General features: G+C 42.6%; 2 long non-coding RNA genes across 3 annotated transcripts; one reads left to right on the forward strand and one right to left on the reverse strand.

Moving 5' to 3' along the window:
- Positions 1–15270: 15270 nt before the first annotated feature.
- Positions 15271–53927, forward strand: LOC127576536 (uncharacterized). Of its 2 annotated transcripts, none has more exons than XR_007957250.1 (3): positions 15271–15435; positions 52180–52302; positions 52937–53927. It is a non-coding gene; the product is annotated as an uncharacterized LOC127576536 (long non-coding RNA). The 2 variants fall into 2 exon arrangements; XR_007957249.1 differs by lacking the exon at positions 15271–15435 and adding an exon at positions 44381–44510.
- LOC127576535 (uncharacterized) lies at positions 29921–44414 on the reverse strand. Its single transcript, XR_007957248.1, has 4 exons — positions 44287–44414; positions 39630–39788; positions 38067–38181; positions 29921–31706 (listed from the first exon to the last, which is right to left on the reverse strand). It is a non-coding gene; the product is annotated as an uncharacterized LOC127576535 (long non-coding RNA).
- Positions 53928–72089: the final 18162 nt, after the last annotated feature.

A 72089-nucleotide genomic window follows, 5' to 3' on the forward strand; every position in this document is an offset into this window, starting at 1 on the left:
ACGTCTGTGGTGGGTAAGCTGTTAGAACGGATTCTAAGGAATAGGATCTATGAACACCTAGAGAATCATGGACTGATTAGGGACAGCCAGCATGGCTTTGTGAAGGGAAGATCTTGCCTCACAAGCCTGATAGAGTTCTTTGAGGAGGTGACGAGGAAGATTGATGCGGTCGATGTGGTCTATATGGATTTTAGTAAGGCGTTTGATAAGGTTCATCATGGTAGGCTTTTTCAGAAGGTCAGAGGCCAGGGGATCCAGGGAAGCTTGGCTGTGAGGATCAGGAATTGGCAGAGGGCTGTGGTGGAGGGACTGCCCTCGGATTGGAGACAGTGACTAGTGGTGTCCCGCAGGGATCGGTTCTGGGACCTCTACTTTTTGTGATATTTATAGATGACTTAGATGAGGGGATGGAAGGCTGGGTTAGTAAGTTTACGGACGACACTATGATCGGCGGTGTTGTGGATAGTGTGGAGGGCTATCGGAGCATACAGAGGGATATTGATAGGATGCAGATCTGGGCTGACAAGCGGCAGATGGAGTTCAATCCGGAGAAGTGTGAAGTGGTACACTTTGGAAGGACAAACGCCAGGGCAGAGTACAAGGTAAATGGCAAGGTACTTGGCAGTGTAGAGGAGCAGAGGGATCTGGGGGTTCATATTCATAGTTCACTGAAAGTTGCCTCACAGGTGGATAGAGCAGTTAAGAAGGCCTATGGGATGTTAGCTTTCATAAATCGTCGGATTGAGTTTAAGAGCCGTGAAGTGATGATGCAGCTTTACAAAACTCTAGTTAGACCACACTTAGAGTATAGTGGTCAGTTTTGGTCGCCGCATTATAGGAAGGATGTGGAGGCGTTGGAGAGGGTGTAGAGGAGATTTACCAGGATTCTTCCTGGATTAGAGCGTATGGAATATGAGGAGAGGTTTAAGGTGCTAGGGTTTTTTCACTGGAAAGGAGGAAGATGAGAGGAGGCATGATAGAGGTATATAAAATATTGAGAGGAATAGATATATACAGTCAGCTCCTCCTTCCCAGGGCACCAATGCTCAAGACAAGAGGGCATGGCTTTAAGGTTATGGGTGGGAGGTTCAGCGGAGATGTCAGGGGGAGGTTTTTCACACAGAGAGTGGTTGGTGCATGGAATACACTGCTTGGGGTGGTGGTGGAGGCAGATACATTGGACAGATTCAAGAGTTTGTTGGATAGGCATATGGAGGAATGTGAGATAGGGGGATATGCGGGAGGAAATGGTTAGATAGTGTGAGGGTGGTTTGATGGACGGCACAACATGGTAGGCCGAAGGGCCTGTTTTGCGCTGTATGTTTCTATGGTTCCATGGCCTTTTGTGGACTTGGTAAACAGGCTAAGGTAAGATCAGTAAATGAACAGTGGCAGATATTGGAACAGCTGCTTGATAACACTTGCAGAAAGGTATCCCAATTAGAAGTAGGCATTCAAGGAGACAGATAAACCGTCATTAGTTAAAATAAAGGAGGTCAAGGGAAACAATATCAAAGACGAGAACCGACATAGTAGCAAAGTCTAGAGTGAGATTAAAGGGCTTTGAATTGCACGAGTAATGAGAGATCACAAAGTTAGCAGGGAGGAGATAAGCTGATTATTAGTGAAAACTCATAAGTTACAACAAAACAAACAGCAAGGGCTTCTATGGATATATAAGAAATTAACAGGGAAGGTCGGGTAATTCTTAAGCACATAGACTGAAGAATTAGTGATAGGAAACAAGGAAATAACACATAAGTTTAATCAAAACTCTGGATCAGCCTTCATGGTGGATGACACTGCAAACATCGCGAAGGTTTCTGATGGCCGAGTGTGCATCAATATGGAAGAACTTGTAATCTCCATTACAACGGACAAGTTATTGGAAAAGCTAAGAAGACTAAACTCAGAGGTTGCCAAGCCCTGATGACCTGCGTTAGGGTATTCTAAAGGACGTGGATGCAGAGAGAGTTGAACCATTGTTTGAGATTTTTTTTAAATTGCTGACTTTCAGGAAGATGGATCACTCTGTAGAAAACCGCAAATGTGACCCCGTTGTTCAAGAAGGGAGGAAGACAAAAACTGGGATATTAAGAGGCCCACTAGCTTAACATTTGATATTGGCGTTTATAATTGAGGAGCAAAGAACGTGTCACTTAGAGCAGATTAATTCAAACAAACCAAATTATATTAAATACGTCAGCAAAATCTTAACAAATAGTAGAAACAGTAAGAATTCAGCGTCAGCATATTCCTGTAAACCCAAGAAGCAAAGATGGTAAGTTTACGGAACCTTGGTTAATAAAGTAAATTGAAGATTTTATAGGGAAAAAGATGGAAGCGTATGTCAGCTGCACACACCATGTATTAAATGAGTCCTTTGAAATTCATAGAGAGAATTTGAGAAAGAAGTTACAAAGGCGAAGGGGGGAGGGGCATGAAATGACCTTGACGTAAAACTAGAGAGATTCCCAAAACCTCCTATGGGTATATTAGAAGGAAGGGTGTATCAAGGGAAAGAGTACGTCCCCTCAGGTAATAACAGGGAAATCTATGTGAGGAGACAGGGGATATTAGTTGGATCCTAAAGGGACATTTCACAACGGTATTCAACAGGGGAAAATACGTGAAGGATGGAGATTTAGGGTGGGGTACGCTAAATATATTGGAACATAGAGGAAGAGCTAATGGCATTGGCACACATTAAGATGGGTAAATCCCCAAGGCCTCACATTGTCTATTCAGGGAACGTTGGGACGCAAGGAATGAGACTACCTCGGCTCCGATGGATATTTATCCATCTTATCAGCTTCAACCGATGCACCAGAAGACGGGACGATCACAAACGTTGCCCCTTTATTCGAAAACAGCAGTAGGAATAGCCGGGAAACTACAGGTCAGTGAAGTATTGGGAAAAATCTAAGGGACAGGACTTACATTCACTTTGAAAGGCATGGACTCATTCATCAAGTAAAAGTCATCATTGTTTTATGTCCTGGAAATCCTGTCTTAGAAATCAGATTGAATTACTTGAGGATGTAGCTAAGAAAATTGGCGAAAGATAAAGTACATGGGAATCGAGATGTGTTGGCAAACTGGGTCCAAAATTGGCTCTGTGAAAGGTGGCAGACGGTAGTGGCCGAGGGCGCTTTTCCATCTGTAAGTCTATAACCAACCGAGTTCGGTGCTGGGCCCTCCATTGTTTGTCAGATATATAAATGACTTGGATGAGAACGTAGGTGTGGTCTGTTTAGTAAGTTTGTTGATGTAACAAAGATTGGTGAAGTTCCAGATAGTATAGAGCGTTAGGATATAAAGGGACAGATCATCTGAAAAATTAGGCAGAGCGGTGACAGGTGTAATTTCGTCGAAACAAACGTGAAGTACTTGACATGAAGTGCTGACAGGACATATGCAGTAATTAGCAGGGCCTTTATGAATGTTGATATACAGACATAACTTGGAGTGTAAGTTCATATTTCCCTGAAAATGTCAACACGGGTGGATAAGATAGTGAAGCAGGCATTTGCCGTGCTTGCCTTCATAGGCCGAGACATTGAATATAAGAATTGGGACATCTGTTGCAGTTCTATCAAATGTTGGTTTGGGAGCACTTGGGGTATTGTGTACAGGCCTGTCTTCCACACTATAGGAAAGAATATGGTAGCATTAGAAACAGTGCAGAAGAGATTCATCAGTATGCTGTCTGGAATGAACAGCTTTCGGTACATGGAAGAATTGAATAGTCAGGGTTTGTTCTCAATGAATAGGAGAAGGTTGAGAGGTGACCTTATAAAGTCTAAATGTAGAGACGTGTGAGGTTATCAATGTCCATACAAGGAATCTACAGACAGATTATTACCTAAATGAAGAAAAATTGCACATGTGCACAATGCAGAGGAGTCCGTTTTTGGTTCCGTTTTTCTCTCTCCACTGCCACAACCTGAGCTGTCTGGTATATCCTGCAGCTCTGCCTTTCACAAATTTAGTTTTCCTTTACATTTTCACTCCCTAACTGCCCTCATAGCGTTTATGTTCCTTTGTTCTAATTCTCTCTCTACAACTGCTCTCATTAATCCATCGATCAGATGACATAGGTTACCGCTTCTTTCTACGTCATCCATGGCGCCACTTTATCAGAGATGACCATGGTTTGCTATGGATTACTCCCCACTCTCTCTCTGAAATTTAGCACCAGCTTGTTTTCTCTCTTTCCCTGTTCGGACAAAGGATCCTCGGCCTGAAGCATTAACTCTATTTCTCTTTCCGCAGACCTGCAATGTTCCCAGCCTTTTCTGTGGGTTGATATTCCGACCATTTGGTATGAGTTATCATGTTCTACCGGGCCTGTGACGAGAGGCACCTGTGAGGTCCAATTCAAGCCTGAGACACGAACTCCGTGTATAAAGAGCTGCAGCAGCATCTCTCCCGCTATCCATACTTTGTTTCCCGGCTCCAGCCGGTGCCTGCTCAGCGCATCTTCTTCTGGGCTTTCTTTCCTAGTCTATCCAAAGAGAGAAGGGATTCAAACATTTTGATCATTCTGGGCAATAATAATCTCCGACACCGATAGTGAATTTAGCTATGATTGGATGGCATTACAGCAGGAACCTCAAGGAACAATGGAGAATTAATTGAATGGATAAAACACAAAGCCAGTATCAGATGGAGCACACGGAATCACAATAAACACGATTAATAATTAGAATAGTGGCCGGGAGAGGTGGGGGGGGGGCGTTGTGGTACGCATACCATCAAGTCGATCACCGCTCTTTAGGGGACAAGTGAGAGCTCTCAGTCTGCGTGGTTACCAGTTAAAAGTGGAGGCACAGTCTTCGCAGAGTCCCAGTTCGATGGCCAACCGCTGTTGAGTGATCAGAAGCGAAAACAATTTTGGCTGCAGGGAAAGAATTATAAAGATCAGACAATGGCCTTGACACCTAAATTCGAGTGGAGCTTATATCAATTGATGTTTAACAAGTATTTTCTTTAAATTTGCTACAATTTCTTTTGCTTCATGCAGTTCAACTCAGTTAATGTAAATCTGTGGCTTGTTAATTCATATTAACTCCTGCTAGATCTATCCTGGGCTCAACTCCTTGATGCAATCATGAAGGAGGCATTGCAGCAAGTCTGTTTCGTTCGGAGTCTGAGTAGATTTAGTATGTAACCAAAGACTGTAGCAAATTTCTGCAGACGTGCGATGGAGAGCACTCTGACTGATTGCATCACAGCCTGCAGAGGGTTGTCGACTCAGCCAGCTTCATCAGGGGCATCTTCAGGGGACGGTGCCTGAAGAAAACGTCACGCATCATTAAGGATCCTCACTATCCGTAACATGCCTTCTACTCGCTACAACCATCAGGGCGGGGGTACAGGAGCATGAAGACCCCTCTTCTTCCTCTCGTCCATCAGATTTATGAACTATACATGAACCCATAAACACTACCTTGTTTTTCGGTTTTTTTGCACTATTTATTTATTTGTTAATGTATATGTCTTTGCACTGTGCTGCTGCCGCAAAACAACAAATTCCACGTCGTATAAGACAGTGATAATAAACCTGATGCTATTTCTGATTCTATACGTAAACACACGTATTGTTGAGCGAGAAATAAATTAAAGGCAAAAAGTCAAGGTGATAAAAGTACTAAAATGGAGAAAAAAGGTTCCTTTCCAAAATTATAAATTAAGTAGTTCTTCTGTATTTTAAGAACAGATGATATTTAAAAGTATGTTGCTAATTTTTGGAATCCATAAGCTCTGTGATTTCCCGTTCAAGAAGCCATACTGACTCCGCTTAATTCGGTAATGATTTTCATGATGCACTGCTACTACTTCCTTAATAATTGACTCTGCATTTTTCCAACGACAGATGATAGGCTAATCTCCCCATAATTACCTGATTATTTCCACAGTGCCATTCTTTCCTTAGGGGTGTCAGATATGCAGCTGTCCAATCATCATCATCCATCATCAAAGATCCCCATCTTCTGGGCCATGCCATCTTTTCGCAGCTACCACCGAGCAGGACGTACAGAAGCCTGAGGTTCCACACGACCAGGTTCAAGAACAGCTGCTTCCCTACGATCGTTCGGTTTTTGAAGCAACTGGGGGGGGGGGGGGGAACCATAATCACTGGAGCTTTATAATCACTTTGATCACGTTATAGTAAAATACACTCCTCTTTGATCTTATTGTCTTTCTTGTCAAAATTGTGCTTAATTTATGTTTAATTTATGTTATTCCTGCGAATGCTTCTTCCATGCTGCTATGTGCCTGTGATGCTGCTGCAAGTAATTTTTCCATTGCACCTGTGCATGCATTTACTTGTGCCTGTGACAATAAACTCGACTTTGACTTGGACTTTAATCAGCTGGAATTTAGAGCGACACTTGAAAGGTGCAATAAAGTCTCCTGGTAGCCACTTCTATTGGAATTCTGGGATGAAAAGCATTTGGAATCGGAGATCCATCAGCCTTATGAAAATAGAACAGCGGAGCACAGGAACGGGACATTCGGCCCATGATGTCTGTGCCGACCATGTTGTCAATTTAAACTAATTCATCTTACATACCTATCCATTCCCTGCCTGTTCATGAGCCTGTCTAAATGTTAATTATATATTGTTATCTTACCTATTTCTACCAGTTCCCCTGGTATGACCTAAATATGACATTTAGATCCGTTAGTTTGACCTATTCTTAATCTTTTTGTGATGATGGTGAAGATATGTATTTGTTCACAAGCATTATTTAGTATTAATGGGATATTTGTAGTACTTCTACAGTAAAGATGATACAAAATATTTGTCTAACTCCTCTAACATTTCTTGGTCCCCATAATTATATTTTCAGCCATATTCCTTAAGGGATCCATGTTCACTTAAATATCTCCCTTCCTATTTTAGATCCTTAGAGATGCTTATTACCTTCTTTTTAAAAAAAAAATCCGTAATAGTTTGTCTTCAAAATATATCTGTGTTATCTATTATTTTGTTTTTCGTCCTGCATTTGCTGGATCCTGAATTTAACCAATCTTTGGATCTTTCCCTAACTTTTTTCTCCTTATATCCTTTGTATTTCAGAACTATTCCCTCCGTAACGTCTTTGTTCCGTCCTTTTTGAATGCATCCTCTTTTTTGGGGTACATTTTGCATTGTGTTCTCATGTGCGTGCTGCTGCTTACCTCGTGTGTTTCTTGTTAATTTATTGGCTTACTTGAGACAACATTATCCTCATTCCGTTGTCATTCCCTTTATTTCTGTTAAACATCGTTGTTTTTGACTAAAGATTCTGCCTCTCATAGAAAACCCATTACGATCGATACCTCCAGGGGGATCTTTTACTTTGAGGAATTTATTAAACCTGCCTCATTACCCATTACCAGATCAAACGTAGCCTGTTTCGTGATTGGCTTCATATTGTATTGCTCCAGAAATCTATCCCAAATGCACTATGCAAATATGTTCTCATAGCTGTCCATTCCAATTTGATTGAAAATTAAACCCTTCCATAACTATTACACTACTATTTTATACACTCCCATAATTTGCCGATCTATACATTTTTGTCCAGAGATCCCTGCACTACTGCAACCAACGTCTTCTATCCTTTTCTGAAACCTGCACGTTAAGGCAATATTTCCTGAGCGTAGATCATTTCTCACACCTGTACTTAATACATTTATAATGAAATCTGAAAATACTGGAAATACTCAGCAAGACAGACTACATAAGGTGTGAAGAGAAACACAACTAATGTTAGGTCTGTTTTTCTTCCCACAGATGTGGTCTGACCTGCTGAGTGTTTCCAGCATTTTCTGATTTTACTTCAGATGTCCAGCATTTACATTTTTTTTGTTTTTGTGCTTATTTCATTTCTTATTAACATTGCTAGCCACCATAACTCATTTCCAGATAATTGAGCTGGAGTGTAGAAAAGATTTACGGGGATATCCCCAGGACTCAAGGGATAAGATAAGATGAGATAAGATATCTTTGTTTGTCACATATACATCGAAACACACAGTGAAATGCATCCTTTGTGTAGAGTGTTCTGGGGGCAGCCCGCAAGAATTGCCACGCTTCCTGCGCCAACATAGCATGCCCACAACTTCCTAACCCGTATGTCTTTGGAATGTGGGAGGGAACCGGAGCATCCGGAGGAAACCCACGTAGACACGGGAAGAACGTACAAACTCCTTACAAACAGTGCCGGAATTGAACCCGGGTCGCTAGCGCTGTAATAACGTTACGTTAACCGCTACACTGCCGTGCCTGCCAACTGAGTTATATAGAGAGGTTGAGCAGGCTATGACTTAATTCAATGAAGTATAGGAGAATGAGAGATGCTCTTCTGGAGGTGTTTGAAATCATGAGGGGCATAGAAATGGTGAATGCACATAATCTTTTTCTCATGGTTGGTGAATCAAAATGAGAGGATAAGTTTAAGGTGAGAAGGGAGAGAATTAATCGGAACACGGGGGAACGGGACAATGTTTTCACCAGAAGGTGGGTCCGTACGAAGAATGAGCTGCCAAGGAAGTTGTTGAGGCTGGTACATGAGCAAAATTTTAAAGACTCTTGGGCAGGTAAGTGGATAGGAAAGGTTTAGAAGGATATGGGCCAAACGCGGGCAAATAGGACTAACTTCGATGGGTATCTTGGTCAGCATGAACCATTTGGGTTGAAGGATCTACTTCCGTGCTGAATGACTCTATCACTCTAACTTTCGTAAAAAAAAATTCTGAATATTTATTTCACGGTTATGATCCACTTGAAGCAATGTCCCCGTAAGGACCATCAGATAATAATCATCCACCTCTATTTGTGCCGTGAATTCAGCTACCTTATTGCAAATATTTTGTGCATTAACACACAAAGCCTTTCTGCTCGCCTTTCTGCTACATCCAGACATATTACATTTTCTTACTGTGGCCCTTGGCCCCATGGTGCTTGATTTCCCAGCCTTCTGTTTTTGCATTCTACTCTTCTTTCTTTTATTTCTTACTTGTTTCTTTCCCCCGGTCATCCTGCTTTTTCTGCCACTCCTGCCACTCAAGTTTAAATACTGCTCAACACAAATGCAGCACTGATAAAAAAAAATACACTCTGCCCATTTTACTGTTCCGACACATTGAAAGAGCCTTTCAAAGTTCACTAATCTATTTGTTTTCCTAAAGCCATGCAAACAGAGCATCTTTATCCATGTCCCTTCAGCAAATACCCGTTGCATCAGCCTCTTCATGCATTCCAGATCAAAGTCTCTAAATGTAAAGAGACTCTTCGTTTACCCTGCTGATTTTGTCAGTCATTAATAGGAGAGACATTTTCCGACTGAAAACACTGAAGCGAGTGAAAGATTAAACTCTAGTAAGATTTACAAGTCTGTTCAGTACTTAAGTAATGAACGTGATGCGGACGTTATACAAAACAGAAACACAGAATGTTTACAACTAGAATGAGGCAATTTCACCCAAAACGTCCAAATCAGCTCGATGTAACACCATGCAAGAGGACTGGTTTTCACGCAAACATTCACAAACAAAATTCTCTCCCAATTCGCCGCAATGTATAACTTCGCCCTCCAACAACCAACATTCATCTTCAAACCCTGAAACACGTGGACAACTTCCCTAATCTCTATAGCCAGTCTTCGCTGAAAGGAGATATCGATTGCAAAATTCAGCATCTTGCCAAACCCCTTCACTCTGTGTTTCCTGGCCCTTGACCGCTCTGCCAGTAGAAGCAGTTTCTCTCTGCCGACCCATCATGATTTCAATATCGATCATATTCCCATCCGGCCTCTTCTGTTCCAAGGAGAGCAACCCGAGCTTAACCTTTCTATTCATATAACTAACGTCCCTTATCCCGTGTCTTTTTAGTAACTCCCTTCTACACCCTGTCTAAAGCCATTACGTCTTTCCTAAACTGAGGTACCCGATCTGGACATAATTTTCTAACTGAGGCCAAATAAGAAATTTCCCAGGTGTGGTCTGTTTTCAAAAAGTACTACAAATCTAATCTGTTTTTTTACTACCCAACTAGTCGAACCTAAATCAGCAAAATGAATGGAAGCCACTGTCCACAGGATAAGATATGATGGGATATATTTATTAATCACATGTATATCGAAACACACAGTGAAATGCATTTTTTTCTATGTAGAGTGTTCTGGGGTCAGCGCACAAGTGTCTACACGCTTCCAGCGACAACCTAGCATACACACAACTTCCTTGGAATGTGGGAGGGAACCAGAGCACCCGGAGGAAACCCACGTAGACACACGGGAAAAACGTACAAACTCCTTTCGGACAGCACCGGAATTGAACCTGGGTCGCTGGCACTGTAATCGCGTTACGCTAACCACTACACTACCGTGCACTGTGTTGGTTCATAATTGACACTCGCTAACTCATAGTTGGGGTTTTGTGAAGACTCACCTAAGAATAAGGCAAACATAAACCAAAGTTGAACTCTGGAGATGAGGTTAGAGTGATTGTTCTTGATATCAAGGCAGCATGTGACCGAGTACAGTGTAATTCTGCTGCGGTAAACCTGAAGTCAACGGACAACAAAGAGAAAACACAGCAATGGTTTAAGTCATACACATACAAAGTAAGATCATTGTCGTTAATCGAGGATTGTCATCCCAGCTGCTGGACACTGTTATAGGAAGTCATTCAGGGCAGTATCCCAGGCCCAACCATCTTCAGATATTTCACGAATGACCTTCATAAGGTTAGACGTGCAGATGTTCGCTGATGATTGCACGATGCTCAGTTAATTAGCGACTTCGCAGAACATGCATGGAGCAAGATCAAGACAGAATATATGTCAGAACAACGCGAAGAACTCTCAAGATTCTCCCCACCATCCAGGACAAAACAGCCTGCATTTTCACTATTCATCAACTGCATTTTTCATCATTCATTCACTCCTCCAGCACAGGTGAACGGTGGCTGCAGTGCATAGGATCTGCAAATTACACTGCATTTACTTGTTCGGGCAACTTCCAAAGCAACTCTCAAACTCATGATATCTACACTACGAAGGACAAAGGAAGCAGGTAGACGGGAACGCACCACTGTCTGCAGGTTTTCCTCCACGAATTTTCACTCAGCATGTGTTTGGAATCAAGGATACACTATCTGCCAATGTGACAGAGGCAGGTTACATTGTGGCCTTCATAGTCATAATCATACCGCACAGAAACAAGCCGATCGGCCGACCAAGTTAATGTCGATCATCAACCACCGATTTTACACAAATCTTGCATTAATTGCATTTTTAATTTTAATTTTATCTAGTGGTACCTTACTCATTCCTGGTAATCTGTCATAAATATTAGATATTGAGCCATCCTGAAAAGGTTCCAAATTAAAAATTACATCTAATAAATTCTTATCAGGACTCAAAGGAAAAGAATGTAATTGAGATCGAAGAAAATTTCCAATTTGTAAATATCTAAAAAAATGAGTTTTTGGTAAATTATACTTGGTAGACAATTGTTCAAACGCAGAAAGGTTTCCTCCAACAAACAGATCTTGAAAACAAGTAATACCTAATTTGTCCCATTCTTTAAAAACTACGTCAGTCATAGAAGGTTTAAAAAAGTAATTAAAGAAAATGGGACTGGACAAAGAAAAACTTAATAAACCAAAATATTTTATAAATTGTAACCAAATCTTCAAAACTTGTTTAACTACTAAATTATCTGTTAGTTTATTTAATGATATTGGAAGTGAAGAACTAAGCAAAGAAATAATAGAATTTTTTTTAACAGAATTAATTTCCGAATAGACCCATACTGGACGAGCCTCTTGATTAATGTAATGTAACCAAAACGTAAGATTTCTTATATTGACTGCCCAGTAATAAAATCTAAGATTAGGTAAGGCTAAATCTCCGTTCTCTTTAACCTTCTAAAGGTGAACTTTATTTAGTCTGGGATGTTTAGTCTGGGATGTTCCATATATAGGAAGCAAGATTTAGGAATAAAATCAGGTAAAGCCTGAAATAGATATATAAATTTAGGTAAAATATTTATTTTAATAACATTAATTCCGCCAATCAATGATATAGAAAGGGAGACCAACTTGATAAAACCCTTTTCACATAGTGCAGTAAGAGGAAAAAAAATAAATACATAAATTTTAGCAATTGACACCCCCAGATAGGTAAAATTATTTCTTACAATTTTAAAAGGAATGTTAATATCAACTGGTACCAAGTTATTCAGAGGAAAATTTTCACTCTTATGTAATTTCAATTTGTAGCCTGAAAAATGACTAAAGAGAGGAAGTAAATAAAGCATAAGAGGTAAGGAGGTTTCAGCATTAGATATAAAGAGTAATAAATCATCAGCATATAAAAAAAACTTTATGGTTAATACCTCTTCTGGAGATACCAAGGGTATCTCTAGATTCTCGGAGAGAAATAGTTAAACGGTCTAAGGCCAAATCAAAGAGCAAAGGGCTCAAAGGACATCCCTGTCTTGTTCCACGTTGAAGTTTAAAAGATTTAGAACTTTGAAAATTAGTAAGAATTCGAGCAGAAGGGCATAAATAAAGTAATTTAATCCATTGGATAAAATCAGGCCCAAAATTAAATTTCTCTAAGGTTTTAAATAAGTAATTCCATCCAATCCGATCAAAGGACTTCTCAGCATCTAGAGATATCACATATTCCGGTATTTCCTTAGAGGGAGAGTAGATAATATTCAATAAACGACGAATATTAAAATGAGAATATCTATTTTTAATAAAACCAGTCTGATCATCGGATATAATTGAAGGTAAACTATTTTCCAATCTACGAGCTAGAACCTTAGATAAAATTTTAACATCCACATTAAGTAGCGAAATTGGTCTGTACGAAGAACATTCTGTTGCGTTCTTATTTTTCTTAAGAATGTGAAATAGAGGCTTCATAAAAAGATTGTGGTAATCTACCCGATTTAAAAGAATCCGAAAAGACAGCACATAAATGAGGTATAAGCAAAGAGGAAAAGGCCTTATAGAATTCTCCAGGAAAACCATCAGGACCCGGAGTCTTTCCAGAATTTAAAGATCGCGCAACCACTGCTATTTCCTCGTATGTAATAGATTGATCCAACTCTTCTCGATTTTCAGTGGAAAGTATAGGAACGTTTAATTGGTCAAAGAAATTATCCATTCGTGTATTATCTTTAGGAAAATTAGAACTGTAAAGATTAGAATAGAATTCTCTAAAGGTATCATTTATTTCTAAACGATTAGTTGTCCTCTCGCCATTAGCTTTCAAAATGTTTTTAATTTGCCGTCTAGCTCTGGAGATTTTTAATTGGTTAGCCAGGAATTCACCTGTTTTATTTACATGAATATAAAATTGACTTTTATCTTTTAAAAGTTGACTTTCAATTGGATATGCTAAAAGAAGATCATATTTAGTTTTAATTTCAACTCGCCTTTTACATAAAGCCGAATCTGGATCCAAAGCTTATTTTTGATCTAGTAGTTTCAGTTGATCAACTAGATCAGTTCTTTCTCTTTTAGCTTTTTTTCCTGATGTTTGCAGTATAAGAAATAATTTGACCTTTAATAAAGACTTTGAAAGTATTCCAAACGATAAGACTAGAAATCTCCTCCGACGAATTCTCTTAAAAAAGAGTAAATTGTTTCTCCATAAATTTGGAAAAAAATTATCAGATAACAAGGTTAGGTTAAAACTCCAAAATCTATTTATCTGAGGGAGTCCAGGGAAATTTAAAGATAGAAACACAGGAGCGTGACCTGAAAGAGAAATCTCTTTATAATCACAGGGTCGAACTGATGAAATCATTTGATGATCAATAAAAAAAGTCAAGCCTTGAATATGTATGGTGAACATGAGAGAAAAAGGAATATTCCTTATCCTCTGAATGCAAAAAACGCCAGGCGTCAATGACCCCAGTTTTCATTAAAAACGATTGAAGAGATAAAGGTGGTTTATTAGGAGCAGCTAATTTAGTGGATGACCTATCTAATTTGGGATCTAACCAGGGATTAAAATCTCTTCCCAACACCAAAGAGTAAAAGTTATAATCTGGTAAGAATGACAAAAATCGTTCAAAAAATCCTGGGTCATCTGTATCTGGAGCATAAATATTAGCCAATACCATTGGTCTATTATTTATTTTCCCTGATATTATAACAAAGTGACCATTAGTATCAAAGTAAGCAGGTAGAGGGGAACGCACCACTGTCTGCAGGTTTTCCTCCACGAATTTTCACTCAGCATGTGTTTGGAATCAAGGATACACTATCTGCCAATGTGACAGAGGCAGGTTACATTGTGGCCTTCATAGTCATAATCATACAGCACAGAAACAAGCCGATCGGCCGACCAAGTTAATGTCGATCATCAACCACCAATTTTACACAAATCTGCATTAATTGTATTTTTATACTCCTCGCGATCTCATCAATTCCCCTGATATCCTCCCACTCACCTCCAGACTCCGGGCAATTTACATTAGCTAATCAACCTACCAACTCTCCGGCTTTGGGATGTGGAAGGAGACAAGAACACCTGGAGCAAACCGACAGATCACAGGAATAACACGCAAGCTCCACACAGGCAGATCTGAGGTTGGAATTGAATCCTTCAAGAGGGAACTGGACAAATGTGGTAAAGGCGAGTATAGTTAAAACGTTTAAAAGACGTTTGAACCGTTAGATGGATAGGAAAGGTTCAGAAGGATATGCGCCAAATGCAGGCAAATGGGGCGAGCTCAGGACGGCACATTGATCGTCACAGATGAGTTGGACGGAATGTCCTGTTTCCGTGCTATATAGTTCTGCTATATAACATATAAAGAAAAACAAACAAAATAAATAGCGTTTCATTTAAGATCGGCAGCCCAATGAATTTGTAGAGTCATATAACAGGAGCACCTCTATCCACACGAATTGGAATGAAATCATACAATGTGTGATAGCTATTAACGTCAGTCGTGGTTAATCACCAAATGACAAAGCATACAACGAAAGATCACTCAGGAGTAATCATAGTGCGGCTTCCAGCGATTCAAGGAGAAAGACAGTCAATGCCTTTCAATCAATACTAATTCTCAGTTTCCGTTTTTTTAACCCGTTTATTCAAATGGGCATTCTAGTAATGACTTGCAGATATTAACCAGTGACGTCAGTGTAGATTGCACCATTGGGGAAAAATGAAGTGAGTTAATCTGTTTGTTGAACGATCCCGATTAACACCAGTTGTAATGTCACCGAAATGCGTTAACGGCTCATGGGGACACGCCAACCATTATATCAGGAGGATCCTTGCATATTACAGACTATCAGATGATTGGTTGCAGTGTCGGAGGTTCCTATAGAAAATGCATGGGCGCGTGTCTGGCTTGTTCTACGCTATTTATTACCGTGTTCTGGCTGCTCTTGGCGTTCCAGGTTGGGCCATTTATTATTTTGTGTATCATTCAGATAAGTGGGATAGGAGTCAGTGCTCTATTCATACGTTCGATCACAGTATGTTTTCCTGTGCTTTGTCTACCGCAGAAGTGTCTATTCAGCTCTTGTAATTCCAATTGTAATTTTCATGCTCATTGTTCAAATCAATGATTTACACATATACCTATTGGGCATTTTACTTGAACAGAATTAATGTGATGGAATTCCTGACATTATACCGTGATATTACTGTTAACATGTTAGAATAAATGATGAACGTTTCCATGCGTATCTCATTTACACTACTTAACTAAATGATCTTGTCAGATTATTAGGATTAGTACGTTGTTCCTCGGAAATTCAAATTGCCAATTTGGGTTGGCTCTCCGAAATGTTAGAGTGATAGTGATAATATTTTATAAATTGGAGATCAATGGTGAAGGATTTTCTTTTCAAAATCTCATTGTTTCCCCTGTTTCCAACGCAAACCGTTTTTTTCCCACATGGTAATATGCGGAAGTGATTGTCAAAGCCGCTCGTCTTTAGATCCGTAATCTAAATATCATGCCGCCATTATGTTGGGTTAGGTAATTCTTAAAGTAACTTCGACGCTTCCTTTCTGAACAGCCGTCTGCAAATGAACTGCTGAGTGTGGGCAGGGGTAGTGGTGTGGAGGAATGTAGTCTGCTAATGAGTTGACTAATTAGTGGTGTCTTTGAAAACACAAGGTAATTTGGTGACGATTGTGATCCTGTCCCGTGGAAGGTGTGGTCTTTCCCAGTGCATCACTCGATATCTGTTGGGCATGGCGGTGGCGGATCTTCTGGTTCTGATCACGGCGGTGATATTTCAGAGAATCAGCATGTTATATTTCCCGGTTGTTTCCTTGCAGAACACTACAGAGTGCAGCCTTAGAGTAGTTCTAATTTTTGCAGCTAGGGATAGCTCGGTTTGGTTAACGGTCGCCTTCACTTTCGATCGATTTGTATCCATTTGTCGTCATAAGCTGAAATCAAAATACTGCAACAAAGAAACGGCCGCTCTTGTCATAGGGGTGATTTGTGCCGTGAGTTGCGTGAAAAACATTCCCATGTACTTTGCACTCGAACCTTTATATACAATTAACAATGTACCGTTGTTCTGCAATGTAAGATCAAGCTTTTATTCGGATTTTTTTATGGACTGCTTACAATTGGATTGACCATAACTTAAATCCGTCCGCCCCCTTCATCCTGATGTTACTGCTCAACGCCCTGACCGTCAGACACATTCTCGCGGCGAGCAGAGCTCGGAAGAGACTCCGGGCCCAGAGCCATGACGGCAAATAGACAGACCCCGAGATGGAGAGCCGGAGAAAGTCTATTGTTTTACTCTTCACCATCTCGGGTAGTTTCCTCGTGTTATGGGCGACCTGTGTAGTAAATTCTTTATATGTCCGAGTTGCAAAGAGTAATTATTTGACGGGCTCCAATCCCAATAACCCGAGGTTCATTTTTCAGGAAAGCGGAGTCATGTTGCAACTCCTAAGCTGCTGCACAAATACATGCATTTACGCAGGAACTCAGAGGAAGTTCAGAGAGGAATTCAAAAGTGGATTGAAGTACCCGTTGAATCTGATTATTAAGAAAGCGAAATCGAGAACTTAGATAATTTTCATATTTTTTGCTTGGGCTGTTTCATTAGCAGTCTGTGCTCCTATGCACTTCGTCTAACTGCTACTGAAAACTACTCGTTTGGTGAAATGTTTATTCAAATTTTTAACCAGTTTCAGTGGTCAAGGACCACTCTGGACCTCAGTGTCAGATGTTGAAATAAAGGCCGAGTTGAAACTGTGGAAATAAATATTTCATTATAATTAAGAACATTGGTCCAGCGTTGGGTTTTCTCTGGGAGATTGATATATAGCAACGAACAACAGAGCGTGCTATTGAAATTAGACCAAGCTATTGAAGGTCCATATCACGAAATACTCTGAATCGAAAATGCACAGGACCTCTGACCATTCACCTTTAAGAGAGGGTGGGTGCTTGATGATAATTGAAATGATTCGGGTTGAGATGGGATATTTAGCGGGTTCTTGTTCCACAGAAGTGGTGAGATCGATCGCCACGAAGTCGTATACGCGGCAAGTACATGGGAGGTAGGCGAGAGACCACAAGTGCATCGAAACCGAGCCCGACTCTCCAGAAATTGAGAGAGAATACTTGAAATAATTATCTGGAAATCTTACCTTCAGTTATCATAGACTGAATCCATCTGTACGTTTCTTAAACACAAGGAAATTTTGAATACAGGGCAAAGCCTTTCCCACGTCCTTTGGCTCCTTGTTAGGAGTGGTGCCGAATTTGATTCCCCATATTTCGATTCATCCTTTGTTTAGCCCCTAATCTTTCCTTTATCTTTTCTTAATCAGTAATACTTCGTGGCTGCTCTGCCCTTTCATTTTCTTTTCAACCGCCTCTCATCATTCGCATCAATAAATAAGCATTTAACTATCGGTCGGGCACCGTGTCTCAAGAGAGGACTTTGCTTTGAATCAAAGCTTTGGTTTGAAGAAAACGGACTCCAATTTCTTCAGTGAGAGTGTTTATTATCAAAACATTGCATTTCATCAGATACAGGAATAATTGTAAATTCACATATCTACAAATGATGTGTCATATTTAAAATTTAATGTCTGTAAGTATTAAGCGGGAAGCATGTAGGAAACATCATTAATGCAACCTTAAATGTGTTTCACAAGAATTTCATACGAACATCATTCCTTGACGTTTGGTTCGTGACTGCTCCTAACATAATGTGGTTCACACAAATCTCAAGCAAGGATGTTAGTTTCGCTAAAAAAAAGTATCATTCACTTCACGCACTTTGGCTTCAAGTTAAGAAAAGTTCCCTCTACGAAAAGCTTCTTCTCAATCAACAGGGTGTTTTCTATCAGGAACATCAAAAGGTGACATCAGGGATTCTAAGTGAAACGGCTGCTGTAACAAAAGCTAAACCAGTTCTTCCACGAAGCAAAATTTTATTATCGCACGTCAGAAAGCAACCCAGAGCAAGTTAAAACGTGGAAAAAGTAAAAGCCCAGGGTTCTTTACCTGACGGCACAAATAGCAACATCAGAGTGTGACAGAACAGCTATTTAATGAAACATGGTCGCAGAATAACTGGGACTGGAAACAATATTTCAGATTATTTAAGTTTCCAAAAGAATCTACAAAAATGTGCGTTAGCTTTGTTCATCAGGGAAGTTATCAATGTGGTGCTCAGTAGGGCTATCAATGAAGCAGATAGTGGTGTGGTATTGGTTTGCTTGGAAATAACGAAAAACGGGAAAGAAGACATGGATAGGAGCAGTCCATCGGCTGCCGAGATTTTGCATAACTGGGGAAATACCAAAGCTGTGTAAGAAGAGAACTGCAATTCTCACTGGTGATTTTAACTGCATATTGTTTGCAGCACCAGACTAACAAGGGGTTCGTCGAAGGGAAAATTGTGTAGTGTGTCTGGGATTGTTTCATTGGAAAGTATGTTACAGAATTTACCTGGGAACAGGTTATTTTAGATATGGGCATGTGTAGTGAGGTAGGATTAAGAAAATAATTTGTAGTTAAGAATTTCCCAAGGGTTATTGATCACAAAATGTTAGAATTCTAGATACAGTTTAAGAGTGTACACCTGGGTCCATAACCACTGTCCTCAAATTAAATAAGGGCAATTACAATGGTATTAGTAGAAGTGTCTGGACTGGACTTGGTAAACAAGTAAACAAATAGTGGCAGATATTTAAATAGTTGGTTTCCACTCTGCAGCAATGTTTTCCAATTAGATGCAGGGTTGCAAGGAGAAAGATGAGACATCTGTCATGTAAAAAGGAGGCAAGGAAAATATAAACCAAAGACAAGACCCTGTAAAGTAGTAAGAATCATTGGTAGACCAAGGACTGTGGATTTTAGAATGAGCAGCAAGAGATTAAATTGTTAAGTAAGAAAGAAGCGAATTGATTATGACTGAAACAAATAGCAAAGGCTTCTATGGATATATATATATATATAAGAACAGGGCATCTTGGTAAGTGGACTCCTTGAGACCTCAAGACTGGGGAATTAATGATAGGAATTAAAGAAATTGCAGAGTATTTAATCAATATTTTGCATCAGTCTTCACAGTGGATAACACTGCAAACATCGCAAATATTTATGACGTGCAAGATTCAAACAACGTGGAAGAACTTGTAACAATCACAATCACAAGGGACATGTATTGGACAAGATAAAGGGACTAAATGCAAACAAGTCGCCAGGTCATGATGACCTGCATTAGAATATTCTAAAGCAAATGGCTGCAGAGAGAGTGGAACCATTGGTTGAGTTTATTTTTCAAAATTGGCTGAGTTTCAGAAAACACAGCATGCTAGAAACCTACAAATGTGACTCCATTGTTCAAGAAGAGATGAAGACAAAAAATTGGTAATTATAGGCCCGTTGTCTTAACTCTTGTTGCTGTCAAGATGCCGGGGTCAATATTTGAGGAAAACTTAACTTGTCATTTCGAAAAGTTTAATGCTATACTACACTGTTTTATGAAAGGTAAATCATTTTGACAATTTTTTCAAGGATATCACAAACTATGTAGATAAGTGTAGTGTATATGGATTTTCAGAAGTCATTTGACAAGGTGTCACATGAAAGGTTGGTGCACAGGATAAGAACTCATGGTATTAGGGACATGTAAATGCCTGTATTGAAGATTATTTATTGTATGGAAGCCAGAGAGTCAGAACAAGCAGGTCTTTTTCATATCATTAGTATATAACTCAGGGAGTATCAGTTATTGGCCCTCATATTACTTCTGATGTACAGAAGTAACTAAACAGAGGGGACAGAGTACAAGGTGTCCAAGTCTGCGATGGTGAAAATAGGTGGGAGGGCATCTTGTCTTGTGGATATTAGGACTCTGTAACGAGTTGTAAATAACTGGACAAAAACTTGGCAAATAATACAGATAGTAAGAGTTCAGGGTCAATATGTTCCTGTAAGTGCAAGAAGCAAAAATGGTAAGGTTAACGAACCTTGGTTGACAAAGGAAATTTTAGATTTAATCAGGAAGCATATGTCAGGTACAGTATGCATAGCTAGTACCAAATGGGTCTTTTGAAGTTGATAGGAGACGTAGGAGACAACTTTAGGAGGTCAAAATGGGGGGCATGAAATGTCCTTGAACAAAAACTTGTATTGGTATTTAGGAGGAAGACTTAACTCTGCTCGGGGACTCACAGGGTGTGGAGCCAGGAAATTTGAGTTGGGTCCTAAATGAATACTTCTCATCTGTATTTCCCAGTGAGAAGGATGTGGTGGATATTTAGGGGAGGGGTATGCTGATATTCTGAAATACATTGTTATCAGGGAGGAGGAAATGTTAAAGACATTGGCACACACATTAAAGTGAGTAAATCCCCAGAGGCTGACAGGATCTATCCCAGGATGTTTTGAGGAAGAAGGCAGAAGATTGCTTGGGCTCCAACCTAGATTTTTGTATCTTTATTAGCCTAAGGGGTCATACAAGAAGACTGGAGGATAGCAAATGTTGTTCCCTTATTCAAAAAGTGAAGCAGGAAACTACATGCTGGTGAGCCTTACATGAATATTAGGGAAGTTACTGGAAAACTTCTAAGGGACAGGATTTATGTCCACTTGGAAAGACAGAGGCTAATTAGGGGGGAGTCAGTTTATTTTATGTATGGGCCATCTTGTTTCAGAAATCAGTTTGAGTCCTTTAAGGAGGCCACTAACAAAATAATGAAGACTAAAGCACGTGGGATCCAAAATGTGCTGGCAAAATGGATCCAAAATTGGCATGTGAAAGAAAGGTGGTGTTGGGTTGAGGTCGAGGGGTGTTTTCTTCTGACTGAAAGTCTGTAACCAGCAGAGAAAGGTGCTTCAACATTTGTTGATTGTCATATATATAAATGACTTCAGTGATGATGTGGTCTATTTAGTATGTTTGCTGATGACACAAAAAAATTGGTGGAGTCACAGATAGCAATGAATGTTGGCTACGGATACAAAGGGACGGATCTTCTGAAAAGTTGGGTAGAGTGCTGGCAGATGGAATTTAGTCCAGACACATGTGAGGTAATGCATTTTTGTATATTAGATGCTGGCAGGACATATCGAGTAAAGGGCAGAAACTTCAGGAGTGTTTGCATACAGATACCTTGGGATTCAAGGTCATAGTTCCCTGAAAATGGTGACACAAGTGGAAAGGGTAGTGAAGAAGGCACTTGCATGTCTACCTTCATAGGCCAAGGCATTGAGTATTAGAGTTGTGACAGCATTGGTTAGGCCGCACTGAAAGTACTGTGCATAGTTCTGGTCGCCACATTACAGGAAGGATGTGGTAGCATTAGAAAGAGTGCAGAAGAGATTCACTAGGAAGTTGTCTGGAATGAGTGGCTTTAGGTACAACAAGAGCTTGGTTTGCTTCTAACTAGAGCACAGGAAGCTGAGAGGTGACCTTGTTGTTTCCATGACACCAAAATGGAATTTAATGTGGAGAAGTGTGAGGGTATGCACTTCTGTAAGAGGAATCTAAAGATATATTTTTACCCAAATGAAGACAGATTGCAGAAAAGCACAGTGCAGAGGAATCAAGATGGTCCTTTGCATGAAGCACAAGAGGTTAGTATGCAGGTGCAGCGAATGGTCATAAAGGTGAATGCCACATTGGCCTTTATTGCAAGTGAGTTATAGTTTAGAACTTGGGAGGTATTGTTACTATTGTACAGGATACTGATCATGCCACGCCTTTAGTACTGCACACAAAGAAACAAGGCTAATTCTGAGGATGAGGATTGTCCTATTATGAACAGCAAAAGAAATTAGATGCATATTCTTCTAGAGTTTAGATTATCTGATTGAAATTTAAAATATCCTTCAGGTGAATAACAAGATAGGTGTTGAGATGTTACATTAGTTGAAGAGTCTCAAATGAGAGAATGTAGTTACAAGATTAGTGGGCAATCATTTAAGACTGAGTTGTCTCGGAATTTTCTCTTTCAGCCAATGGTGAATCTCTGGAATTCTTTACCTCAGAGAGTAAAGGGTGTTTAAGGGAAAAGTAAACACATTTTTTGCTACATCAGTTTAGTGACAATTGTGGGGAACTGGTACAGAGGAGAAGGTGCCTGACACAGATCAACCATGATCATAGTGTAGCGGCGGGCACAGTGGTGTAATGGTTAGCATAATGCTATTACAGTGCCAGCGACCCGGGTTCAATTTGAGCTGCCATCTGTAAGGAGTTTGTACGTTCTCCCCGTGTCTGCGTGGGTTTCCTCCGGGTGCTACAGTTTCCTCCCACATTCCAAAGATATATGGGTTAGGAAGTTGTAGGCATGCTATGTTGGCACCGGAAGTGTGGCAACAGTTGCGGGCTGTCCCCATAACAACCTATGCAAAGATGCATTTCACTCTGTTTCGATGTGCATGTGACTAATAAAGATATCTTATATTAACTTATATTGAATAGTGGGTCAGGCTTGAGAGGCTGACTGATCAACTCCTGCTCCTATTTTCTTGTGTTCTTATAAGTTACTTCCAAATTGATGTGGAGCTAATGCAGTCAATAAGGAGGTGTTGAACGAAGAACATCGAACAGTACAACACAGGAACAGGCCATTTGGCCCACGATGTTGGGTGAACTAATAAAGCTAATGATGCCTAACTACACTAATCTCTTCTGCCTGCATATGCCCATATCCCTGCATTCTCTGCATATTCACGTAGCTACCTAAGAGCCTCTTAAATGCCTCTATCATATTTGCCTCCACCACCCCTGGTAGTGCATTCCAGGAACCCACCATCCTTTGCGTAAAAAACGTGTCCCTTGTCTCTCTTTTGAACTTACCCCTTCTCACACTGAATGCATACCCTCTAGCATTACACAGTTCGACCCTGGGAAAAAAATACCAGCTGCCTCCTCTATCTATACCTCCCATAACTGTATAAACTTCTATCAGGTCACCCTCAGCCTCCACTGCTCCAGAAAACGCAGCCCAAGTTTGTCCAACCTCTCCTCATAGCACCTACCCTTTAATTCAGGCAGCATCCTAGTAAACCTCTTCTGCACCCTCTCCAAAGCCTCCATATCCTTCCTATAACGGGGTGACCAGAACTCCAGAGGTAGAACTCCAGACTAACCAGAGTTTTATAAAGCTGCAATATAACTTCCTGACTCTTGAACTCAATGTCTCAACTAGTTGTAAAGGTAAGCTTTCTCCACCACCCTATCAACTGGTGCGACCACTTTCGGGGAGATATGGACTTGGACCGTGAGATCCCTTGGAACAGGACACACAATTATTTAAATGAAGAATGTTGCTTTGATGAAATGATGAAGTGATTTAAAAACTGATATTATTCACTTTACTCTATTTGGCCAGAATAAAATATAGCTTTCTTTGTGAAAAGTTTGTTCCCAGTTAAGTACATCCGTCCGTAGTCAATAACTTAGAGTAAAACCAATTTTATTCACACGAAAAGTGTTGTAAACATGAAGTTAGTCAAAAAGTGATGTGATCAATTTACTCTGCGGAAAGTATGTGGAATAATCAATTTGCTGGGGTTGAACTAAAAGCCCCCCAATTCCCAGCAGGAATTAGAGGAACAGATATGTAAGCTAATTGAAGAAAGGCATTAGACCAATGTCGTTATAGCAGCAGGGAATTTTAACTTGCAAAAAATGACTGGGATTGCCTTTGTTCAGGGGGCTTAAATGGGGTGGAGTTTGCTAAGTGCATCCAAGAAAGTTTTTGAGACAATATGTAGACAGGCCTACTAGAGAGAGGGCAGTACTTGATCTACTTATAGGAAATGAAACTGGGCAAGTAGTGGAAGTACAGTAACCATAATTCTGTAATATTCAAGGTAGTTATGGGAAGGGAGGTTAGTCTTCAAGTTAAGGTTCTAAATAAGAAGGCTGATTTCAATAGCATGAGAGATGGTTAGCAAACTAAATTGGGAGCAGACGTATATGCATAAAAAGACAGGTAACAAGTAGAAGTTTTGTAAAAGGGGGTTAGTAAGAGTTACCGTCAGCATGTTCTGGTAAAAGGCAAAGATGGAAAATGTTAGGGAACCTTTGATAACAAAGGATGGTAAAGGTTTATTCAGGAAAATAAAGGAAGCATGTAGAAACTGAAATTAAAGGAATCTTTTGAGGAATATAGTGTGTGGGAGAGAACTGAAGAAAGAAGTTAGCAGGGCAGAAAGGGGCTGTGAAATATTTTTGGCAGATTAGATTCCAGAGACATTCTGTCAGCATATCAGGAGCAATAGGACAGCCAGAAAAAGAGTGGGTCCCCTTAGCAGATCAAAGGGGTAATTTATGTGGTTGAATACATCTCATCTGCATTCACCAAGAACAATAGAGAAGATAATGAGTTCAGTGAGGTGTATGTGGATAATCTGGAAAAAGTCAGTATTACGAAGGAGGAGGTGTTAGATATAGTGGGACATCTAATAGTTGGTAGATCCCTGGTAACTATGGGAAGGAAGGAATATTCTCGACCCAAAACATCAACTGTCCTGGTGTAATGTTTCAACCTGAAACATTGACAATCCCTCTGCCTCCACAGATGCTGCGTGACCCATTGAGTTCATTCAGCAGTTCATTTTTGCTCCTGATTACGGCATCTGAAGTCTCTTGTGTCTGCAAAGAATTTTGTATCTTGCTGAGCCACAGGTGAGGTGTCAGAATCAGAATGCTGTTCCTTTATTTAAGGAGAGTAGCAGGCATAATTCAGCTAACTACAGGACGGTAAGCCTTACATAACTGGCAGTGAAATGTTTGGAGAAACTCCTAAGGATTGGATTTATGTACACTTGGAAAGACAAGGGCCAATCAGAGATCATCAGTTTGGCTTTGGTGGGGGAAGTGGGGGGAGGGGGGGAAGGAAGGGAAATCCTGAATCACTATTTAATTGAGTGTTTTGAGGAGGTAACTGACAGAATTGATGAAGGTTGGGTGGTAAACATTCAGGGTAGAAGAGTGATCCATAAGATCCAAGGTAAGCTAGATAATTGGATTCAAAATAAAAATAGAAAATTCTGAAACTACTTAGCAGTAAAGCAGCATGTGCAGGAAGAGAAACAGAATTAACATTTCAACAAAATGTTATGGTGAGTATTTCCAACATTTTCTGTTTTTATTTTGTATTTCCAGAATCTGCAGTTTGGTATCTGCAGATTTTTTTAAATGTTCACTTAATTGGATTGAAAATTGGCTCAGTGACAGAAGGTAGTGGTGGTGGGATGTCTTTTTAGTTGTAAGTCTGTGACCAGTGGTGTACCACAAAGGTCAGTGTTGGGACTCTTGTAGGAGGCAAGATTTGTAAATCTGCAGACAACATGAAAGTTGGTGGTGCTGTGGATAGAGAAGAGGTTGTCTTAGGCCACATCAGAATATGGATCAGATGGAAAGTTGGGCAGAGCATTTGCAGGTGGAATTTAATCCAAACAAGTGCAAGGTGATGCACTTTGGGAAGTCAAATACAGGTAGGACACATACAGTAAATGGTAGGACACAGAGGGATGTTGATGAAGAGACAGAATTTGGAATTGATAGGTTGATGAAGAACGGATATAGCATGCTTGCCTTCATAGTTCAGGGCACAGAATAGGAAAGTGAGGATGTTAATGTTGCAACACAAAATGACAGAACTAACATTTCAGTGACGTGTTATGCTGAGTGTTTCCAACATTTCTGATTTCCAGCATCCACGATTTTTTTTAAAAAAGTTTTCATTTAATTTGATCCACAGACACTCCTCAAGGATGTGTGCTCAGCCCATTGCTCTACCCTCTCTACACTCATGACTGTGTGGCTAAGCACAGCTCAAACATCAATTATAAGTTCACCGATGACACCACTGCTGTTGGTGGAATCTCAGACGGCGATCCGGAGGTGTACAGGAGTGAAACAGATTGGCTGGTTGAGGGGTGTCACAGCAACAACTTTGCACACAACATCAGCAAGACTGGGGAATTGATTGTGGACTTCAGGAAGGGGAATTTGGGAGAACACACACCAGTTCTCATTGAAGGGTCAGTGGGTGGAAAGGGTGAGTAGTTTCAAGTTCCTGGGTGTCAACATCTCAGAGGGTCTATCCTCAGCCCAACACTTTTAATGCAATCACCAAGAAGGCATGCCACCAGCTCTGCTTCATTAGGAGTCTGAGGAGGTTTGGTGTGTCATCGAAGACTCTGACAAATGTTTATAGCTGAACAGCGGAGAGCATTCTGACTAGTTGCATCAAAGTCTGGTATGGAGGCTCCAGTGAGGCTGCAGAAGGTTGTAGACTCACCCAGTTCCATCATGGGCACAATCCTCACCATCATCGATGACACCTTCAAGAGGCGGTGCCTCAAGAAGGTGGCATCCAGCATTAAGGACCCTCACTGTCCAGGACGTGCCCTCCTCTCATTACTACCAATGGGAAGGAGGTACAGGAGCCTGAAGGCCCACACTCAACAATTCAGAAATAGCTTCTTCCCCTCCATCATCAGATTTCTGAATGGCCCATGAACCCATGAACATTACCTCATTATCCTTTTTTTTGCACTTACTTATTTTTGTAATTTATGGTAATTTTATGTCTTTGCACTATATTGCTGCTGCAAAACAACAAATTTCACGTCATCTCAGTTGGTGAAAATAAATCTGATTCTGATTCTAATCCAAAATTGGCTTAGTGATAAGAGGAAGAGCATAGTGGTGGGAGGATGTTTCTCTGATTGAAAGTCTGTGACCAGTTATACTGCACTTGGAGAATAGTGCATACAGCTACTCTGTAGGAAATATGTTGCTGTGCTCAAGAGAGTGTGGGGAGGTTCACCAGGATGTTTTCTGAATTGAAGGACTTTAGTTTTTGGGAGTATGAAACTAAATATTTCAAACAATGCTGAACAGCAAGATCGAGGCCTTTGAACATGGTAGAGTACTTGTGATAAAGTGGCTTCAGAAAACAAGGGTTAAGTCTGACAATGAAATAAATGTTTCCAAATGGTTTAGAATTGCTCTTTACATAAAGTAGTTCAAAAATATTGAAGTTAGGTCATGGAAACTCATTCAACCAGTGGACCTAAACATTGAAAACACTGCTGAACACCAAGTGAGATGCCCTTGAACAAGATAGAGCACTTTGTGAGTGCTTTGCTCTATCTTCTTTGTCATTGGAACTCCCGACCCAAGAGCAGTGTGGAAAATTCTTCATCAGGTGTGTAACTGTGGTAAATAAGGCCATTCGCCTTATTCTCAAGGATAACTAGGCTTGAGTTCATAAATGCTGGCCTTCCAAACCAAATTTACATATTGCAAATAAATGCAAAGGCACATCTTGATTTCTTTTAGAGGACATTTATTGGAATTTGCAGAATTATTTTGGTCTGTGGCACCTTCTAAATAATACTGTGTGGCTCTGAGGTGTATTTTGCTTTGTTTAATGAGCTGCAAATAAACACATTTTTGGTCACTGATTGGCAACTCTTTTCACAAGACTCTTCCACATCAATGGGAAGACTGATATTCGACTTCGAGAATGAAGACCAATCCAGATTCTTGCTTAACTTAGGTTTACTTCAGGAAGGGAAAGAAATTAACAGGCTGAAAATATGAAATAAAAACAGAAAATTATGTGGAGAAAATAGATGTCTTAGCAGCATCTGTGGAAAGATAAACAGAAGTACTGTTTCAGGTCAAAGTCCTTCTTCATACCTGGGGAAGAGAGGAAACATTGTTGTAATAAGGCCCGATGTAAGCTTGAGAAATAGAACCTCCTCTTCCATCGAGGCACGTTGCAACCTTCCAGACTGAATTTCAAATTCTACAAATTCAGCCAATTCACTCTCTCTGCCTATATCAGAAGTGGCCACTTCTGCTCTAACTCGTCCACTCTGGTTCACAGTTTCTCTCTCCACTGCCACAGCCCGCCCTGGCAGGCATTTCCTACAGCTCTGTATTTCACACACGTGATGGTCCTTTGTTCAGATTCTCTCTATATAACTGCCCCCATTTACCCATCGATTGGATGACCTAGGTTACAGCTTATCCCAATGGCAACCATGGCGCCACCTGATCAAAAGTAATCCCTTTGTCTAATACATTCCTCCCAACTTGTTCCTTTTCTCACCCTGTCCAGATGAAGGATTTTTGATCTGAAGCCTTAACTCTGTTTCTCTTTTCACTGGTGTTGCCAGACATGCAGGATTGGTTCCCTCCTGAGTAACACTTGGTATCACAATAAATGTTACTAATAATCAAAATGTGTCATGGCACCCACACCATCAGATGAATTGTCAGTCGAACACGTCACTGCTGTTTAGGGGACACCAAGGGCCCTAAGGCTGTGTGGTTACCAGTTAAAAGACAAGGCACAGTTTCTCTGTGTGCTTTTTTTTTCTAAGTTCATTGGAAGCACTGCACTTTTGCATGTCTAGGACATGGATGATGATTTAAACAGCAGTGTGGGAAGCAATTAATTAATTTGCCAATGAACGCCTAACATGGGCAGGATGATTAGACACATTGATGAGAGGTGTCAACTGCTTTGATTGTGCAAAGAGTGCAAGAGGACAAAACGTGTTATCCAAATATGCAAGTCGACTGTGTTTCCCAACCCCTTTCCCCTGACCCACACACAATATCTTTTTGAGGATCACATAAATTGCGATCCCAAATACAGAAATGACACAGAATAAATAAGAAATACCAATTAGATTGCCTATTATAAGTGCATCAGCGAATATTGGACTCAATTACAGTGCCTGAACTGGTTGTGACTGTAAGCCAAGGGCCTCTTTATATTAGGAGTCCAAAATTGGTGACTACTTATACTATAAGGCCAAAACAATGGAACATTAACACCAAATCCAGATATCTCAACCACCATGTTACCAAATACAGGGGATGTTTATACTGAGATGTCACATGCAGAATCCACTGACTTTGTAGTTCTAAATCTGGTGACGACTGGATTCAAATCATACAGCGGGTAAACAGGCCCTTCAGCTGACCACGTATACACCTACTATCCAGCATCCATCAACACTAACCACAATTTTATTCCCCCCACACTTGTATCTACTGCCCTGGTATTCTACCATTCACCTTCATACCAGCAGCAATTTACAACAACCAACACATCTTTGGGATGTGGTAGGAAACCGGAGCATCTGGAGGAAGCCCACGCTTCCAAATTCCACACAGGCAGCACCAGAGGTCCGGAATGAACCTGAGTTCCTGCAGCTGTGAAGCAACAGCTTTACCAGAGTCATACTGAGTCCAAGGTGCAACTTCAGGAAATTATTTGCAGCTGTTATGAGTAATCAGTTATAAATAATATTATTATTTTGCATGTAAATAATTTCATATCTGTACACCGCATCAATTTTCCATTTATTATACAGTTAAAATATTGGATTAACATCCCAGAGCCTAGACAAATGATCCAGAGAATTGAATTACCATTAATATTCTAAAACTTAAGAAGAACATTCCTTAATAATATTTACAAGAGGACAACTGGACTGTTGTAAAAGCCCTAGAGAAATAAAGGACTGCAGATGCTGGAATCTAGATGAAAAACAATGATGGTGGAGGAACTCAGCAGGCCAGGCAGCATCCGCAGGGAAAAGCCGGCACTAGTGCACTAATGTACTTCGGGGAGGAAGTCTGCCATTATACTGAAACGAGTCTTTGTGTGACTTCAGACCTCTGGATATGGCTGATTCTTAAATGGTTCACCAAGCCAGTGAGTTGCAACATAATCACTACAATGAAAGAATGTTTAACACCAAATGGACCATCCATCATTATCCTAGGCACTGATTTGCAACATGGCTCCCAGCCCAGTCCACATCCTCTCAGCTGTCAGAGCCGTCCCACAGACTATTCAACAACAGCTTGACATGATCATTGTCAGACAATCATACCTGACAGACAACACACTAGCTTCCTCCACTGGCCAGGAGAAAAGGTAGCACTGGCATACATATCACATAGGGTATTATAGAAATTCCTGAACATTGATTCCAGATTCTATGAATGTTCATGGCATTAGGTGAAATCTGGGCAACAAAATCTCTTCCTGATCTCCAGAAATCATCCTTCCTCAGCTGATAAATCCACATATTCCATTTTCCCTTACAGGAAGACACTCAGCCGACCAAATCTATGATGACTCACAAAGTACTCACATCCCCATAAATTTTCCCTTTCACAAATCTCCCCACAGTCCCATCAGCTCTGCCACCGATCTACACCAGGGGCAATTTAAAGTGGCCAATTAAAATACCAACCTGCACACCTTTGTGATGTGGGGGAAAACTGAAGCAATCAAAGGAAACCCACATGGTCACAGGGAGAATGAAGAAGCTCCATAGAGACAGCATCGGAGATCAAAATTGAACCCAAATCACTGTGGGTTCCACTGGCTCTGCCACTGCATCAGTCCTTCTCCAGCTTGAACAACACTTGGAAGAAGCAATAAAAATGGAAAGGACAATCTGACTGAGGGACTTCAGTGCTCATTACTAAGAATGGTTTGGTACCACCAATTTTTTTTTCTCACTTTTGACAAAGAATAGGCTGGGACTGTTTTCCATGGAGTGACGGAGGCTGAGGGTTAATAAAATCATTGGGGGCATAGATAGGGCAGATGGTCACAGCCTTTTCCCCAGGGTAGTGGCGTCTAAAGTGAGAGGGGAAGTATTTAAAGAGGACCTGAGGGGAAAGTTTTTGACCAGAAGGTAGTGGGTATATGGAACAAATTGCTGGGTAGTGGGAGAAGCAGGTATAATTACAGTGTTCAATAGACATTTAGACAGGTCTGTGGATATGGTCCATATCAGTGGAGGGATATGGACCAAAAGCAGGAAAATGGGATTCTTGGGCAGCAAGGACAAGTTGTGCCAAAGGGCCCGTTTCTGTGCTGTATAATTCGATGACTCTTTTCCATTTCTGACAAAGCAACTCCAACTTGAAACATAAATTCTGCTTCTCTTTCCATGCTTGCTGCCAAGTGTTTCCAGCATTTTCCATTTTTATTTCAAATTACCAGCATCTGCAGTCTTTTTTTAATTTTCATCTTACATATTTATGCTGCATTATGAAACAGAAGGTCACATTTAAGGTCGATGGCTTTTCATCAGAGCTGACGATAGTTTCCTTTCTTTGCATCAACACAGAAGGGTGGAATAGGAAACAAAAGGGAAGGTCTGTGAAAAGATGGAGATCAGGAGAAATTAAATGATGATAGAGTGAAACAGCTTGTAGAACTGCTGCCTCACAGTGCCAGAGCCCCAGATTCAATCCTGATCTTGAGTGCTGTCTGTGCGTCATTTGTACATACTTCCTGTGAGAACGTGGGTTTCCTCCAGGTGCTCCAGTTTCCTCCCACATCCCAAAGATTAACAGGTTATTAGGTTAATTGGCCAAATAAGTTGTTTCCTGTGTGTAGGCGAGTGTTGGAACCTGGGGACAGCTGATGAGAATGTGGAGAGAATAAAAAATAGGATTGATATCCGATTAGTGTAACGTGTGATTATTGGTCAATGTGAACATGGTGAGTTGCAGGACCTGTTTCTGTGTTGTATGACTTTAGGTCTAACCAGGTGAAAACTTGTGGTAAAGGGATTGGTGAATAACAAAATTTGGATCTGGAAGACCGGTAAACATGAAAAGAATAAATGTGAAAATAGCAGCATAAAATAAAAAAAAATAAACTTTTCTCCATCTAAAGGCCAATGATATTCAAGTTCCGATGAAACTAATGACTATACTGGATCTAGCCATGATGTTTGGCTTGACTTTCTGTCCACAAATCCACTCTCCTGAAAAAGGCAGTTTACAAAAGTCACCTGCAACTGTGGGCTGGACACTCAGCATATTATACAGACCAAGGCTGATGATGCCAGACTCTTCTGTCTGTACCAGAATATTTCAAAGCACCAGGTCTTCCTGGTCTCTCAGTTTGCCACACAGTCTCTACACTTTAAATTGGGGACCATTGTGCTTACCCCTCAATTTTGCCTTGATATGATAAATGTGTACAGGAACAGGAATAGGCCACCAGGCCTCCCTCCAAACCTGCTCTGCCACTCAACATGACCATGGCTGAATTATACTGGCTGCAAGTTCTCTTCTGTGTCAGTTCTCCATAACCTTCAATTCCTCATTCTTTCAGATACTGATCCCCTTAAATATATCTAATAAGCTGGCCTCCACTACCCTTGGGGACAGAGAATCACAATAGTCACTCCCCTCTGAGCGAAGAAATTTCAACGCACCTCAGTTTCAAATGACCAGCCCCTTATTTTGTAGCAGGTCCCCTTGTTCATGTCTATCATGTCAGAGAGAACATCTCAACATCTACTTTGTCAAGCTCCCTTAAGATCTTTTATGTTTGAATACGGTCACCTCTCATTCTTCTACAAGGAATACAGACCCAAACTGACCAGCCTCTCTTGGTAGAACAACCTTTTTATCCCAGGAATTAGCCTGATGAATCTCCTTTGGACTGCCTCCAATTCTACTATATCCCATTTTAGTTAAGGGAACTAAAACTGTGCGCAGTATTCCAGTTGTGGCCTCACTAAACTTATAAAACTGTAATAAAACCTCCCTATTCTTAAACTCCAACCTCTTTGCATTAAAGACCAACATGCCTGGTAACTGTTTGTGATTCATATACTAGAACACCTGGATCCCTCTGAACCTCACTTATTCACAGCCTCTCTCCATTTAAACAATAATCTGACCTTTGATTCTCCTTAGTGATGTGCATGACCTCACAGTTGCCCACGTTAAATTTGATTTATGTGAAGCTAGGTTATAGAGGTGGAGGAAAGAGAAGACTGGGAGTTGCATTTTTGATTAAGGGGAACATCACGGCAGTAGTCAGAGATGAAATTACTGAAGGATCATCCAGTGAAGCTTTATGGGTGAAACTGAGGAATAAGAAGGGGATGATCACATTGTTGAGGCTGTACTATAGGTCCCCAAATAGTCAATGGGAATTAGAAGAAAAAATATGCCGGGCAATTGTGGAGAGTTGCAAGAATAACAGGGTTGTCATAGTAGGGGATTTTAACTTTCCTAACATGGACTGGGACTGCCATTGTGTTAAGGGCTTAGATGGGGTGGAATTTGTTAAGTGTGTTCAGGAAAGTTTCTCTTGGAAATAGATGGACGGCCCCATGAGGGAGAGGGCAAAGCTTGACCTACTCTTGTGTAACAGGGTGGGACAAATGACTGAGGTGACAGTGGAGGATCATTTTGGGACCAGTGACCATAGTTCTATTAGTCTTAAAATAGTTATGGAAAGGGATAGAACTGGTCCATTGATTCAAATTCTAAATTGTGCCAAAGCATAGTATGATGGTATGAGACAGGAGCTTGCAAAGGTTGATTAGAATAGGTTGTTCACAGGCAGCGGGGGCTCCGACAAGTAGGAGGCTTTTAAAGGTGAGCTAATGAAAGCTCAAGGTCTGCATGTTCCTCTTAGAGTGAACGGCAAGACTGGTGGGAGTAGGGAACTCTAAATGACAAGGGATATTGAGGTCCTGGCCAGGATAAAGGAGGCATGGGTCAGGTACAGGCAGCTGGGATCAAGTGAATCCCTGGAGGAATATAGGGAATGCAGGAGTGTATTCAAGGAGGAAATTGGGAAGGCAAAAAGGGGGAATGAGATAGTTTTGGCAGGGAAGATTAAGGAGAATCCAAAGAGATTTTATAAGTACATTAAGGGAAAAAGAGTAACTAGAAAGAGAACAGGGCCCCTCAAAGATCAAAGTGGACATCTATGTGTAGAGCTGCAGGAGATGGGCAAAGTCTTCAATGAATATTTATCGTCTGTTTTTACTGTGGAGAAAGACAAAAAGACTTTGGAACGAGGGAAAGTTAATGGGGATGTCTTAGGGATAGTCTGCATTACAGTAGAGGAGGTGCTGAATGTCTTACAATGTACAAAGGTAGACAAATCTGCAGGCCCTGACCAGGCATATCTCAGAACACTGTGGGAGGCAAGAGAAAAAATTACGGAAGAAATTAAGATATTTACATCATTGTTAGCCACGGGTGAGGTGCCAGTAGACTGGAGGGTAATGAATGTAGTGCCTTTATTTAAGATGGGCGGCAAAGAAAAACCTGGGAACGATAGACCAGTAGGTCTAATATCTGTGGGAGGTAAGTTACTGGAGAGGATTCGGAGGGAAAAGGCATACATGCACCTGGAAAAACAGAGGTTGATTCGGGGTAGCCAGCATGGCTTTGACATGGGAGATCATGTCTCACAAACTTGATTGAGTTTTTTAATGATATGAACAAGAAGGTCTATGAGGGCAGGGCAGTAGGCATGATCTATATGGACTTCAGTAAGGCCTTTGATAAGGTTCCACATGGTAGGCTGTTCTGGAAGGTTAGATCCCATAGAAGCCAGGGAGAGCTGGCCAAATGGATACACGATTGGCTTGATGGTAGGAAGCGGAGGGTGATGGCGGAATGTTGTTTCTTGGACTGCAGGCCCATGATTAGTGATGTGCTTCAGGGATTAGTGTTGGGCCCATTGCTGTTTGTCATCTATATCAATAATTTGGATGAGAACGTACAAGGTATGGCTACTAAGTTTGCAGATGACACTAAAATAGGCAGTATAGTGGACAATGAAGAAGGTTATTAAAAATTACAAGGGGATCTTGATCAGCTGAGTAAGTGGGCTGAGGAATGGCAAATTGAGTTTAATTCAGATAAGTGCGAGGTGTGGCATTTTGGAAAGTCAAATCAAAGTGGGACTTTCACAGTGAACGGTAGGGCCCTGGAGAGTGTTGTACAACAGAGTGGCCTTGGATTTCAGGATTCCCTGACGTTGGAGTCACAGGTAGACAGGGTGGTGAAGAAGGCTCTTGGCACCCTTGCCTTCATCAGTCAGGGCACTGAATATGGAAGTTAGGAGGTCCTGGTACGGTTGTACAAGACACTGGTGAGGCCCCACTTTGAGCATTGTGTTCTGCTTTAGTCCTGTGCTGGAAAGAGTGCATTAAAGATTTACAAGGATGTTGCCAGGACTCAAGGGACTGTGTTATCAGGAGAGGATGGACAGGCTAGGACATTTCCCCTTGGACTGTAGGAAACTGAGGTGTGATCATATAGAGGTGTATAATGAGGGGCATAGGTAGCATGAAAGCAATCAGTCTTTTTCCCAGGGTTGGGGAATCAAGAACTATAGGGCATAGGTTTAAGGTGAGAGGAGAAAGATTTAATAGAAACTTGAGGGGCAACTTCTTATCTTACACAGATGGTGCTACATATGTGGAATGAGCCGCCAGTGGAGCTGGTTGGATAGGTAGATGCATAGGATAGGTTCAGAAGATTATGAGCCAAATGCTGGCAAATGAAATTAGCTTAGATGGGCATCTTGGTTGGCTTGGACCTGTTGGGCCGTAAATCTCTTTCTGTGCTGTATGGCTCTATGACTTTATGACTATGACACTGGTTCTTATCTTGTGACTTAATCCCATGCAAAGCGTCTCACTGAATTTCTACACTAAGTCCAAATACCAGTCTCCTCTATTCCCTTTGCTCAAACTTCCTCAAAAATCTCTGGTACATTTGTCAGGCATGATTTCACACTCACGAAGCCGCACTAACTTCACTTAATTAGACACTGATTTTCCAGATGTACTGCTATTACTTCCTTAATAATTAACTCTACATTTTCTCAACAAGAGATGTTAAGCTAATCTGCCCATAATTCCCTGATTTTTGCCTCTGTCCCTTTGTTTTCAAAAAGGTGTCACATTTGCAGGCTTCTGTCCACTATCTTGGTAGTTATTTCTATTAGAATCCTAGGATGCAAATCATCTGGGGCCAGGAACCATCAGCCTTTATCCCCATTAGTTTGACTAATTTTAATTCTCTAGCAATGGTGATTATACTTGATATGTCTACAGCATTATTCAGTATTAATCGGATGCTCTGACACCATAAAGATGCAAAATGTCATACCTTCAAAATACCTCCAGCATCATCATGTTTTTCATCTAGATTCTAGCATCTGCAGTCCTTTGTTTCTCATGCAAAATACCTGTTCAACTCCTCTACCATTTCCTTTGCCTTCATAACCGTTCACCCAGCCTTATTCTTCAAAAGCACATGTTAACTTAGACATCTCCTTTCCTTCTCCCTGCCCTCCAAAATGGTTCTGAGATTTATGAAAGGGACATCAAAGACAGAACCTCTAGTGTTTTTTTGAGGATATAACTGATGGAATGGATAAAGGAGAACTTGTGATATGGTATATTTGCATTTTTAGAAGCACGTTGTTGAAGTCCCACATACATTCAAGCACATGGCATTGAGGGTAATATACCAGCATCAATTGAAAACTGGTTGACAGACAGGAAACAGAAGGAATAAATGAGCCTTCTTCAGGTCAGACGGGCAGTGACTAGCGCGGTACTGCCAAATGTTTGGGCACTAGATAATTACTATGTACACATCAATGATTTGCATGAGGGAACCCAATGTCATATTTTTATGTTTGCTGATGACATGAAAGCAAACAGGCTTCAAAGGGATTTAGACAAACTGTGTGTGTAGGATGCATGTTGGATGCAGTCTAACTGCGAAGTTATCCTCTCCAGTAGGATAAACACAGAGTCAAAGGATTATTTCCATACTGATCACTTGGGAAACGTTGATACATAAAGTGGATACCTGTCACTGAAAGCAAACATGCAGCTGTAACAAACAGTTAAGAAGTCAAATGGTATGAAGGCTTCATTGCAAGAGGTTTTGATTACAGAAGCAAGATGTCTTATGGCAATTTTACAGGGCCTTGCTGAAACCACAGCTGGAGTATCATGTGAAGTTCTGGTTTCCTTACCTAAGTAAGGATAGATGTGCCATAGAGGGACTTCAAAAAAGGCTCATCAGACTGACTTCTGGGAAGGTGACTCTACTACAAATATATCTCCTCTTTAACAGGGGATATACACATTTATAGACACAAAACACATCATGGGGTATAGAGAGAGTGGGAATGTGGTTTCGAGAGACAATTAGCCATGATTTCATTGAATTGCAAAGCAGTATTGAAGGGCCAATTATGCTACTCCTGCTCCCGTTATTTTATTCTTTGAGAATTACACTACCTACAGCAGGCACTCTGAGGCAGTGGAAAGATATTAACATCACCCTTTCCACAAAATCCTTCACTTCATTTGAAAAATAAGTGACCAATGTCAATGTCCTCTCCCAGGCTAGTACTGTAGCCCTAGTAACAGTCAGCTCCACCAGACAGGACACATTGTCCACATACCTGGCACTCTATTCCGAGCTCTATCATGGGAAAAGATTACCTTTGGAGGAAAAGATTCAAGGATCTTGTCAGAAGCTCCATGAAAAATTGCAACATCGCAATTGTGCAAAATTGCAACTCACTATTGGCGACACTCGCCTCTGACTGCTCGAGTGGAAAAGGAACATTGAGATGTCACTAAGGATGAGTCCATGGATTGAGGGCACACAGTAGTCTGTACTAACAGTGAAAGGAGTGCATTGCCTCAGAAATTACTCACCTGTTCATCTTCTCAGGCAGCTCCTGTCCCGTCTGTTCTTGAGCCTGTGGGTCCCACATTGGCAATATTAATCAGCCCGAGAGGAAGTAAATCATCCTCCATCTGGAGTGATCACCTAACAAGAAATTGCAAAGAGCAATTTTCAGCTAATTTTTACCATCCAGCCATTCCTAATCCCCTTCCCCTCCCCAAAAGCCCTGCAAATTCTTTCCCTTCAGACAACTATCCAGATCCCTTTACAAAGTCACAATTACATCTGCTCCACTACAATACCTGGCAGTGCTGTCCACATGAAATCTCACCCCTTCATTCTATGTTTCCTGGTTCTTCATTGCTCTGCTAATGAGAGCACTTTCTCTCCACCTACACATCATAATTTCAATATTGATCAGATTCCCACACAACCCCTTCCGGTACAAGGAGAACCACCCCAGCATCTATGTAACTAAAGTCCCTCATCCCTTAAAGTAAGTCATTTTAGTTACTCTCTTCTACACCCTGTCTAAAACCTTTGCATCTCTCCTAAAATGAGTTGCCCAAACTGGACACAATGTTCTAATTGTGACCAAACACAAAACTGCCCAGATATGACCTGTATTCCTAAAGCAATGCAAGGACTCCCTGGGTCATGGAGGTCCTTGCTTACAGAAATCCAACTTCAAGCAAATTCTCCCACAAATTTGTAAAGAATTTTTTCAAGGTTGGAAAGTTAGTTGCAGGGATGCAAACATCTTCGGGTAGCAGGTAGCCAATTCAAAAGACAACCAGTCTTCAAACGTAAACTGTTTACATGATACCTCTTGGCAGTAATCAAAGTAACACCATTGTTCATTAAAAACAGTCTGCAACTTCATGGTGGGAGACGACTTAATAGAACATTGAACATTACAGCACAGTACTGGACCTTTGGCCCATGATGTTGTGCCGACATTTTATCCAGTTCTAAGATCTCTCTAACCCTTCCCTCCCACAGAGCCCTCCATTTTCCTATCATTCATATGGCTTTCTAAGAGTCTCTTAAATGTCCCTAATGCATCTGCCTTGGAAATTAAGAGATCTGCTTTGGAAATTGACACTTGCCTAATAATTTCTCCAACAATATAACATCCAGTGATACTTTAAGGCCACGTAAACTATCCATTGGATGTGGGACATTCTGTTCTGTACCATTGTAACAACACAAGGGAAGACAATAACTGTAAGTTCATCTTAATCAACCCTCACTGAAATTGCTCATGGAAAACTTGGTTTATGGACAGTTCTCAGAAATGGAACCCTTATGTAACCCAGAGACTGCTGGTACAAATCTAATCTGAGAATTTACTCCCCAACAACTCTAATCAAAGTCACCAAAATGAATGGAAGCCATTATCGACTGGTTTCGCCAGGATTCACCTGAAGTTCAACCAAACATAAAGCAAACAGCTGAATTCTAGAGGTGAGCTAAAAGTAACTGCCCCTAACATCAAAACAGAATTTCACCGAGTCCAGTAACATTGTGCTGTGGTAAAACTGAAGTCAATGGACATCAAAGGGAAAACACTGCAATGGTTGAAGTCATACCTCGTACAAAGTAATATAGTTGTGGTTAATTCATGTCAGTCATCCCAGGTCCTGGACATTACTGTAGGATTTCCTTAGGGCAGTGTCCCAGGCTCAACTACCTTCAGCAGTTTCATTAATGACCTTCCTTCCATCATGAGTTCAGAGTGGAGATGTTCACTGAGGATAGCATAATGCTCAATTTATTTGCAACTCCTCAATACATACAGTATACCACGCCTGCATGGAGCAAGATCTAGATGTAGACAGATCATATTTTTTATTCTCACATCAATGTACCAGATTCTACCGCCTACCTGTATACCAGGGGTAATTTACAATGGCCAATTAACCCACCAACCCGCATGTCTTTGCAATGTGGGAGGAAACTGAAGCAACTGAAGGAGACTGACTGGCCAAATGGAGGACGTGTAAATTCACGCAGATAGCCCCAGAAGGTATGATTAAACCCTTCAAGACGGAACTAAACCAAGAAATGGTGGAGAAAAATTTGCAAGGCTACAGAGAAAGACCCAGTCAGTGGAACCACAGAGTTGTTCTGGTATTGAGCAAGTGTGATGTGATTGGCCATTCTAGGACCCACACCATCCTAACTTGGAAATGTATCAACACTATTTTCATAACTGGGTTTAAATCCAGGAACTCCCCACCACACACCAACCCCCCACCCACCCCACCTGGCTAATAGTACCTGGGGTAACCTCATGGGAAACGCTGCAACAGCTTAAGAAAGGGGTTCATCAGCATTGTCTTGGGAGCAATTAGAGATGGGCACCCAGACCCTAAACGTGAATTTTAAGAAGTGTAAATAAAAGTTTATCATTGCTGTCTGAGTCCAGGAGCTGACAGTGACATCTATGTAAGGTTCAGTGTTCAGGGATTCCAAGCATGTTCCAGATCCACCCCATCATCCCAAGACTGCCAAAACGTCTCTGGAGGATAACAGCCTAATTCAGCTCCAAACCCACTGTCAGAAGATGTCAATCACAGTGCCGAGCCAATCACTTCATCTCTGTAGTCTTCTGGACTTTGGACTATGTGTGGAGCTACAGGAGGTAGATGAGGTGTTCAATGAATACTTCTCATCTGTACTTACAGTGGAGAAGGACGGGGAAGCTGATGAGCACAGGGAAGAGAACAGTGATACTCTGAAACATATCAACATTATGAAGGAGGAGATGTTGATGGTCTTGTGATACATAAAGGTGGATAAATCCCAGGGCTGACCAATTGTACCATAGGACATTGTGGGAAGCAAGGGAGGAGATTGCTGGAGCCCTGGCAGAGATTTTTGTTTCTTAGTCAGCCACAGATGAGGCACCAGAAGACTGGAAGAAGTCTAATGTGCTTTTATTTAAGAAGGGCTGCAAGAACAAGTCAGGGACCTACAGGGCAATGAGCCTTACATCAGAGGTGGGAAAGTTACTGGAAGGGATTCTGAGGGTTAGGATTTATTTGCATTTGGAAGGGTAATGACTGATTAGGGATGGTCAGCATGGCATTGTTTGTGGGAGATCACATCTCACAAATATGACTCAATTGTTTGAGGAGGTGACCAAGGGGATTGACAAGGGCAATGTGGACAATGTCCACATGGACTTTAGCAATGTCTTTGACAAGGTCCAACACAGTAGGCTGGTCCAGAAGATTAGAATACACAAGATGCAGGGTGATATAGCAAATTGGATACAATTTGTGAGTGGGAGATTATGATTTTCATTGAGTTTTTTGATGAAGTGACCAAGAAGGTTGATGATGGCAGGGCGGTAGACATGGTTGATATGGACTTCAGTAAGGCCTTTAATAAGGCTCTGCATGGCAGGCTGCTCTGGAAGGTTAGATCACATGGAATCCAGGGAGAGCTGGCTCAATGGATACACAATTGGCTTGATGGTAGGAAGCAGATTGTGATGGTAGAAGGTTGTTTCTCGGACTGGGGGGATCTTGATCAGCTGGGTAAGTGGAGCAAGGAATGGTAACTGGAGTTTCATTAGGATGAGTGCTAGGTGTTGCAATTTTAGAAAGTCAAATCAAAGTAGGAATTCACAGTACAGTAGGGTCCTGGGGAGTGTTGTAGAACAGAAGGACCTTGGAGTTCAGGGACATGGTTCCAGGAAAGTGGAGTCATAGGTCACAGGTGGTGAAGAAGGCTTTTGGTATGCTGTCCTTCATCAATCAGGGCATTGAGTATAAAAGTTGGGAGTTATGGTGGGGTTGTACAAGGTGCTGGTGAGACCACACTTGCAGAGTATTGTGTTCAGTTTTGGTCATCCTGCTATAAGAATGATGTTATTAAACTGGAAAGAGTGTAGAAAAAGATTTACAAGGATGTTGTCTGGACTCGAGGGACTGAGTTATCAGGAGAGGTTGGATGGTCAAGGACTTTTTTCCTTGAAGTGTAAGAGACTGAGAGGAGATCTGAGAGAAGATGGTGTATAATATCATAAGGGGAATAAGTAGAGTCAGTGTGCAGTCTTTTGCCCAGGGTGGGGAATCAAGAACTAGAGGGCATAATTTTAAGGTGAAAGGGGAGAGATTTAATAGGAACCTGAGGGGCAACTTTTTCACCCAGAGCAGATTGAGACTTTTTTTCATTGGAGTGTAGCAGAATGAAGGGTGGATCTCATAGAGGTGTATAAAAAATCATGGGGGGGGGGCACAGAATGCACAGTCTTTTTCCCAGGTTGGGGAATAAAGAACTAGAGGGCATAACTTTAAAGTGAGAGGGGAAAGATTTAGTAGGAGCTTGAAGGGCACCATTTTTTAAAAAGACACCAAGGGTGGTACGTCTGTGGAATGAGCAGCCAGACGAAGTGGTTGAGGCAGGTACAATAACAACTTTGAAAAGACAGTGGACAGGTACATGGATAAGAAAGGTTTAGAAGGTCATGGGCCAAACATGGGCTAATGCGACTAGCTTGGATGGGCATCTTGGTCGGCATGGACCAGTTGGACCAAAAGGTCTGTTTCGCTGCTGTACGACTCTATGACTCTAAATGAAATTAGTGTTGATAGGCACCTTGGTCAGCATGGATATGTTGGACAGATGGGCTTGTTTCAGTGTTATATAACTATGAATCTTATCAATCTATGAACATTGAATTCTACAACTTCAGGTAACTTGATTTCTCTGTCTGTATCAGTCACCCATCTGTGTATTTGGTCAGCTTGAATAAAGGACTGGAAAAAAAAGAGGGGAGGTAACCAGTATAAAACGTGGGAGGAAGGGGTGGAGCAAGAGCTGGCAGGTGATAGGTGGATCCTGGTGGTAGGGAGGGGGTGATCGGCAGGTGGGGGAGGAGGAGAGCGGGAATGATGTGAGAACTTGAGAGATGATAGGTGGAAGTAACAAAGACTGAAGAAGATGGAATCTGATAGGAGAGTTCAGTGGACTATGAAATAAAGGGAAAGGGGTGAGGAGGGGAACTGATGGGAGAAATATGTGGGTGATAGACAGATTGAGAGGTGGGAGAGGGGAAAGAGATGGGGTGTTGGAGGCCGGTGGGATAAGGGAACAAAAAGGGACAGAGGGGAGTGGCTACTGGAAGTTATAGAAATCGATGTTCACGCCATCAGGTTGGAGACCACCAAGGCAGAATATGAGGTGCTGTTCCTCTAATCTGCGTCTAGCGTCAACTTAGCAGTAGAGAACTTGGCATGGACAAACATGTAGCATGGGAAGAGGAATTAAAACGACTGGCCACCGGGAGATCCCAGCTGGTACAGCGGACAGAGCTGAAGTGCTCGATAAAGCAATCTGCATCAGGTCTCAGCGACACAAAGAAGGCCGCACCAGGAACAATGGATGCAATAAATGACACTGATGGATTTACATATGAAGAATTGCCTCACCTGGAAGGACTGTTTAGGGCCCTGAATGGTGGTGAGGGAGAAGGTGTAGGGGTAGATGAAACACTTAGCATGGTTACAGAGATAAGTGCCTGGAGGGGGATTGGTGAGGAGGGTCGAGCGGACAGGGGAGCCATGGAGAGAGCGATCCCTGCAGAAAGCAGAGAGGGGAGGGCAAGGTGTGTCTGGTGGTGGGATCCCATTGGAGATGGCAGAGGTTGTGGAGAATGATACGTTGGATGTGTAGTTACTGCCAAGGATGTGGAGGATGTATTGGGTCAGCTTGTTTTTTATTCTCTCTCTGGAAGTGTAGGACATGCCCAGCAGGTTAGGCTGGGCACGTCTTCCTCCTCTGCATTTTCAGGCCTACCACGTTTTGTTTATCTGTGTTCTTCTGTCTACCGTCCCACTCTCTGACTGCTCCCATTCGCTCATCGACCAGATCACCTTGTTTGCAGCTTATCCCCATGGTCACCCTGGTTTTACCCTGTCAAAGACATTCCCCCTCTTCCACTCCCTGCACCTTGACAAGCTTCTTTTGTCTCCTTCCCTTTCTGACAACGGGGTCTTCGACCTCAAACGTTGACTGAGCTGCTGAGTGCCCGAGCATTTACCATTGACATTTCACACTTCCTCTCCTCCTTCCACAAACCCCGCCCACTCTTTGTTGCCTTCGCAAGGATGGTCACGCATGCGCGCTGCCCTCCCCCACCTCCAACAAATGGCGGCCGGATACCCCGCTCTCCGTGCTGCATTCGTTAGAAGTTTGCATCAAGCATCGCACATTACTGAGAGATTTCAACGTTACCGTGGATCAGTTGCATCTCACCGCCCACGAAATCCTTCCCCACCCACGAAAAGTTTAAGAAGGTGGGGGAGGGAGGTGGTTGGGGAAGGGAAGTCCGCGCTACTTGCGCTGTGCCTTCAAGGGACCTGGCGTAGTTCTGCGCATGCGCACTTGACAACCGACGTCGGCGTTAAATTTACCCACTCGGAGGTGATGGAGGGAGGTTTCGTGGAGGAAGAAACAGGGTGAGTGTTTCAGACTTCCGACCTTTTATCAGAATTGGAAGAGGTTAAAGATAAAACTAAGTTTTAAGATACAGGTAAGGAGCTGATCTGGTGGGTGGGCAGGAGAGTTACAGGGTGCAAAGGAAAGGGTGGGGGTGGGATCATGAAGATTAAAGTGGAAAAGTCGTCAAAAGGTTCAGTGAAGAGCAAAAGTAGTTCTGGAGGAAATGCAAATAGAGAAAGATAGATAATTATCAGAAGATTTTGGGATTGAACTTTGGGTGCTGGAAATGTGAAGTGCAAAATCTGTTGTTGATATTTTTAAGACGACTTCACTCCATCCTGAATGCATGTCTAATGTGGACATGAAGTGCTGTTTGTCCCTCGAGCTTTTAAGCTTCATTGAAAATGTTCAGGAAGCCGAAGGCAAAGATGATAGTGTAGTGGTTTGGTGGAGGATTAAAGTGATTTATTCCCACGATTGGGATGAGGAGCAGAAAATGAAGTAGAAAAATGGGAGCTCAAGAGGTATAGAAGATGTGGTTTTTGATACCTAAAAAGAAGTATTTTCAGAGTCATACAGCACCGAAACAGGACCTTCGGCCCAACTGGTCCATGCCAACCATTTTGTTTAGGAAAATGTAGTTACAGAAGAAATGGTGCTGGAGGCTGGAACAGTCTTGAAAGATAGAACAATTCAAAAGTATCTTGTCGAGCATTAGAATCACCAATGTGTAAAAGTCTACAGACCAAGTTTTGGCAGATGGGATTAAAGGGTATGATGGTTAGCATGGACTTTGTGGGCAGAAGGGTCTGTTTCCATGCTATGAGAGGAGGCAGGGCTACTGAAGAAAGAGATCAAGAAAATACAGATACTTGTTTTTAAAATTATCCCTATTTTGAATATTTTTGCTTCTATTTTATTTTAAAGATTAATGATACTGAAGGGTTGCAGATCCAAGTTCTTCTCCCATGAACTGGTGTGACGTTTAATTTGAGCCTCCTGGCTTTAAAGATGAAGAAGGAAAAAGCCAGTTTTATTTTTGTCTGATTGTCCAATTAACACTGTTGCTTTGTGGAGCTGGCATAGGAGAAGAGTGATTCTGAGAGCTGACAAACTGGTAATTGTGGTGACTAATATCCTAAAGGAAAGCACAGCTCTTCTTCCATCTCCAGGCTCAGCAAAATTCTGCAGTCTATATCATCTGAACAATGCACAGTGGTTGCTTAAATTAAAAATAGAAAATGCTGGAAATACTCAGTAGGTCAGGCCGCATCTGCAAGAAGAAAAACAGAGTTAACATTTTAGGTCGGACACCTTTCATCAGAACTGGGAAGAAGGGGAAAAAAAAACTCATTAAGCTGCATTGAGAGTGGGGAAGGGGGGGATATCTCTGATAGGGTAAAACCAGGGTGATCATGGGGAAGAAGCTGTAATTCAGGTTACGTGGCCAATGAGCGAATGGGAGCAGTTAGAGAGTGAGAACACAAACAAAATAATGCAGGAGTTGCAAACTGAGGAGTAGGAAGTCATGCCCAGCAGGACATGTCCTCCACTTCCAGAAACAAAGCAAAAAAAAGGGAGAAGGAGAAAACAAACAAGCTGAGCCAATATCACAGATCGGCAATTGATACAGATGGAGAAGTCAAGTTATCCAAAGTTGTAGAATTCTCAACTCAATCTCTCTCTGTATGAGGCCTCCATCTGTGATATTGGCTCAGCTCTTTTTTTTTCTTTCTCTCTGGAAGTGGAGGACATGCTCAACCTGATCTCGGGTATGTCTTTCTGCTCTGCAGTTTGCGATTTGTACAATCTTTTAAGTATATTCTTTCGTCTATGTTCTTGCTCCCTCACTCCCATTCACTCATGGACCAGATCACCTTGTTTACGGCTTATCTGCATGGTCACCCTGGTTTTACCCTGTCACAGACATACCCCATCCCCTACACCCTGCAAGCTTCTTTTCTCTCCTTTCTAGTTCTGTTGAAGTGTCTTCAACCTGAAACATTAATGCTGTTCCTCTTCACACAGATGTGGCCTGACCTGTTATGTATTTCCAGCATTTTCTGTATCTACATTAGATTTCTAGCATTTGCAGATTTCTTTTATTTTCACAACAGTTTCTTGCCCAGAGTAATCCAATGGCGCTTACCAAACCCACAACCTCTCATACCAAAGAAATGGCAGCAGGTACAAAGAAACGATACCACTTGCAGATTCCCTCCAAGTCGCAGAAAAGCCCAATTTGGAAATTTATTACTGGTCCTTCATCCTTCCCACCCAAATGCGCTGTAGGATTATCTTCAACGGAAGAACTTTGAGTCTGAAGACCCACACTCAACGTTTTAGGAACAGCTTCTTCCCCTCTGCCATCAGATTTCTGAACGATCCATGAACTCAATCTCATTATTCCTCTTTTGTCTATTAATTTATTTATCTTTGTAACTTATAGTAATTTTTTTGTCTTGCACTGTACTGCTGCCACAAAACAACAAATTTCATGACATATGTCAGTGATAATAAACCTGATTCTGAGTGGTTGAACAAGGCAGCTCGCTACTGTCTTATCAAGGGTAATTAGAGATAGATTAAGAGACTCAGACCCCAAGAAATGAATGACTTTTTTTAAAAAAAAAGCAAATCCTCCCTGATGAAATCAGCTCTTGATTTAGCCATCTATTTTTCCAAACTTGTTCCTGTGAGTAATGTGCAATAACATACTGAAAGCAAAACCTGATACATGCAGGAAATCTGAAATAACATAAAACTGTGGAAATGGGATGTCACATGGAACCTCAGCTGAGAGCAATAGAGTTTTCAAGAGTTGCAAAGCAAGAAACTGCGGATACTGGAAATCTGAGGGAAAGAAAAAATGGGATATTCAGTTGGCTATGACACATCTATGGTAACAAAGAAACATAACATTTCATATCAATGAGCCCTTCTTCAGAACTGTCCTTTTCCAGTTATGATGAATGGTCATTGACGTGAAAGATTAACTTGATTTCTCTCTCCTAAGCCACTGCATTAACAATTTGGAAGAGGGGACCAAATGTAGCCTATCTAAGTTTGCTGATGACACTAAATTGAGTGGAAAAGTAAATTGCGCAGAGGATGCAGAGACTCTACAGAGAGATGTAAATAGGTGAAGTGGAGAAACAAAGGACTGCAAATGCTGGAATCTAGATGAAAAACACTGTGATGCTGGAGGAACTCAGCAGGCCAGGCAGCATCTGTGGAGAAAAGCAGGAGGTCAACTTTTCGGGAGAAGGGACCCTTCTTCAGGACATTGCATCTGGTTAAGTAGATAGGTTAAGTGAGTGGGTAAGGGTGTGGCAGATGAGGTACAATGTTGGTAAATGTGAGGTCATCCGCTTTGGAATGAAAAATAGAAGATCAGATTGCAGCATGCTGTTGTGCAGAGGTACTTGGGAGTGCTTGTGCATGAATAGCAACAGGTTATCAAAAAGGCATATGGAATGCTGGCCTTCATTGCTAGGGTGACTGAATTTAAGAGTGGGGACGTTATACTGCAACCCTACAGGGTACTGGTGAGGCCGCACCTGGAGTATTGTATGCAGTTCTGATCTCCTTACTGGCTTTGGAGGTGGTACAGAGGAGGTTCACCAGGTTGATTCTGGAGATGAGGGGGTTAGCCTATGAAGGGAGATTGAGTTGTCTGGGCCTATACCTGCTGGAATTCAGAAGAAAGAGGGGATCTTATAGGAACATACAAAATGATGAAAAGGATAGATGATATAGAGGCAGGAAGGTTGTTTCCACTGGTAGGTGAGACTAGAACTAGGGGATATAGCCTCAAGATTCGGGGGAGTAGATTTAGGACAGCAATGAGATGGAACTGCTTTTCCCAGAGAGTAGTGAGTCTGTGGAATTCTCTGCCCAGGGAAGCAGTGGAAGCTACCCCTAAATATATTTAAGACACAGATAGATTTTTGCATTGTAGGGGAATTGAGTTATGGGAAAAAGGCAGGTAGATAGATCTGAGTCCTCGGACAGATCAGCCATGTTCTTATTGAATGGTGGAACAGGCTTGATAGGCCAGATGGCCTACTCCTGCTCCTATGTCTCATGTTCTTATGCATGACCTACATATTCTGTTTTTATTTAAAGTTTCAAGAGTATCACTTGGGTTTCACCCAGCAAGGATGTCTCCTTAATTCTGTTCCTCTGCCTGACCTGCTGAGCATTTCCAGCATTTTCTGTTTTTATTTTGCATCACCTCGGGTATTGGTTTATTATTGTCATTTGTTCCAAGGTCCAGTGAAAAACTTGTCTTGCACACTGTTCATACAGATCAATTCATTACACTGTTTTGAGGTAGTACAGGGTAAAAACAATAACAGAATGCAGAGTAAAGTATCACAGCTACAGGGAAGTACATTGCAGGTAGACAATAAGGTGCAAGGTCATAACAAGGTAGATTGTGAGGTCAAGAATCCTTCTCTTCGTGTAAGGGAACCATTCAATAGTCTTATCACAGTGGAATAGAAGCTGTCCTTGAACCTAGTGGTATGTGCCCTCAGGTTCTTGTATCTTCTATCTTACTTTTATTTCTTAATTTTCTTTAGGCCTAGGCTAGGCCAGCATTTTTGCCAATCTGAAATTCTCCTTGGTAAGCTGGTAGTGAGCTAACATGAACCATGGGAGTTCTTCTGGTGGAGATGTTCCCATGGTACTATTGGGTAGAGAGTGCCAGGATTTAGGCCCAGCAACTATGAAGAATTGGCAATGTATTTCCCAGTCAGGATGGTAAGATACTTGGGGACCCTGCGCTTATAGAGGTTCCCATGCACCTGCTGCTTTTTCCCTTCTTGGTCATAGAGGATTGGGACCTGCTGTCATAACAGCTCAGGTGAGAAACTACAGTGTATTTTGTACGTGGTACATACTGCAGCCAGTGGTAAAGTGGATGAATATTTGTGATATTCAGCAAGGCAACCAATCAAGTGCATCGCTTAGTCCTGGATGGAGTCAAGCTTTGAGTGTTGTTGAAGCTGCATTCATTTAGATAAGCGTAGAGCAGCAAGTTACACTGCTGAGGTTCTCTGCAGATGGTGGAGAGGCTCTGAGCGGTGAGTCACTCACAGGATACCTGCTCCTTGGACCTGGTTCTGGGTTCTGTAGCCACAGTATTAATGTGGCTGACCTATCCATTGGTTGTGGGATCATTGGTTTCATGTTGTGGAAACCTGAAAACCTGATTTGTTGAGAGTTTAAAGGGGATCTCAGGGAAATATCTTTTTACACAGAGAGTGGTTGATATCTGGAGCGCGCTGCCAGAGAATATGTTGATTCAGATACAATGTCAGGTAAATGATTCCTGCATTTAAGAGGCATTTAGACAGGCACGTGAAAAGGCAGGGTGTAAAAGGTTACAGACCTAATGTGGAAAAATGCGATTAGTGTATATGGGCAAAATGATCTGTATGGATGTGGTGTGCTGAAGGGCCCGCTTCTGTGCTGTATTTCTCTGACTGGGAAACTTCAATTAATTTTTGCCTCCACAACCATTTAGGGTGGACAATTCCAGAGATTCACCACATTCTGCAAAACAAAACCTCAGTTTTAAATGACCACCCCCTAATTTTATTTAAAAAATCAGAGGAAGATTGCCTTGCACTTTTGACCTGATGTCATGAGACTTCATGGATCATGTTCCAGGCAGGTTGGGGGCTTCTAGTTGGTTATGTCATGATGTCGCCGGAAGTCATCGAATAATGGCGGTTGTAAGTCCCACAATTCTCTGCGTGGTAGCAATACCCCTATCAAGTGCGCTGAATCCCGTTGCGGAGGGAGCGCATGCTTAGGGACGTGTGCATGCCGGGAGCGATTTCTTCCGTTTCTTCGTCGCGGGTCGGAGCTAGTGGAGACGGGAGGAGGCGCTGAGAAGTGTCAGGTAGATGGGGAAGGTGATGCACCATTATTCGCTGCCTGTGGCTGTGCTCCGGAGCATGATGCACGCTCCCAGTGTTTCGAAGGCCCGCACTCTCCCGACTGTGTTCACTGGTCGGACCGCGCTATGCTTCATGCAAGCCGGCGCTTTCTGGTCGGGGGTGTGAGGGGACCTTCTGCGCATGCGCATTATCTGTCTGCTGGTGCAGATCAACCACATGCTACATCAGGGAGCATTCTGGGTGATGTCACCCGCCATTTGCGTGGCGAAAGAAAAATCAGTTCAAGGCCTGGAAGAAGCTCTTCGACTCTGTGCCTGAACTTTGGTCACGATGTTCGGTCACGGGGAAGCACATTTCCTCCGAATAATTGCGGTGCAGCTCGTGGGGCCGCTGCCTCAGCTCCAGCGACCCTGTTTCAATCATAATCTTGAGTGCAGTCTGTGTGGAGTTTGCACGTTCCTCCGTCCGGCGGCGTGGGCTTCCTCCGGGCGCTCCGGTTTCCTCCCACATCTCAGAACGTTCAGGTTGGTAGGTTAATTAGGGAATGTGGGGAGAAAAAAATGGGACTAGTGTAAATTAGTACTTGATGTTCAGTGCAGACTAGGTGGCTGAAGGTCTTGTTTCCACGCATCATGACACTAATTCGTTCACTGTAATGGTACTTAGGTATTTTATAAGTTATTTTCTAATCCTATCCTCACCTGTTTTATTCTTCCCATATTTCCATCAACTCCTCCCAGATTCTGCTATTCATCTAAACACAGCGAGCAATTTACAGTGGTTTGTTGAACTCCCAGCCCATATAATTTTCACATCCAGAACACTTAGAGGAAATAGACACAGTCACAGGGGGAAATGTACAAACTCCACACAGCCAGCACCCGAAGTCAGGAACTGCGAGGCAACAATTTTACGAGATTTACCACTGCTGCTCCCTAATCATAAAATAATGTTGAGTCATGGTACTGAATATCTTGAGACAATAGTTTAAAAATATAGTATTTTTATAAGTGTAGGCCCCTTGAGCCCACTCTATGGTTCAATAAGATTTTGGCTGATCCAATCATGGCCTCAACCCAGCATGTCTGCTTTATTCTCACATTTCTTGATTGTGTTGGAGTTGAAATGCCTTGTCAGTCTTTGTCTTGAATACACTTAATTGCCTCTGCCAACCACAGTTATCTAATTCCAAAGATTCTGAGCCCTCTGTGATGAGAAATTCCTCTTTCCCATTTTAAACAGTTAACCCCCAAACTCTGAAACTATGGACCCTATTCTAGGTAATCTCACCAGGGGAATGATTTTAGCAAGAACCCTGTCAATCTTCAATTCCTACAGATAAAAACAAAGCCCTTCCTTCGTACTCTTGCCAGTGCTCAGAGGCTTTAATATGCTAAATGAATTGTGGTGCCCTGAATTGAACAGAAGATTTCAGTTGAGATCTTATCTTTTTTTTCTGATTTGGGACAAGTGTATGTAAAGTGCTGATAGCTCTGTAATAGGGTGCATATGGGAAATGTGTATTCAGTTGTATGTGTAAAAGCTAACAGGCACCATGAGAAGGAGATTTGAGAACCAGCAGCCTGAACTCACCTGCACAGCCAGATGTCACTGATATGGCACGTGGTACAAAAAAGAATTAGCTTTGTTAATTATAACAAATTACTACAATTTCAGTTTAAATCCTTTTGTTTATAAATTTAGCTACATATCACTTTTTTAAACAACTCATTGTTTTCTTACTTCCTCTAATCCTCTGGACCTGATTTGACAGCATAATGCCATTGACTGCTGAATGATTGCCCTGGGAACCAACGGGAAGAGAGTTCAACCCAAAGGACAAGGGGAGGAGTGAACTTTGCAATCAATCTTGCTGGAACCTGAGTCAGCTGACCAGGTTAGTCGGTATGACTCTTAGATGAACAATTTATCCATTTTATTCATTCACAAGATGTGCGAATCAATGGTGATCATCCATTAGCGTCCATATTGAAGGAGATGGTGAGCCACATTCTTGAAATGCAGTTCATCTTCATATTGCTGTTCACGAGATGTGCATATTGTTCAGAAGGCAAAGTAATAATTCCATCACAAAGTGTACCGCGAGAAGGTAATGATTACCAGTTTGAACTGCAGTACTCCACATGAAGAAGGTACCTTAAATTGTTGGGTAAACAGTTATAGCATGTCACTCTAGCAGCATATCAGTATCGTATTTTGGTGCACCTTCTTCCTTGTTCTGGATAGTGGAGGCCTGCGGGTTTTGTAAGCTTTTGCAAGACCTTGTTGGGTTGAAGATGTACAAAGTCCCTGCCCTCCATCACTTTAATTCTGTTCTCCCAGATCCTTGCATTGGTGCAGGCAAGGTTTTGGGTTATCTTCCCTGAAGCATAATGGTTGAGCAATTTTCAGTGTCACTTTTTGTAGGATCCTCTCTAGATCAACTGGATTTGCTTAACTTGACTTCAAAAGTTGTTTTGTTTACTTTGTCTTCTCTAATGCTCTTTTATTGTTTTGAATTCATCTTACAGGTTATTAGGAGAGGAATTGCTGATGGGAAGCTTAACCCAAACGTCAGGTGAAGACCTGAATGAGTTGCTCAGTTCATCCACTGCTGAATGTCGGCCATTGAACACAGAAGCAAAAGACACCATTCAGACAGGGAAGAAACAGTACAAGTGTTCTTTGTGCGGGAAGGGATTTACCCGATCTTACACTCTGCTGAGACACCAGCGAGTTCACACTGGGGAAAGGCCATACACCTGTTCCATATGTGGGAAGGGCTTCACTTCCTCATCCAACCTACAGACACACCAACTTGTTCACACTGATGCAAGACCTTTTAAATGCTCCCAGTGTAAGAAGAGCTTTAAAAGCAGGGCTCATCTATTGAAACACCGACAAACTCACACGGGGGAGAGACCTTTTACCTGTTCTGTGTGTGAGAAGGGATTCAGTTCTTCATCCAACTTACAGACATCACCAACTTATTCACACCAATATGAGACCTTTTAAATGTTCTCAGTGTAAGAAGGGCTTTAAAATAGCAGTGATCTGCTGAAACACCAGCACACTCACAGTGGAGAGAGACCCTTCACATGTTCTGAGTGTGGTAAAGGATTCACATCTTCATCCAACCTCACTGCACACCAACTTGTTCACACTGATAAGAGACCCTTTAAGTGCTTTGACTGTGTGAAGAGCTTTAAAAGCAAACAGGAACTACTTAAACATCAACGGACTCATGCTCTGGAAAGGCCATTTACCTGCTCTCGATGTGGGAAGGGATTCGCTCGGTCATCCAGCCAACTGGCTCACCAATGTACCAGAACAGGGGAGAAGCCCTTCACCTGCTCTCTGTGTGGGAAGGGTTTCAAACGTTCCCTTCACCTCACTGCACACCAACTTGTTCACACCAATCAGGGGCCATTTCAATTTCCAACTGTGACCAAAGTTTCAGCAACAGAAACGATTTGCTGATATGGCACGCACTCATGCTGGGGAAAGGCCATTACCTGCCCCGTGTGTGGGAAAGGATTCACTCTGTCATCCACACTGCTGAGACACCAACTGATTCACACTGGCGAGAGGCCATTCGTTTGTTCTGTGTGTGGAAAGGGATTTACTTTGTCAGCTGACCTACTGAAGCACCAGCGAATTCACACTGGAGAGGAAACCGTTCAACTGCACGCTCTGCGGGAAGAAGTTCAGATGTTCACACCAACCTCAATGTCCACCAACGTGTGCATACTGGGGAGAGACCATTCACGTGTTCTGTCTGTGGGAAGGGATACATTCTGTCTTCCCACCTGCTGAGACATCAGCTTGTTCACACTGATCAGAGACCTTTTAAATGCTTTGACTGTGAGAAAAGCTTTAAACACAGAAGTGATTTGCTGAGACACCAACGTACTCACACTTTGGAAAGGCCATTCGCCTGCTCCGTGTGTGGAAAGAAATTCGCCCTGTCATCATATCTGCTGAGACACCAGCTCACTCACACTGGGGAGAGGCCATTTACTTGCTCAGTGTGTGGGAAGGGATTCACACAGTCGTCAACCCTGCTGAGACACCAGCTCACTCACACAGGAGAGTGGCCGTTCACTTGCTCAGAGTGTGGAAAGGGATTCACTTGCAGTTCCCATCTCACTGAACATAAACGTGTTCATACTGATGAGAGATGGTTTCCTCTTTGTGTGGGAAAGGATTCAGTAGATCATCCAAACGTATGAGATACCAGTTTCTTCACACTGGAGAGAGATGGTGCACCTGATCCATGTGTTCAAAAGGGATTTACTTCGTTTCACTGAACACTAGCTCATTCAATTAGATCAGATACCTTTATGGTGTTCAGTGAAATGTGTTGTGAAAACCAGTGACTTGCAACATGCCAATGTACTTGTCCTGGGGAGAGGCCATTCAAAATACAACAGATGGTACAGAATTTCCTCAATGTTCTAAGCTGTTGATGTACCAACGAGTTTCATAAGTGACTGCAGTAAACTTCTAATAATCTGGTATCCAATTGTTTGGAAATCCCGCTGGTTTGACACCTGGCTCGCTCATCTTGGTTGGCGTGGATGAGTTTGGCCAAGGGTCTGTTTCTGTGCTGTATTACCCTGTGGCCTTATCAGGATGCTAAGTCCTTGTTTGTCCATGGAACTGTGTACTTGTATGGTCAGCTGTGTGTTACTGGGAGTGTGGCTTGGGTGTGTAGTCAGGATCGGGAACATTGCGAATGGGGGTGAAGTTGCAACCAGAGCCTTGGTTCAGAGCAGCAGCTAGACATGCAGCCGAAACTGGGGTCCCAAGTGTAAACTGGATGTGTCAAAAAGCTTAGGCTGAAAGTACAAACATTCCAGTCCCCAGCTCTGGCTATACACCCTGCCCACACTCCCTGCAAAACAAGCTGAACCTCACTGGGCTCATTTTCCTGCTCTCTTTTTAAACTCACTGGGTTCACTGGAAAATTTATTATACTACTCTGTAACATGTTTTCTTTTTAAAAAGATGAAATGAAGGTGGGGTATTGGCAATAAATGAAATCCAATAGTCTGGAAAATTTGCTAGTCTAACACCATTGGAATATTGGAGTTTTTAATTGGAGTTCTCTGTCATTTGTATCCAGGGCTAATCCATATTCATCTTGGCAATTGAAATTTGTTTCTGCTGGTGCCTGCCTTTGTCCCATTATCCTGTCCAACATTTGTCACGCAGCCAAAATTATGAAAACAATGGGAATTTTTGGAGAATTATAAGTGTCTTTCTCTTGGACAGAAATCTCCTTTGCATTTAGGACTTTCCAGGTCCATGCGGTTGATCTATATCAGTCAGTAGAGTTCTTAAGTGTCAGGAGATGGAGAGAAGTAACTACGCAGTAGGGTTATATCAGCCAGCAGGAGACTGTTGTCATCAACTGTGAGGTTCTTTTTATTATCAAGACATGAAATTTATGCCAGTGACTAGTGATGGTTCATATCAGACGAGGGGAAGGTGACAGTCACTCTGGGGTGGTGGGGGGGGGGAGAGTGAAAAACAATCAGGACATTGGTTTCAATTGTAGAAATGTGTACTTAAGGCAAAATGTTTGCCCTCAGTTAAATTATTGCGACCCAGATTTGATTATATTAAAAGCAACAGATAATCTGCTGGACAAAATCAGTGGTTTGAACAGCCCTTGATGTTGATGATTCCTTTCCCCTCACTAATGCTATTCAACCCACTGAGTTCCTCCAGCAGATTGTTTATTGCTCCATATTCCAGCATCTGAAGTCTCTTGTGTCTATATTATATTAAAACTTGAATATAACTTTTAAAAATAATTTAAGTATTTTCACAATTAGTGAAAGAACAGAATTATGATGCAACTTTTTTCTCTTTTTGCTGCTCTCTATTTGGATTAGTAGATATTCATGTGACCTAAAATAGGAAGAAATGATCCCAATTTCATTATAGCCAAGTGAAATTTTGATTACTGTTGTAAGTTATGTGTGTCTCTTGTTCTGCATGTAATATCACATTTTAGAAAATGGTATTCATGATTTCTGGGCTCATGAAATGTTCAATTCTGAGAGATAATGCGTGGAATTGAGTTGGGATGTTAAGCAGAACTGTGGTGGATCTCTTCTTAAGCAGGTGAAAATGACTTTGAACAATACAAACATTGGGCATGGAAAAGGAACCAGCCATTTTAAGACTTCATGAACCTCTCTTTAACCTCTCTTTAGGCACATAATTATATGCAGGAAAGAGAATTTGGCAGACTTTACTTGTTAGAAGCTCAGATTAACCGTTTCAGGCTTGTTTGCTATTTTCTGAGACAGAATGCACAGGGATAAGTTATCAAAGGAATGGCCAAATCTTTTTTTAAAGATAGAACTATTAGAAGTGCCATCTTAGGGAGTGTGGTGTGAGGGAAGGGAGGGACTTTGCTTTGCATTATGGAATAATATCTTAATTGGGTAATAAATGTAAATGCAGTTGTGTATTTGAAATCTGTCATGCTGGGATCATTTTGAAATTAAAGAACAGAAAAAGCGATACTATCGGGATATTTCTGGAACATAAATATACTTGTAAGAAGCAGAAAATGGTAACCCAAATGAATTGGGATGAACTGATCAATGTTTGGAAAGTACAGTGGAAAAAGTTGTATTGGATTTTGTGTGTTTTATCAAGGACAAGCATGAGAATTTTACTGTATATACTGTACATAAGTGCAGTGCAGGCAGACAATAAGGTGGAAGGCCACAATACGGTAGATTGAGGTCAAGAGTCCATCCAATTGTAGTAGGGGACTGTTCAATAATTTTATAACAGTGGGAGAGGAAGCTGTCCTTGAACCCAGTGGCACGTGCTTTCAGGCTTTTGTATCTTCTGCCTGATGGGAGGGAGGAGAAGAGCGAATGTCCAGGGTGGGTGGGGTCCTTGATTATGTTGACTGATTTACTGAGGCAACAAGACATGTAGACAGTTGATGGAGGGGAGGCTGGTTTCCGTGATGTGCTGAGCTGTGTCCACAACTCTCTGCAGTTTCTTGCAGTCATGGGCAGAAGCAGTTGCCATTACAAAGCCATAACGCATCCGTGATGCTTTCTCTGGTGCATCTATATGTATATAAAAAATATTGTTGAGTGTCAGAGGGGATATGCCAATTTTTTTTTTATTTCCAGCATGGTAACAGACCCTTCCGGCCCAACAAGTCCACGCCGCCCTTTTTAAACCCCCAAATTAACCTACTCGTACGTCTTTAGAATGTGGGAGGAAACCAGAGCACCCAGAGGAAACCCATGCAGACACGGGAGAACACACAAACTCCTTACAGACAGCGACGGGAATTGCTTTGGCCTCCTGAGGAAGTACTTATGATTTGGATTAAATTCCTTCTTTATTATTCAACAGTGTTAAGTTGAAGATGATAAAGTACAACTGAGAATAGTTAACTTTTTTTGAGATACTGATATTACTGCCTGTAAACATTCTAATAGGACTGCATTTGACATGATATGACACATTGGGACCAATGGATAGCTGAGCAAGGATAAGCAGACTTTCTCTGGTCCTTTGGGACACAGGTACCCTTGAGTGCAAATGTAATTGCATTTCTACTTTACTGAAAACCAAGGTCAATGAGCCCTGAAGGAAAGGTCTCAGACGTTGTACAATTACTGGTCAATAACCCAGCCTGAAATGGTTAATATGTCTCAGAGAAATATACCCTGTAGAGAAGATTGCTTAGAAAAAGATCAAGGTGTTAAATTTTTAGGGAAATTAAATAAAAACAAAATTAAAATAAAATCCATATTGCCAACTCCCAAAGCTACACTATTGCCCCTAATGCTCGAATCCACCTCTGTTCTGTTACATCAATAACATTCACACCTTTTGCCTGTGCTAAAATGACCACTAATACCTTATGTAAAATCATTATCCCTATTAAAGTTATTGTTTAAAAATCCATCACTTTTAAAATCCAAATTAAGAGAATTTGAACAATTAAGACTACACTCACCAGATTGCCTTGGTTGCAATGAGAATATTGCTATACCAAACAATCTTATGAAGTGGGCCAAGAGGAATCATAAAGATCTGGTGGCAGTAATTCAGTAACTATTAAGATGAAGTTGAGAAAGAATAGTTATTAACTCTTTTTCTGAGATATTGATCTAAACATTTAAAGACTGCAGGAAAATGCTCGAAAGGCCATATCTACAGGAAGAGAAACAGAACTAACATTTTGGGTCAAAGACCCTTCATCAGAACAGGGAAGAAGACAAAAGAAGTTTGTTAAGCTGCAAATGTGGGAGGAGTGTGTCTCTCTGATGGTAAAACCAGGGTGACCAAGCAAATAAACGTAAACAAGGTTATCTGGTCAGTGAGTGATTGGGAGCAATTAGACAGTGAGAACGTAGACAAACGAATATAGGAATTGCGAAATGCAGAGCAGGAAGACCTGCTCAGCTGGTTGAGCAGGCTGTGCCATCAAAACAAAGAAAAAACAATGAGCCAGTATCACAGATGGACACCTGATACACACAGAAATCAAGTCCCCAATTTGACAAGGTCCTTCATGGTAGACTGATCCAGAAGATTAAGATGTATGGGATCCATGGTGACTTGTAGTTTGAATTCAGAATTGGCTTTTCCTTAGAAGACAAGGTAGTGGTGGAAGGGTGTTATTCTGAATGGAGGACCACAACCAGTGGTGTTCCGTAGGAATCAGTGCTGGTACCTCTGATGTTTGTAGAGGGCTGTTGAAGGATACAGCAGAATATAAATCAGTTACAGATATGGGTGAAGAAATGACATCTGGTGTTTAATCCAAAGAAGTGTGAGGTGTTGCACTTTGGGAAGGGGAAAGTATACAATTAATGGTAGAACCCTTTACAGTATTAACGTATAGGGGGATCTTGCAGTCCAAGTCCATAGCTCCCTGAAAGTGGCCATGCAAGTAGATTGGGTGGTAAAGAAGGTGTATGTCATGCTTGCCTTCATTGGTAGGGGCATAGGGTATGAGAGTAAGGAAGTCATATTACATCTGTGTAAACCCTTTGGATGGGCTGCACTTGGAGTATTTTGTGCAATTCTGGTTGTCCCATTACAAGAAATATGTTTCAGCCTTGGAGAAGGTGCAGAAGAGGTTTACCAGGATGCTGCCTGGATTAGAGGGTATGAGCTATAAGGAGGTTGGACAAACTTGGGTTGTTTTCTCCGGAATGATGGAGGGTAAGGGCAGACCTAATGAGTTTATAAAATGATGAGAGGCATAGACGGGGTTGACAGTCAGAGTCTATTTCCAAAGGTAGAAATGTCAAATACTGGGGGACATGCATTTAAGGCAAGAGGGGGAAATGTTTAAAGGAGATATATGGGACATTTTTAAATGCTGAGTGTAACAGGTGCCTGGAACAGGCTGCCAGAGATGATGGTGGAAACAGACACATTTGTGGCATTTAAGAGGTTGTTAGACACTTGAATATGGAGGGATACGATTCATGTATGGGCAGAAGAAATTTAGTTTAATTCAGCATCATGTTCAGTGCAGACACCTTGGGCTGAAGGGCCTTTCCCTGTACTGTACTGTTCTATGTTCTAAGTTATCTGAAGTTGTAGAATTCAATATTGTGCCAAGTCACCTAATAACTAGAGAGGAATAATACCAAGTAAAAATGTTCCAAGCAAGTGCACACAGTTAAAATGAAACCTGAAGGGATTTTTATTTCCACATGTGCTTGGTTATAAGGGAATAATTCTGACTTTCTCTTTCAAATACAATGCAATGAAGTCCCAATTTAGAATAAAAAATGTAGGTAACATTCAAGCAAGAGTCATGAACAGAAAGAGAGAGCCCCCAAGATTGATAGGTTAATGGGTCCCTGCCCATCCTTGGGTCCAGATAATTCCACATACATCATACAGTATTTTAACTGCGGATCTTGCCAATGAAATATCAGCTTCACCTAACTTGTGTTCTGCATCCCCTTATACAATATAAAATTTAAATATTAATTCAAACCTAGAATACATAAGATCATGGATAATATCCATATGTTTGCAAAACTAAGGACTAAAATAATTAACAGTAAGCAGTGTATTTTAGAGATGATGAGAACATTTTCTAAAGGAAACTGCTGAAATCCAACTGTCACAGAGATAACAGATTGGAGGAATTCCTTCTCTTTTTCTCTGCTGGGTTTAGCAGATTTAACAAGAGTTGGGGGCCAGAAATGGATCATTGCAGGATACAGAAGTAATGGTACACTGACATAAGTAGTAGCAGAGACGAGAGACACCAGAGATTGTATTTCATGTTACTTAATGACCTTGTTTAAGTTACATTGGACAAGTGGGACTCCATGTTTTCTCAGCTTGATGGATCAAAGTACAACATGGTAGAGAACAGTGAGCCTACTTGCAGTTGAAGTGATGAGTTTGCTAATGCTGGACACCAAATTTCCTGATGAAAATGACAAGATGTCAGCTGGATTTTCACTGACCTTGGTCTCATTGTGTTTTTTAAACTTTTACTGTTTACTGAATATGTTACCCTAATATCACAAAATATATTATCAACTGGAATCTTATATTAAGCCTTCCTTGTTCCTCTTAACCATTTAAGAGGGACAAGGAAGGCTTAATATAAGATTCTTATATTTACTATAAGAAATAGTAAATATAAGAATTTACTGTGCACTTTTTACCTTCCTCTCTCCTGAACTCTACCTTGTATTTTTGTGCTTAAGGTTCCACCTGTCCAATTTACTGAACTGTTAATGCACAAGTCATGTTTTTATTTGGCCAAGGTCCCTTTGTGAAGTTGTGCCCATACTGCAAGCCCAGATCATTTCATATTGATGCGAGTAGTGTTAACCTATGTTCACTGCTATCTTTATTTTTCAGAACTGCTGGGATGAGCCTCCCAAAAATGATCTAGTCTGAACAACCTCATTCTGAAATAAAAACAGAAAACTGATGGAAACACTCAGCAGGTGAGGCAGCCTCTACAGAAAGAGAAATGTTTTGGATCTTTTTCCACAGATGCCTGACCTCCTGAGTGTTTGCAAGATCTGTAGTTTTTTTCTTCCTGACCTCTCTCAGAGAAATTTAGAGTTCAGAATATGTCCTAAACTAAGTCAATTTTGCACACCGGATTTTGTTTGTTTAAATCTGCATCGGAAAGGTGTAGTCCTTTCTTCTTAAATCTCTTCAGTTTGAGATAAATCAGGGGACTGATAACAAAGAAATTGTTGGGAGAGTAGGATGTGAGCTTGAAAAGAAATAGTTTAAGCAAGTGAGCAAAAATTAGTAGATCAAGCATTGTGGTTTGAATAATAGGAAAAACAGAATATTAATCATTTGGTGTTCTGAGAGACCTGGGTGTCCTCAAAACACAAAACACAGGAAATTAGGATCAGTAACATCAAATGGTGCTTGCTTTATTGTAAGTGGGATGGTGTACAAAAGTAAGGATGTCTTGCTTCTATTGTACAGGATTCAGCTTGTTCTATACTCAGCACCCTCTGTATGGATAAACTTGCCCCTCAGAAACCCCTTTAAATCTCTCCCCTCTCACCTTAGTTGTTGGGGGGGGGAGGGGTTGAGTTGGTTAGAAGGTTGGGCTGCTACTCTCGAGATTAAAAGAATGAGAGGTAATCCTCATTGAAACAACAGAATCTTTGGGGGGGTGGGGGGTGCTATGTCCTGTTGTGGGGAAACCTCCCAGTAAGGTTATAATCTCAGGATAAATAGATGCCATGAAGACTGAGATGAGAAATTTCGTTCTGAGGCTGCAGAGGTTTGGGATTCTGTATCCCAGAAACTTCTGGGGTAATAATTTAGGATAGCTGCTGGGGTGGTACAGCTATTGGTGCTCTTCCTTCGCAGTTCCAGTGATCCATGTTCAATTCTGAGCTTGGATGTTCTTAGAAAAACATAGAACACTACAGCACAGTACAGGCCCCTCGGCACACAATGTTGTGCCAACGTTTTATCCTGTTCTAAGATCTATCTAACCCTTCCCTCCACATAGCCTGTATTTTTCTATCATTCCTGTGTCTATCTAAGAGTCTCTTAAATGTCCCTAATGTATCTGCCCTAACAACCTCTGCCGTCAGTGCATTCCACGCAGCCACTACTGTGTTTTTTACAAAAAACTTACCCCTTATACCTTCCTCCAATCATCTTAAAATTATGTCCCCTCATGTTAGCCATTGTCACCCTGTGAAAAAGTCTCAAGTCTCTGTAGGAGAGAACTTCAAAAAGAAATTAAGATGGCAAAAAGGTGACCATCGAATGACTTTGGCAAGGAGGATTGAGAGGAATCCTAAAACCTTTTTTAAAGTATATTAAAAGCAAGAGGTTGCTAAAGAAAGGATCAGAGTAGTAATCTATGTACAGAAGCCAGGGGATATGAGTGAGATCCTTAAAATAAAACTCTCATTGGTATTCACCAGGGAGAAGGACGTGGAAGCTGGAGAGTTAAGGGAGGAGTATGATTGATATGCTGGAGCACATCAAGAAGGAAGAATGGCTAGAAATAAATCTCAGGGCCTATCCCGGGATGCTGAAGGAAGCAAGGAAGGAGGCTGCTGGATTATGTGAAGTTTGTAATTCCTCACTGTGACAGGGTGGGGTTCCTTCTGGTTTTCCTCCCACATCTCAAAGGCATGCTGGTCTGTAGGTTAACTGACCTTTGTAAATTGCTGCAATTGAGTAGGTGAATGGTGGAATCTGGGGGGAGTTGATGAGACTGGGTGGGAGAATAAAGCCAATATGACTAATGTAGGATTAGTGCAAATGGATGGTTTATAGTCAAACTCGTACTCAATGGGCCAAAGTGCCTGTTACTGTTCTGTCTCTCTACATGAGTGGGGTACACAGATTGTAGAGTTATGGGAGAGTTAAGGGCCCTGCAGAAAATGAAGGAAAGTAAAGCTGACGCCATGATCTTATTAAATGTCACAGCAAGTGGAAGGCAGCAATAACCAATTTGCTGGAGGAACTCGGTGGATTGAACAGCATGGTGGGGGTGGGGGGGGGGGGTGTTGGAAGGTACTGTCCGCGTTTCGGGTCGAAACCCTGAATCCGGACCAGGAGTGGAAAGGGGGAGACGGCAAGGATCAGGCAGCGTGACGATCCAGTTTAGCGCCCATCTAATTCGCTTGCCACACGCACTGCACTCAGTCAGTTTGGCTGCCGGCTGCTCGGAAGCCCACCCGATCCCTTTCTTCCCATTGGTACCTAGCGGATGTCAGTTAAAGTAGTGCTGTGTTTGAGGGGCGTGCGCGAAGGTGCAGCGAAAGCAATTAAATAAACGGTGGGGGGGGGGGCACATCCTCCGGTTCAGGGCCGTTCCTGAGCAGCAAATGCCGGGTAGTGGGAGGTGATAAAGCAGGGGCAACAAACTCGGGGAGCTTCGGCATGGAGGAACAATGAGGACAGTTTATGGAGTGTCTCGGCGTCTCATTTACAAATAAAACAAATTCCGAAAATTGATTGAAAAACTTAAAATATTCTTAGAAGCATAGGTAGTGCAGCACAGGAGCACGTCCTTCAGAGCATTACATCAGTACCGAGCATCCAGTACCAGACCTATTTCCATTATTCCCATTGACCAGTACAGGAAGTCCCCAGGTTACGAACGACTCCCATTTTTGAGACTGTCCGTAACCCGATTTTGTATGTAACTTGGAACAGTATCCACGCATGCGCACCTTGGGCCGTGGATCGCGGGCCGCACATACACACTTGGCCTGGGGTTGGGCCAAAGGTGTATTGCCGTTGTGGTAGGATCGGGGCCGGGCCCGCTTACGAACCGACCACGAAGGTCGGTTCATCATAGTACGGGCGTTCGTAAGTCGGGGACTTCCTGTACTTGGTTCGGTGGTGCAGCGGTTAATGCGACGCTTTTACAGCACCAGCGACCTGGGTTCAATTCCTACCGCTGTCTGTAAGGAGTTTGTGTCTGCATGGTTTTCTCCCACATTCCGAAGACCTAGAGGTTAGATTAACACGGGGTTAAATGGGCGACACAGACTCGTTGGGCTGGAGGGACCTGTTACTGTGCTGTAAAAATAAAGTTTGTTTTTAATTTAAATGCTCATGCAGATACTTCTCAAATGTTGTCAGTGTATCACTTCACTCGGACAATGTGTTCCAGATTCCAACCATGCTCTGAGTGAAAGCATTCTTCTTCGGATCCCCCGACTAAACTTCCTACCCCTTCCCCTAAACCTATGCCTTCTCGTTTTAGATAACACTTTGGTGATTTATGCTATCTACCCGTATCTATACCCCTCATTATTTTGCATACCACTACCAGGTCCCATTTTGGTCTCTTCTGGTCTAAGGAAAACAAACCCGCCCATCTGGTCTCTCCTCCAAACTGAAACCACTCCATCCCAGGTGACGGTCCTGGGAAACATTAGAAGGAAAACAGCTCATGTTCTGCCGGGGTAATCTGTAGTCCCATGGTATGAATGTTGAATATTCCAGTTTCAGGATAACCTGCACTCCCTATGCTCCTTTCTCTCTCCTTCTTATCCACCCAGCTGCTTCTGTCCCCTACCTGGTTCCATCTGCCCTATCACCCACACAGTGTTTCTGTAGCTGCGAGCAAGCTCAAGGATGATGTTTTGCCTCCCTTGTGCCAGGGCCAGGGATATCTCTGAGCAGGCACAGGACATTCTGAAAAGGCAGGGTGAGCAGCCAGAGTCACAGTCCATATTAGCACGAACAACAGAAGCAGAAAGTGAGATGAGGTCCTGCAAAGTGAATTCGGGAGTGAGGCAAAAAGTTAAAGAGCAGGACCTCAAGGGTTGTAATCTCAGGATTACTCCCTGTGCCATGTGCTAGTGAGGCAAGAAATATGAAGATGGTACAGTTAAACCTGTGGCTAAGGAGCTGGTGCAGGAGGGAGGGCTTCAGGTACATGGATCATTGTGTTCTCTTTCAGGGCAGGTGGGACCTGTACAAGAAGAATAATTTGCACCAATATTCTCATCGGGAGGTTTCCTAGTTACTCAGGAGGTTTTAAACTAACATGGCAGGGAGATAGGAACCTAAGTAGTCGCTCAGCAAGTGAAAGGATTGAAGTGAAGGCAGATGTTAGATCAGGTTAGGCTGGATGGAAGGACAGGCAGGGCCAGGTTAGTGAACACAGTGGGGCTGATGGGCTGAAATGTAAGGCAGATAAATTTAGGCCCTGGATTAACACATGAAAGTGTGAAGCTGTGGCCTTTACGGAGACTTGATTGAGACAAAGGCAGGACTGACAGCTCAACTTTCCAGGATTCAGATGTTTCAGAAACGATAGAGAGAAATGTAAATGAGGTGGGGGAGCTGCACGACTGGTTATGAAGAATGTCACATGGGTACCTACAGAGGACATCCTGGAGGGCTCATCCAGTGAGGCAATATGGGTAGAGCTCAGGAAAGGGGCAATCACTATGATGTAGCTATACTATAGGCCTTTCAATAGCCAGTGGGAGATAGAGAAATGGATATAGAGGCAGATTATGGAAAGATGTAAAAGCAACAGGGTTGTTGAAGTGGGTAACTTTAATTTTCCCAATATTGACTGTGATTCTCTTAGTGCAAAAGGCATAGATGGGGCAGAATTTGTTAAGTGCATCCAGAAGGGTTTCTTCATGTTAAATGTACACAATCCAACCAGGGAAGGAGACATATGCGACCTTGTATTGGGAAATGAGCCAGGCCAGCTGATTGGAGTTCCAGCGGGAGAGCATTTTGGGAACTGATCATAGCTCCATAAGTTTTCAGGTAGCTGTGAATAAGGATAAGACTGGACCGTGGGGGAAAGTGATAAATTGGGGAAAGACTAACTACAATAGTATTAGACAGGAGCTGAAGAGTGTTGACTGGGAGCAGCAGTTACTGGGTGGGCCCACATTCACATGTGGGAGTCGTTTAAAGGCCAGCTGGTCAGAATTCAGGACAGACACATTCCTGTGAGGAAGGACACAAGGATGCCAAGGTTCATGAACCTTGGATGATGAAAGATGTTGCAAATTTAGTCCAAAAGGAAAAGGAAGCATATGTATGGTTTAGGAAGCTGAAATCGGACAGGGCCCTTGATGAATATAAAGGAAGCAAGAGAGTCTTAAACAGGGAATCAGGAGTGCTAAAAAGGGCCATGGAATGTTCTTGGTGAGTCGGATTAAAAAGAATCCAAAGGCATTTTACAGATACATGTAAAACAAGAGAATCATTAGAGAGAGAGTAGGGCCACACAAAGACAAAGGAGGGAATTTATGCCTGGAGCCATAGGAAATGGGTGAGGTACCAAACAAGTACTTTTCATTGGTATTTATCAAGATATTGGAGATCAGGGAGGGGTATGTTGATATCCTAGGGCATGCTGATATCAAGAAGGAGGTGGTGTTGTGTCTCTTGAAGAGCATTAAGGTGGATTAGTCCCCAGGGCTCGATGGGATATGTCCCAGGTTATTAAGAGAGGCAGGGGGGAGATTACTGCGGCCTTGACAGAAATCTTTGTCCCCTCTTTAACCACAGGTGCCAGAGGACTGGTGAATAGCCAATGTTGTTCCTTGTTTTAAGAAGGGCAGTAGAGACAAACTGAGAAATTGTAGGACAGTGAGCTTTACCTCAGTGGTAGGGAAATTATTGGTGAAGTTTCCTAGAGATAGGATCTACTAACACCTGGTAAAACAGACTTACTGGAGATAGTCAGCATGAGTGTGTGTGGGAGAGGTCATGTCTTACAAACTTGATTGAGTTTTTTGAGGTGGTGACAAATATGACATGACGGTAGGGCTGTGGATTTTGTACACATGGACTTCAGTAAAGACTTCAGTTTTGACAAGACCCCTCATGGTAGGCTGATCCAGAAGATTAAGTTACACGGGGTCCATGAAGATTTGGTAGATTAGATTCAAAACTGGCTTGGCCATAGAAGATAGAGGGCAGTACTGGAAGAGTGTTACTCTGATTAAAGGTCTGTGACCAGTGGTATTCCATTAGGATCAGTGCTGGGACCTTGTTGTATGAAAATGTTCTTTTGGGTTCTTAAACATGGAGACTCTGGACACAGGCTTTGGATCTTAAAAATAGTTTAAACGCAAAGGCAAATGCAGGAACAGAATGAATGGGAACAAATGTACATTCGCACACACACACAGGAGATCATGAAAGTAAGGGAAATCGCAACAGGGGTGCGATACACACACACACACACACAATAAACAAATTACAACTTATCAAGGGATAAACACTTCAATGCCTGAACACCTTGACCTAGACAAGCATGGCTCTAATACTCCCTGGAATCTGACTAAGATGCTCCCAAACCTCATGGTGGTGCACACTCTTACCAATGGTCTCTGCAGCATTGTCTCACTATTCCTGGGGCAGTTGAGAGAGGAATGGCCAGGAATGTGCAGCACTCTTTATAGTGCTGGAAGGCTGGGTGGAACCCAGCCAGGTGATTTAGACAGGCCAATGGCTTGAAGGTCAAGGACAAAGGTGTTTACCAAGGCTAATGGTCAGACAGGTTCAGGCACAAAGGTGCCCTCCAAGGCCAATTCCTATGCCCACACCTGATGGGTGGGATGGAGCCAAACCTTGATTGACAGTGGTGTCACTTCCGATACAATAAGCAATGCTGTCCTCCAACCAGAGGGGTCAGTGATTTACTGTCATGTGACAGCCATGTGCTCTCATACTACATTCCACCCTCAGAAGTTACATCATTTGCCAATCAAGGGGAGAGGTACAACTAAAGAAATATGTGTCAAAATGTGGTACTATTAACTTTCAAGGACAGCAGAAAATACATAAAAAACTATAACAAAAAACGAGGGCAGTGGCCCAGTGGGTGACAGTTGGCCAACATCCCCCCAGTGACCCAAACGGCCACCTGTATCCCCATAAGGTGCCATGCTGGAGGAGCTGGTCCCTTGGTTCTGAGCTTTGGCCACCGAGACCCTGAAATGAGCAGCCAGGTTGGACGGGTTGCTGGATTTATCAGAGATAAGAGTGCAGTACTCCTTAGTAATCACTGCACATGTACCACCACCCACAGTGAGTGGATCGTCCAGGGCCATCCGATTCTACTGGGCTAGCAGCCTGACGGCAGCCAGCTCCACTGCTATTATTGTTTACCCACTGTTTTACCGGGTTCTCCCCCTGATATTCGAGCGTGGGTTCAGGGTACCACAAACACTGGAAAACAGCAACTGTACCAGCCCATGGGGAGCCACGGGAGGTACTGTAGCTGCAAATTCAGTGGGTCCTGTTCATAGTTCAGGGAGCCCCAGCCTAGCAGCACCATTGGCGGTGGTCATGGAGGCACCCAGATACCAGTCTCGCTCACAATTACAATGGCCAACTGAAAAGTAGAATTGTGCTCATTCTGGAGTCTACACCAGCATTTCCTTGGTGTACTCACCGACTGTCGAATGGGCTGAGGGCCGGGACTCACATGGAGGTCAAATTGTATGAAGGGAAATACCAGTTCCTGAAACACCCACCCCACTTGGAACCTTTGGAAACAATGTGCTGCAGTGCTGGGGAAGGTGGTGGAGAATTGCCGTCTGACCCCCCCCCCCAAAAAACCGATATACTGAACCCAACAGGTGCAACAGGGAAAGAAAGAAAAAAAGGTCCATGTAAACAGTTCATTTCGAGAAGTATCTGAGGGAATCGTTGTCAATGGCAGAGCCTCACCAGCATGTGCTGGGGCTCGGAGGTAGATCCAACAGTTCGATATATTCAACAGTCCGATATATTAGAGGTGCTGGTGAATTCGCAGGTAATTGTGAGGAAGGTTTGAGCAGATGTCTTGATGCCAATCATCGCGGTCAGTGGGAGGATGGGGTGGAGTAGTGTCATCATCCTGTGGGGGGGGGGGAACAAACTCACTCTCGGCAGGTCAGGTGTTGGGTATGGAGACAGGACAGGTTAGTTCTACCCGGGATCGCCACCCAACGGGTGTCCCTGGGACCGCACTCAACAACTTCTCCCTTGTGAGGGGGTCCAATGTAATGGGTGGCTGCCACCCCTAGGGGGAGTTGAAGTGGGGGGGGCAGCCTTGTTTAAGTGTCGGTAGTCCACCGTCATGCACCATGTCCCATTCTTTTTGCAGACGGGGCTATTAAAAAGGGAGGCTGCAGGCCTAATGACTCCCTTCCGCAGCACAGCTTGATGTCCCCCAGGAACCCTATACTGCCGACTGCAGAAGAACTTGGAGGGGGGGAGAAAAAACCGGTTCCCATTTGGCCATCCCAACCACCACCGTAGCACAGCCAACTCCAAAGCTGAACTTGCCTCGGTTGGTGTGTAGGGACTGTCCCTTTAAGGCATTCATCGCCATTATGCATTCAGGCAAATCTGCAATTAAGACAGCTACAGTTCGAGGAGGTTGGTTCGCGATGGCCATGCGGACCTTGACTTCCCTCGCCAGCAAGAGGGAACCCCCCCAACCCCTCTATCTGCATCTGTGACCCCTTTCATGCAGTGGGGTTACCCGGGATGATGGTGTGTTGGGCACCCGTGTCGATGAGTGCCATCCACCTCTGCATATTCCCTTTTCCCAGTGTATCGCTATATATGTGGCCTCAGGTCTCCCAGGCAGGAGAAGGTCGTAGAACAAATGCACCAGGACCCCTGGCCTTCATCCTGTGGGAGGGGGGTGGGGGTCTGCCACCCGTGGGTGAAGGTTCCTGCTGGTGGAGGTGGGCTATTTCTTGTCTCAGCAGGTCTCGGATCTGAGCCATGAGTGCAGGGGAGACTGTTATAGGTGGGGGAGGGGAGGAGGCAATATCAGTATCTGCAGGGGCAGCACACATGGTCCGGTGGTTGGGGGCGCTCCCTGTGTTGGTCTTGGACACGTGGTGGCTGTGGATCTTCCCACGGCCGGGCTGTCTTGCAGAGCTCTTTCCAGCACGCGTGGACAGCGGAGGTTGGGACCCTGTCTATGCTGGCGTTGTCCACCCCTGCGCGCAACAGGTCTAGATATAACTGCTTGTGCGTGGGACGGGGGAGTGGCTCGTGTCCCCAGCCCTCGTCTCTGCTCTGCAGACCTGGGTGAGCTTTCCCCACTGCAAGAACTCCAGCCCTTCCAGGAGGGTGATGGCATCCTGCACGGACTTCCCATTAGCCGGTCCCATGAGGCGCAGGACCATTGGCTTCAAATCGGGGCACGTGGTGGTGACCAAGTATCCTGTTAGCGCGCTGGTCACCCTGGTGTTTTCTAACAACCCGTGATCACCAAGCTTCTCATAGATGCCAGTCACCAGCGCCCATTCCCTGACGACCCCAGTGCCCTCACTGACCGTGCTTCACAGCGGTTGCCCGTATAAGTACAATTCGAGGAGGGTAGGGTACCGGACCCTCACTGCGGTCACTACCCACAGGACAATGTTGTTCCCAGTCCCTCCATGTGGCGCCCGCAGGGCATTGTTAATGATCTGCTAATGTTGGTCAGACAAGCTCCCTGGGGTGCTCGCTTCCTGGTGAGAGAGGCTCATGTTGGGGGCCCCCTCATCCCACAGTCAGAGCAGCCATGTAGCCAGGTGCTTGCCCGGCCGCTGGTGGTACCGGTCTGCCAGCTGGGTTAGCTCCTTGATGGAGAAATCCTGGGTCTCCGTAGTCTCGGAGGGACCACGAGCACTTCCCCCTGTGGGGGCCTCATCCTGACTCCCCTCTCCTCCCCTCTGTGGCAGACATGGGACCACATGGTGATGGGTCAAGCATGCAGGGGTTCAGGTTCGTAGGGGCCCCTGCTCTTCGGGCGCCCCCTCATCATCCGTATCCATCCATATATCCCCATCCCCCAGCCATGTGTCCAAGCTGTCGCCGCGCTGGAACAGGGCTCGGATTTTAATTGGATCTGGCTGCCAGCCTGCCCTGCAGGAAGCTTGTGCCTGCTGTGCCTGAACCAGCCAGCAGGTGACCTCAGTATTCCTGACCTCGAGGTCATTGGCCCGGGTCTGAGCCATTGGAACTGCCTCTTGCAGTGTGCAGCTTCGTTGCCAGAGGGTCTCTATCTCTCTTTCTCTCTGCAGGCAGGTATCCTGCAACGGGCCAGTAATCTCGACCTGGCACCTCAGGGGGGATGCCAGTAGCCAGAGGGCACCCCTTTGGCTCCCCTTGGCACTGGGGAACCCTGACTGCTGGAGGAGGGCCACCACGTGGTGTCCCAGCTTTTCACCATGTGGATCTAACTGCTCGGCCCAGTCCACTGGCTTACCATGGTCTGCCAGCATTCTAGCCAAGCTTCTGAATCCCTCACTCTCATCTGTCCACCCAGGGATTCCCTCCTCTGTATCTGCGCTAGCCTCTTTCCCCCAGTTCCAAAACATTCTTCCCGCGTCTGTGTCCAGCCAAGATCTTCAAGACCCTGCTCGCAGTGCCAAATGTTGTGTGAAAAAGGTTCTTCTGGGATCTTAAAGATGGAGAACTCTGGACACAGGCTTTGGATCTTAAAAATAGTTTGATAGCAAAGGCAAATGCAGGAACAGAATGAATGGGAATGAATGTACACTCGCACACACACAGGAGATCATGAATGTAAGGGAAATCGCAACAGGAGTGAGATACATACATACAAACACATACACACAATAAACAAGTTACAACTTATCAAGGGATAAACACTTCAATGCCTGAACACCTTGACCTAGACAAGCATTGGCTCTAATACTC

This window comes from Pristis pectinata, chromosome 12, assembly GCF_009764475.1.
Source record: "Pristis pectinata isolate sPriPec2 chromosome 12, sPriPec2.1.pri, whole genome shotgun sequence".
In the NCBI taxonomy this organism is placed as follows: Eukaryota; Metazoa; Chordata; class Chondrichthyes; order Rhinopristiformes; family Pristidae; genus Pristis; species Pristis pectinata.